Source organism: Rhinoderma darwinii, chromosome 3, assembly GCF_050947455.1.
Source record: "Rhinoderma darwinii isolate aRhiDar2 chromosome 3, aRhiDar2.hap1, whole genome shotgun sequence".
NCBI classification, from domain to species: Eukaryota; Metazoa; Chordata; class Amphibia; order Anura; family Rhinodermatidae; genus Rhinoderma; species Rhinoderma darwinii.
Genome location: NC_134689.1, coordinates 375,162,115 through 375,234,203, shown reverse-complemented (window position 1 = coordinate 375,234,203; position 72,089 = coordinate 375,162,115). Strand labels below are relative to the sequence as shown.

Here is a 72,089-nt window from a genome sequence, read left to right as displayed (position 1 = left end):
CCTGTAGGTGCTGGCTTCTTCTTCGTGGGGAAGAAGGATGGTGGTCTTAGGCCGTGCATTGATTATCGTAACCTGAATAAGGTCACCGTAAGGAACCAGTACCCACTTCCTTTGATTCCGGATCTTTTTAATCAGGTTCAGGGAGCCCAATGGTTTTCTAAGTTCGATCTACGGGGGGCATATAACCTTATCCGCATCAAAGAGGGGGATGAGTGGAAAACTGCGTTCAACACACCCGAGGGTCATTTCGAATACCTGGTCATGCCCTTTGGGTTGTGTAATGCCCCTGCTGTCTTCCAGAATTTTATTAATGAAATCCTGAGAGAGTACCTGGGTAATTTTCTTGTTGTGTACCTTGATGACATACTGGTGTTTTCCAAGGACTGGTCCTCCCACGTGGAGCATGTCAGGAAGGTGCTCCAGGTCCTTCGGGAGAATAATCTGTTTGCTAAGACTGAAAAATGTGTCTTTGGGGTACAGGAGATACCATTTTTAGGGCAAATCCTCACTCCTCATGAATTCCGCATGGACCCTGCCAAGGTTCAAGCTGTGGCGGAATGGGTCCAACCTGCCTCCCTTAAGGCGTTACAGTGTTTTTTAGGGTTCGCCAACTATTACAGGAGATTTATTGCCAACTTCTCGGTCGTCGCTAAGCCTCTTACGGACCTTACCCGCAAGGGTGCCGATGTCCTCCATTGGCCCCCTGAGGCCGTCCAGGCCTTTGAGACTCTCAAGAAGTGCTTTATCTCGGCCCCCGTGCTGATTCAGCCCAACCAAGAGGAGCCATTTATTGTGGAGGTTGACGCTTCCGAGGTGGGAGTGGGGGCCGTCTTGTCCCAGGGTACCAGCTCCCTCACCCATCTCCGCCCCTGTGCTTACTTCTCTAGGAAGTTTTCGCCCACGGAGAGTAACTATGATATTGGTAACCGCGAACTTCTAGCCATTAAATGGGCTTTTGAGGAGTGGCGGAACTTCCTGGAGGGGGCCAGACACCAGGTAACGGTCCTTACGGATCACAAGAATCTGGTTTTCCTAGAATCGGCCCGGAGGCTTAATCCTAGACAAGCTCGGTGGGCACTATTCTTTACCAGATATAATTTCTTGGTTACCTATAGGGCTGGGTCCAAGAATATTAAGGCTGACGCTCTGTCACGTAGTTTCATGGCCAATCCTCCTTCCGAGAAGGATCCCGCTTGTATTTTACCCCCTGGTATAATCGTCTCTGCCACGGATTCTGATTTAGCTTCTGATATCGCGGCTGATCAGGGTGCAGCTCCCGGGAACGTCCCTGGGGACAAACTGTTTGTTCCCCTGCAATACCGGCTGAGGGTACTCAGGGAAAACCATGACTCCGCTCTATCTGGTCATCCTGGCATCTTGGGCACCAAACACCTCATTACCAGAAACTATTGGTGGCCTGGGTTGCCTAAAGATGTTAGGGCTTACGTCGCCGCCTGTGAGGTTTGCGCTAGGTCCAAAACCCCTAGGTCCCGACCTGCGGGCCTACTACGTTCCTTGCCCATTCCCCAGAGACCTTGGACCCATATCTCCATGGATTTTATCACCGATTTGCCTCCATCTCAGGGCAAGTCGGTGGTGTGGGTGGTAGTCGACCGCTTCAGCAAGATGTGCCACTTTGTGCCCCTTAAGAAGCTACCTAACGCCAAGACGTTAGCTTCTTTGTTTGTGAAACACATCCTGCGTCTCCATGGGGCCCCAGTCAATATCGTTTCTGACAGAGGGGTACAATTTGTTTCCTTATTTTGGAGAGCTTTTTGTAAAAAGTTGGAGATTGATCTGTCCTTCTCCTCCGCCTTCCATCCCGAAACTAATGGCCAAACGGAAAGGACCAACCAATCCCTGGAACAATATTTAAGGTGTTTCATCTCTGACTGTCAATTCGATTGGGTCTCATTCCTTCCCCTTGCTGAATTTTCCCTGAATAACCGGGTCAGTAACTCGTCAGGGGTCTCCCCGTTTTTCTGTAATTTCGGGTTTAACCCAAGGTTCTCCTCCGTCTCCCCTGGTTGTTCCAATAATCCTGAGGTAGAGGAGGTTCATCGGGAACTGTGCACTGTCTGGGCCCAGGTTCAGAAGAACCTAGAGGCGTCCCAGAGCGCACAAAAGATTCAGGCGGATAGTAGACGTTCTGCTAACCCCCGGTTTGTCGTCGGGGATTTGGTCTGGTTGTCGTCCAGGAACTTGCGCCTTAAGGTCCCGTCCAGGAAGTTTGCTCCCCGATTTATTGGACCTTATAAGATCATTGAAGTCCTCAACCCTGTATCCTTCCGTCTGGAGCTCCCCCCATCCTTTCGCATACATGACGTCTTCCATGCCTCCCTCCTTAAACGCTGCTCCCCGTCCTGGTCCCCCTCGAGGATACCTCCTGTTCCCGTTCTCACCCCTGAGGGGGTGGAATTCGAGGTGGCCAAGATTATGGACAGTAGGATGGTCCAGGGCTCCCTCCAGTACCTGGTCCATTGGAGAGGATACGGGCCGGAGGAGAGGACTTGGGTACCTGCCCGTGATGTTCACGCTGGGGTATTGATCAGGAGGTTCCACCTCCTCTTCCCCACTAAACCGGGTCCCCTTAGTAAGGGTCCGGTGGCCCCTCATAAAAGGGGGAGTACTGTTAGGGATCTGCCAGGTACTTCATCTAGCTATACTCCTGGGATTAATCAATCCACACCTGAGGCCAGACCTGCTCGACTGACACCATCTCCCACCAACCAGGGTGGCAGGCTCAGGAGTGGGAGAGCCTATCGCGGCCTGGTCTCTCGGAGTTAGCTCCGCCCCCTGCCCTTTATTACCTGCCCTGTGCTCTCCCTCAGTGCTTGTAATTCTTTTGGATTCCTGGCCCCACTGCTGCTTGCTCCAGCCTGCTTCTGCCGTGCTTCTGCCTTGCTGCAGTTCTGCTTGACCTGCTTGCTTGCCCTGGCTTGCTTCTGTCTCCGTGCCTGCTCGGGTGTACTCACTTCGTCCTGGTCCTGACTGTTCGTTCGCCGCCCCGTTTCCTCGTGGCGTTCCGTGGCTACTGCCCCTTCCCTTGCGTGTTCCCTGTTTGTCTTCCTGTGCACTTAGCCAGCGTAGGGACCGCCGCCCAGTTGTACCTCGTCGCCTAGGGCGGGTCGTTGCAAGTAGGCAGGGACAGGGCGGTGGGTAGATTAGGGCTCACTTTCCCTTCACCTCCTTCCTGCCATTACAATTGACTTGTATTATGTTAGAGAGAGGTGGCTGGGCAGGAAGCAACTGCACACATTAGACCCCGGCCACATTATTTAACTATAATTGCTAAGATGGGAATACCCCTTCAGAAATAGACCCTAGTAGGAACTGATTGGCTCCAGATCATCTCTAAGTGGTGCTCCATGAGAATGGAGCGCTGGTGTGCATGCTTAACCAGCGCTCCAATAATTTCTATGGAGCTGCCGGAGACAGCTGTGCCAGGAGTCCCATAGAAATGTATGGAGCGCTGGCCGAGCATGCGCACTAGCGCTTCATTCTCACGGAGCACTTCCGGGGACTTTCAGTCTCCAGTTCTCCTCATCGCTGGGAGTCCTAGTGATCGATCCCACAACGATCACACATGAATCCCTTACCCTGTGAATACATGTGTGTGGGAAAACCCCTTTAATGAGTTCCGTTGGGTGTGCGCCAAAGTTCTCGTCATTTTGCCAATCAAAATATTGCTGCATGTAGATGTGGATGTAACTGTTTACTATACTATACTATACTATATTACTATTACTATATTTATAATTTTTTAAAGTTATAGTTGTTCTTCATGGTGATAAATTACTGAACATTTATAGAGTGTGTTTTTATTTTGCAATTCTTCATAGAAGCTATAAAAAATGTTCATCTATATACTATGTGAATATTCAGGCTATGTATACACATCACAGTAAATGAATATTTTTTTTGTGATCTCTACACAAATGCGTCAGAAAATGCAAACTGATTGTGATATTGAACAATGCCTAAGACACAAGTTCTAAAGACTTCTAGGACTTCCAGACTAGCACTATAGACTATGTATATATATATTTCTATATTATATTTTCATTTATAATATAGAATTATTCTGTAAGGCGTTGTTTGGATACGGTATGGCATATTATTTGGGTACGTCTATTTAGGCACTGTTATTTGGATACAGTATAAACGATCATTTGTATGCAGTATGGCATATAGTTGGCAAAATATGACTTATTACTCAGGCTTTGTATACCATATTGTTTGGTCACTGTGTTTTGGGGCATAGTGTATTTTTTTTTTTACCAATGTATGGTTGCATCATTTAGACACTGATATATTATGGTGGAAATAGTTTAAAAAAAAAATAGTTCTCCTCCTTACATAAGTGCACATACTGCAAAAAGAATTATGTAAAAAACACTTCTATAGCAAACAAAATAATGGAACTGCCACGGCAACACTGCATGAATTAACATGCCCATTTGATGTTTTTTTTTAGTGTAGATCGAATGTGTTTTTGTGATGCTTCACCGCCTGCAGTATGAAGTGTTTTTAATAGAGTTTTTACATGTGAAACAGTATGGCATATTTAGAGACATTTCGTACATGTGTTTTTCCTGCCGTCTTTGCAAATAAGGCCGTGTTCCCAAGTAGCGTAAACGCTGCCGAATTTCCGCAACGGAATTCTGTGTGGAAATTCCGCAACATTTACAGTAGCAGCAAAATGGTTGGGATTTTGAAAATCTCATGCCCACGCTGTGGAAAAAACCCAGAGTGAAAACATTCATAAATTGACCTGCAGTGCGGAGCTTAAATCCGCAGCATGTCAATTTATGCTGCGTTTTTATTGCTTTTTAGTTGTGGGTTTTCCTTATTGAATTCAATGGGGATGCAAAACCCGCAGCAAATAGCCAAGTGTTGCATCTTTTGCGGCAGAATCGCAGCGATTCTGCTGCAAAAATCACAACTCAGGAAAAAAAAATTATACTTACCCAGAACTCGCTGCTTCTTCCTCCAGTCCGGCCTTCTGTGATAACATTTCATCCCATGTGACTGCTGCATCCAATCACAGTCTGCAGTGGTCACTTGGGCTGCACCGTCATCCAGGGAGGCCGTATGCCTCACCATGACAATGGCCGGGGTAAGTATGAAAGTTTTTTTTTCGCACAATGTGGTGTGTTTTTTCCAACAGAATGTGCTGCAGGTTCCAGGTCGGATATGCTGCGTAGTTTTACGCAGCGTATCTGACCCATGGGAATCGGGTCTTAGGAATATATTTTATTGTGGTGTTGGTACTAACATATGGGGTCTTGACTAAGCGGCGGATGAGAACTATTATATTTAGAAAGGGTTTTATGAGTCACTCTACCATGTCTTGCTTGATCAGCTACCCATAAAGTGTTCTTCCTGTCCTAAAGCAAAAGAGAAAATGTGCAGAGGCTAAAATAGACATATATTTCTAATAAGAAATACTCAATTTGAATATTTTTGGTTTGTTCCATGACATTAATGTGAGAAAAATCTTATCCCAGTGCTCAGTCACAAGAGACTAAGACAGTCCACATTCAGGTACGAAAATAAAAGAAGATTTCTGATTGAACGCTATAAGGTCCATTGTTCAGATGATTCCAATTTCTAGTTCCTATTGAACATCCTACACTCTCCAACTAGAAGATATCTACCACGGAAATGTATGAATAAATTGACAATTAAGGGTTACCTATCCCCTAAGGTTATGTTCACACATGGCATATTCGCAGTGGAAATTCCGACCGGACAGTAGCAGCAAAGTGGATGAGATTTGATTAAATATCATCCACCCCCTGCAGATAAATTCTGCACCGAAATTGTGCATAAATTGACCTGTGGTGTGAATTATAAATCCGCAGCATGTTCATTTATGTTGCAGAATCACATTGCATTTGTTGCAGAATTTCCCGATTGAGTTGAATGGGAAAGTTAAATTCCGCAATTGTTGCGATTGCTACGTATTCGCTGCAAGTTCCCCATGTTCCAAATTAAAAAATATATATATTTTTCAAAGTTTGGAAAACGATTTTACTCACCTTTCCTAGTGCTCCCGTAGCAACGCGTCACTGCTTTCCCTGCAGCTCTGTACAGGCGGCATCCTGTAATGACGTTTCATCACGTGACCGCTGCAGCAGACACATCTGACGAAACGTTATCACAGGAGACTAATTTTTATCTGATTTCTACTGCAGAAAATCCAACCTTACATATGCACCAAACTAAGCACAATTTGGTGCGTATATTCTTGCGGATTTACGACTTTTCCACAGCGTATCAAAACCTAAGGGTGGATTCACACTGCCGTGTTCCGTCCGTGATATACGGACGGTATGTCGGCCGTATGTCCCACAGTTCAGGGAGCCGGGCTTCTAGCATCATAGTTATCCTGCCTCCCCGCAGGAATACTGTCCCATACTGAAAACATGATTACAGTACAGGACAGTATTTCCGTGGAGAGGCAGGGACTCCTAGCATCATAGATAACTATGATGCTAGAAACTCGGCGCCCTGAACACTGGTCGGTCCGGGACATACGGCCGACACACGGCTATGTAAATCCGCTATGTACGCCTTTAAAATCGTTTTTATTTTTTTATTCAGTGTGATTGGTGCAACTTTCAAAATAATTTTTATTCAAAATTCTTTTTAATTTTTGAGATACAGCTGCTTTGTATTCTAAATACAGAGCCGCTGTATCTTGCGCTGAGACCTGAATCCATCAGGTCAGTGGGACTGAACTTAGATGTGATCAATAGCAGCTCGATCCTGCGTGTCAGAGACACGCAGGACCCGCTGACACTGAACCCGTCAGTGCTGCTGACCTGATGGAAAGGATTCAGCGCTAGATACAGCTGCTCTGCATAGAGAATACAAAGTAGCTGTATGTCAAAAAGTAAAAATAATTTTTAAAAAAATGATTTCAAAGGTGTACATAGTCTTTAAGGTATCTCAATATACATGCTGACATTGTGTGCAGAGACTTAGGGTATGTTCACACATCAACGCCAATTACGTCTGAAATTACTGAGCTCTTTTCAGGCGAAAACAGCTCCTGAATTTCAGACGTTTTGACAAGTGCACGCGTTTTTTGCGGCGTCCATTACGGACGTAATTGGAGCTATTTTTCTATGGAGTCAATGAAAAACGGCTCCAATTACGTCCCAAGAAGTGACATGCACTTCTTTAAGGTGGGCCTCTTTCTACGCGCTGTCTTTTGACAGCGGCGCGTAAAAAAAAAGCCCGTCTGCACAGAACACCGTAAGACCCATTGAATTCAATGCAGCTAGTCGTCAATTTTTTTAAATAAATATGCGGGCCCCCCAAAAATCAATAAATGCTTTTGGTTCCTAAACATAAAATTCATATAAAACAGCCCTGTAACCACATGAAAAACATCTAGTGCACAAATCAAAATAATATAAAAGCACGTAATGAAAATCTTGATAGGGTTAATAAAAAACAATTAATTCCAAAATTATATATAAATGTTTTGACTTCCATCTGTTCGACTGATTATCATGCAGAGATGCCTAGGAACCATTATATTCTGCGCATACATTTGGCGTGCATGTTTAAAGTGTACCGCCCCAGACCTATGCAACTGTATTCCTTGTGACATGGCCACTGCTGGATGGAGTAGAAAATGTAATTTTTTTCCTTTGACAGCAGGTAGAATGTTTGTTTGACCAGGGAACAGGCTGTCTCCTCCGTGTTGGTCTCCTGGAAGATCTGGAACAAGGGTTTGGTTGCTGGAGTGAGCAGAGAAGGGTAAGTTCCCACTCCATTAGTACAGGCCTGGTATTTTTCTATCAGGTGGGTGAAATTGACCGCCAAGTGTGCAGTCCCTTAAAGAAGGATGTAAGGCAGTTAGGCCCCCACGACCATAAAATCGCCCGTAATTACGGACCTATTCATTTCTATGGACGACGGACACCTTCCTGTATATTTAAAGGAATGTGTTCGTGCCATAGAAACTTTCTGTAAAACATAGGACATGTCCTATTTTTTTATTTTACGGACCGTGCTCCCATACTTTATAAATGCGGACAGCTGTCCGCAGCTGTCCGTGCCCGTAATTACGGGTCGTGATTACGGGCACGGTCGTGTGCATGGGGCCTTAGAAGCTGCTCCCAGCCTGTAGAAGACAGGCATTGCTAGCCTGTGAGATTCAAGAAGTTTTGGTAAAGAACAAAAGTATAGTTCTAGGGCATGTTAGTGAGGGACGCCATATGTTTAGTTAGTGGCAGGACGGCCTAGGATTTGTTTTACTATATTATTGATGTGTTTTATATTTTTGTTGGAGTGAAACTCCTTTGTGTGCCAACCATCTTTTCCAAGAGAGAGCGATCCCATGTGCTAATTTCCCTGAAAATCTCACACTCTATACAGATCCATACATCTGCCATTGACTCTGAAGAAAAATTCATGCTGAACAGTATATGTTTCAATCTGAAATAAAATTGCGTTAAAAAGCACACTCGACCACAATTTGTAAAAACCTTTGATCACAACAGATTCATTTCTGTCCTCATTGACTTTTATTGGACAGAAAAAATATATTTTTGGGGGTTTTTCTTTAGGGTGAGTTCCCACGTAGCATAAATGCTGCGGAATTTCCGCAACGGAATTCTGTGCAGAAATGCCACAACATTTACAGTAGTAGCAAAGTGGATGAGATAAAGAACATGTCATGCCCACACTGCGGAAAAACCCAGCGTAAACGCTAGTAAATTGACCTGCAGAGCGGAATTTAAATCTGCAGCATGTCAATTTATGCAGCGTTTTTGTTGCTTTTCTGTTGCAGGTTTTCCCCATTGAATTCAATGAGGATGCAAATCCCGCAACAGAAAGCCAAGTGTTGCGACTTTTGTGGTGGAATTGCAGCGGATACGCTGCAAAAATCACAACTCAGGAAAAAAAAAAATCATACTTACCCAAAACTCTCTCCTTCTTCCTGCAGTCTGACCTCCTGGGATGACGTCCTGCAACATCTTAGGAGGCAGGACCACGTGCAGAGAAGAGGGAGGGGGTAAGTATGAATGGTTTTCCGTTCAAAAAACCGCACCACAATGTGGTTTGTTTTTTCAGACGGAAGGCGCTGCGGGTTCCAGGTTGGATACACTGCATAGTTTTTACACAGCGTATCAGACCCATGGGAACCCGGCCTTAGGCCTAATTCACACGACCGCGTTCAGACTGTGACATACAGTCCGCATGTCAGCAGTATTTCCCAGACCGAATACAGTGCAGGGAGGAACACTACTAGCATCATAGTTATGTACGATGGCAGGAGTCTCTGCCTCGCTGCGGGAAAACTGTCCCGTACTGTAATCATGTTTTCAGCACAGGACAGTAGTTCCGCGGGGAGGCAGGGACACATAGCGTCATAGATGTGTAGTGTCCTGACAATACCATAGAGGAGTATTGTTTACATTGTAATGCATTGAACATAATGTTATATGTTGTGTTATGCTGCCACCTAGTGATGCAGAATTGTCATTACAATCTATTTTTCCAGCCTGTAAAGGGTGTGGCTGGAGAGGAGGGTCTGAGGCAGTTCCCATGAGGCTTTGCAGCAGAAGGTTGGAGAGGAGTCGGTTCCAGGAGAGGAACGAGGGAAGACAGCCTGTGAGGAGAGCTGAAATAATACAGGGCCTCACAGCATATTTAGTTCAGAAAGCTTCTGGCCTGAACTAGAAATTAATACAGGGAAACAAACCTGCTTAAAGAGAAGGAAAGCAAGAGAGAATAAAGTTCATTTTGCTGCTTGCACATAGGAAACTGTCCCAGCCTGACTCATCCCGCCTGCCCTAGCTGGATAATAACTTCTATGTGGAGCCAAGCTGCAGCCTGCAATCTTCCAGTAAAGAAACTGTGAGTTATTATTATACCAAGTTACATCACCGTCTCCTGCGTGTTAATCTGCACTGCACCCACTAACAACAAGGGCACCCCATATCCCATCCACCAGGAGACAGCACCACAGGGTGTGCCCCAGGGGGAATCAACAACTACCACCCATACATATGCAGATCCCCCTCCTTCACTGTGCCAGCTCCGCAGGAGTGTGAGAGGACTACAGCCACCATGAGTACTACAACTCCCAACATTGGTCTCCGCACTTTCCCTCATCCCCATCGGGCTGTTGCACATAAATTGGCGTCACGAACAGGATAAATACACCTCTGTGCCTGCTAAAGAGACTTTATTGTTGCAAGAAATTATCACCAGCACATGTGGGGTTAAGCAGCCATCTTGGAAAGACTGTGTGTTACTTATGGAACTTGTGATAGAAATTGCTGTACTGACAGTGAATGTGATTAGAGACTTTTACATTGAATTGATCATTGTTTTAGCAGAAGAAAAGTGGCATTAGAGACTGTTTGCATTGAATTGTTTTCTGCATCACAACTGCTCTTAGTTCCACCCCCGCTCACTTGAAGGCGGGAAAGCAGAGAATCTGCCCAGCAACAGCAAGGAACCTCATGTTACAGACCACTACAGTGGAACCAAAGTTCCTACCTACTGTTGCAGTGGGGAAGGAGAAACCAGCCGGAACCACCGGAAGTAGATGGGCGCCGGCCATCTTGAAAAGTACAGAATCTGAGTCACAGCGGCCGCTTATATTTCAAAAAGACAGAGAAAGAGGTTCCAGCTCCAAAACAGTGAGTACCGCTGAAAGTTTTTACAATTCAGCCCAAGTAAAGATGAACTTGTCGCATCAGTGAGCACAAACAAGAGACTTACTACACATTCTGCTACTGAGCATCTCGTTGCTAGGGGCAACAATAGGAATTTATATTAGAAATGTCTGACGACAGCGATAACGGCTCCCCCAGCCGAGGTGGATCACCCACCACCAGGCATATGATGCCGCTGACCATGCCGTATTATTTTGGAGCACCCTGGCTCCCCCGCTACAAAGGTGAATCACATACCCTGAGAGAATTTAAAGGGAAAATGCTTGCTATGTTCCGGTTATATCCAGTGTCAACAGAACAAAAGGTGGAAATTCTCATTGGCCAGCTAGGGGGTGCTGCGCTGAGAGAGGTAAAGTCATGGCCTCATGCAGAACGAAAGACAGTAGAACAGATTCTTGAAAGACTACTGGTCACCTTTGAAACCAGGACGGTATCAGAATTGAAAATGCGCTTCTTTAGCAAGAAACAACAGCCCGGTGAGTCCCTTAGAGACTATGCTTTATCCCTACAGGAGGCACTGAGGGCCGTTATAGAAGTGGACCCACGTGAAGCACAGAATGCAGATAACACACTGCGGGAGCAGTTTATTGAAGGAGCTGAAACAAAGTCTCTGAAAAGTCAACTAAAGATGCTGTCTGCTCAACATCCTGAAAGTACGTTCCTGGATTTTAAAGAATTGTCCATCAGAATCCTGGGGGTAGAACTCAACCAAGAATCAACCAAATTTGCTGTGTGTCCTGCTGACAGTTATGGAGATGCTAAGCTCATTTGTCCTGTGTCTCCAGGAAATACTCTCCTTGCTGCCCAGGGTGCACAAGTACAGATTCCAGATGCAGTGGCTGATTTAAAGGACCAAGTCGCAATCCTGACTAAGAGCTTGGAGAAGGTGTGTCATAAGCTTGAACAGTTAGAGATGCGTCCTCAGCCAGAGTGTGAGTCCCCACAGCATAGGAGTCGTCCTACTGACAGTGCGAGCAAGGGATACTACAGGAGATCTGGAAGATTGCCTACAGACAGGTTTGATACTCATGGAAGGCCCATCTGCAGACACTGCCACAAAAGTGGTCATGTGGAGAGAGAGTGCTGGCGGTCAAAAGAACATCCCTCGGGTGGAAGAACACTAGGTCCAGAAGATCCAAATTGGCTGACCAGGTATGTCGGGCCCCATCCATTAGTCACCATCCACATTAATGGGGTACCCCTTACAGCTCTGCTGGACACTGGTTCGCAAGTCACCACCATAGAGAAAGCCATGTTTGAGAAATACTGGAGCAGCGACCTATTGATGCAGCCACCAGAAGTTTGGCTGAATGTTATTGCAAGCAATGGTCAGACAGTACCCCTGCAAGGTTACTGGGAACCCACCGTTCAAGTGGGAGAGACTAACCTAACACAGCAAGGTGTGATCGTAGTAAAGGTCGATGATGAAGACATGCCTCCAGTGGTGCTCGGAATGAACATCCTAAGGAATTGTTATGGGGAAATGCTAGATGCCCTACACCGATCCCTGCCAACAGCTTCACACTCTGCACAGAAAGTAATCCAACAGACTATTCGTGTGCTGTGCGCTCAGCAGAAGTTTGCCAAAGTCAGAGGAGAGATCTGCCGTGCCCGCATTAGAGATGTCCGTCCAGTGATCCTGAAACCCGGTACCGAAACCCTGCTGTGGTGCCATGCTCGCCAAGGGATACGAGGCCAAGACTACCAAGCCTTAGTAGAACCCCTCCATCTTGAAGAACATCCTATGGTGCTTGCTGCAAGAAGTCTAGTGACCGTTTCCCACGGAAAGGTACCCATCCGCCTCTTGAATCTGAGTGACATCCCTGTGGAATTAAAGAAATACTACTCTGCTGCCCAGTTATTACAGGTCACATTCCAAGACATTGTGGAAGTTTCAACAGTTGCTGCCCAACAGTCCACTCAAATACAGAGTACACAAGAAGAGAATTCCTCTACACCATGGTGGTCAGAAATTTGTGTTGGGGATATTGCCACGCCTGCTGAACAAATTGAAGGAGTATTGGAAGTCTCAAGAGAATACCATCAGGCCTTCAGTAAACATCCCCTGGACTTCGGGAAGACCAGCATAATGAAGCACAATATCCCAACTGGCTCTCATCCTCCAATTAAAGAGAGATACCGGCCCATACCACCCACTATGTACCAACCTGTCAAGAAGATGATAAAAGAAATGAAGGATGGAAAGGTGATTCGGGACAGTCACAGCCCTTGGGCTGCACCTATTGTCTTAGTCAAAAAGAAAGATGGCAAGATGCGATTCTGCGTAGACTACCGGAAAATTAACAATATAACCCACAAAGATGCCTATCCTCTACCACGCATAGAAGAGTCCTTGACTGCTTTGGGAAAAGCTGCTTATTTCTCCACCCTGGATTTGACAAGTGGGTACTGGCAGGTACCTATGGCCCCAGAAGACATTGAGAAGACAGCATTTACCACTCCCATGGGCCTATTTGAATTCAATTGCATGCCCTTTGGACTCTGTAACGCACCTGGAACTTTTCAGAGGTTGATGGAGCGCTGTCTGGGCCACAAGAACTTTGAGACTGTTCTGCTGTATTTGGATGACGTGATCATCTACTCTAAGTCCTATGAAGACCACCTACAACATCTGGCTGAGGTCTTCCAGGTTCTCATTAAGCATGGTCTCAAGGTGAAACCCTCCAAGTGCCATCTGCTGAAGCCACAAGTCAACTACTTGGGACACGTTGTTAGCTCTGAGGGTGTGATGCCTGACCCAGAAAAGATTGCTGTTGTGAAGGATTGGCCTACTCCCACCACAGTAAAAGAGGTGAGAAGTTTCCTGGGATTCGCAGGTTATTACAGGCGCTTTATACCCTATTTCGCCCAGATTGCAGAGCCTCTACAAGAGCTTCTTAGAGGACACTCCAAGGAACATCTGAAAAGACCAATTCCTATTGAATGGACTGAGGATCAAGAGATTGCCTTCCAGCTGCTGAAACAGAAACTGATTGAGCCACCCATCCTTGGTTATCCAGACTACAGTCAACCTTTCTGCCTCTACACGGATGCCAGCAAGAAAGGTCTTGGAGCCATCCTGACCCAAATGCAAGAGGGAAGAGAACGGGTAATAGCCTTTGGCAGCCGAGGGCTTAAAGGGACTGAACGAAATGACCAAAATTACAGCTCGTTCAAATTGGAGTTCCTCGCGTTAGTGTGGGCTGTAACCGAGAAGTACAAAGACTACCTCGCGGCAACACCATTCGTAGTCTACACAGACAACAACCCCCTTGCACATCTGAACACAGCCAGGCTGGGAGCCCTAGAGCAAAGGTGGGCATCTCGTCTTGCAAACTACGACTTTGTGGTCAGGTACCGAACCGGCAAGTCCAATGAGAATTCGGACGCATTATCCCGCCTGCCAACTGATGAAGTACCTGCTCAGAATGAAGAAGACTGGGAAGAAGTAGAAATGCCATCCTTCTACACCCGCTTCACCCAGCAGAACACAATCACCATCATGGAGAAAGGACTTTGCTCCCAGCAACAGAGTTCAGAATCACTCCAAGAGAAGGAGCAATGGATTAAACTTCAAGCAGAGAGCCGGGTGATGGGAGAGCTGCAAGATTTTCTCGTCAGTAGAAGAGTACCTGAGAGACTTCGTCGTGGCAATGTAGACCCTGAATTAATCCGTCTCTGGAGACAGAGGAGACGACTCTTCATAAAAAAAGGTCTGATGCTACGCAGCGCTCTGGATCCCATCACTGGTGACCGTCTACATCAAGTAGTAGTACCCCGTCGAGATGCAAGAACAGTACTAGAAGCCTACCATGACAGATCGGGACACTTCGGTGTACAAAAAACAAGCCACAATCCGCAGACGCTTCTATTGGGTAGGAATGCGTGAAGATATTGAGAATTGGTGTAGAGAGTGTCAAGCTTGTGCTCTAAGCAGAGGGGAAAAACATGATCAGAAGGCTCCATTACATCCTATCGTAAGTCACCGACCTTTGGAGATCGTGGCCATAGATCATGTCAAATTTGAGCCTAGCAGATCTGGATACACATATGCAATGACCATCATCGATCACTACACCAAGTTTGCGGTTGCAGTACCTGTCCGAGACTTGACAGCCAAAACCACTGCCGCTGTTTTCTGGAAAAACTTCATGCTACCCTATGGATGTCCTGAGAAGATCCTGACTGACAGAGGGTCAGCATTTGAATCTCAGCTATTCCAAGAACTGTGTTCTCTCTACAGTTGTCAGAAGCTCCGTACAACAGCTTACCACCCACAAGGCAATGGCCTCTGTGAAAAGATGAACAAGACGCTTATAGAGATGCTGAGGACTGTGCCATCTCACAGGAGGACTAATTGGCCAACCCTGCTACCAGAGTTAGTTTACATGTACAACAACACCGTACACTGTTCCACTGGGTACACTCCCTACTACCTCATGTTTGGTCGTCAGGGCAAATTACCAGCTGACTTAGACCTGGATGTGTCAGTGCCTGATGCCATCAACCCGTTGCCACGAACCGATTGGGTGAGTGACCACCAGAGACGTCTGGCTGATGCCAACAAAATTGTTGAAAGTCGAATGGAGGAAGCCCGCAAGAAGCAACAAATGGACTTTGACTTGCATGCTAGAGCCGAGCCTTTTCAGATTGGTGATCATGTTTGGCTCAAGAATAATCACAGAACGAGCAAACTGCCGTGTACGAAATAGTGAAAGAAGGCCGAGCACCTCAAGTAGTCCATCGTAACAGACTTAAATTGTGTCAAAAAGAGTTTGTTCCTGCAGAGGCTGAAATCGTTGAGAAACCTCCTGTTGTTGAGAAACTTTTACCGTCACCAGAGACACAGATGCCTGATTTTTCTCCTTTGGATTGGTTCTTTGGGCCTTTAATTTCCTTCATTGTCCCTGACAAAAGTGTTCCGGATCAAGTTGAGACTCCGATAACATCACAGCCAGGGTCTTCAGCCAGCCCAGAGCAACAGATGAACCCAGAACCAGCTTTCTTCGAGGAAGAACCTATTAGAAGACCAGAGAGGAGCACCAGGGGTAAATTACCCGCCAGGTATCTCGACTAACTGTTTCATCATAGAATTGAACATTTTCTCTACCTCATACTTTTTACTTTTATTTTTATTTACTAAAACAGACATATCAGGAGAGCTGTCAGGTCTTCTTTAAAGAGAATCTATTATCACAAAATGACTGATTGTTTAAATAAATTTTTTATGTGAAACATATTTTTTTTTTGTGGTATTGTTTACATTTTCCATGTCAAAATCTACATCATTTTTTTTTTAAAATCTTGTAGTTTTCACACTGACCACAGAGCCTCAGAAAATACTGACACTTCCTGTTCTATAGATATCACTTCTCAGCAGTCATCCCTTTATCATCACAGGCAGATTACACTAAGGGCATGGCCACACGTGGCGGATTTCCTCCGCAACTGTCCGCATCAATGCCGCACCTAATCCGGGTTGCGGATTACGGCTGTGGATCTGCCCAAAATGTGCAGAAAATTGATGCGGACTAGCTGCTGCGGACTGCGGGAAAAGTGCTTCCCTTCTCCCTATCAGTGCAGGATAGAGAGAAGGGACAGCACTTTCCCTAGTGAAAGTAAACGAATTTCATACTTACCGGCCGTTGTCTTGGTGACGCGTCCCTCTTTCGGCATCCAGCCCGACCTCCCTGGATGACGCACCAGTCCATGTGACCGCTGCAGCCTGTGCTTGGCCTGTGATTGGCTGCAGCCGTCACTTAGACTGAAACGTCATCCTGGGAGGCCGGACTGGAGACAGAAGCAGGGAGTTCTCGGTAAGTATGAACTTATATTTTTTTACAGGTTGCTGTATATTGGGATCGGTAGTCACTGTCCCGGGTGCAGAAACAGTTACTGCCGATCGCTTAACTCTTTCAGCACCCTGGACAGTGACTATTTACAGACGTCTCCTAGCAACGCTCCCGTCATTACGGGAGCCCCATTGACTTCCTCAGTCTGGCTGTAGACCTAGAAATACATAGGTCCAGCCAGAATGAAGAAATGTCAAGTTAAAAAAGCAAGACGCATCCGCAGCACACATAACATGTGCATGACAGCTACGGACTTCATTGCGGAAATTAGAATCTCCATTGAAGTCAATGGAGAAATTCCGCCATGAGTCCGCCACTGCTCCGCAACAGACAGAGCATGCTGCGGACACCAAATTCCGCTCCGCAGCCTATGCTCCGCAGCGGAATTTTACGCATTGTCTAAACGAACACTGCTAAATTAAAGTGGAAGTCAATGGAGAAACGGCTCCGCTGCGGATTAACGCTGCGGAGTGTCCGCAGCGGAATTTAAGTGAAATTCCGCCACGTGTGAACCCAGCCTAACAGGTAGGACCTCTATATAGATAACACTGGATCCACCATTGAAAAGCTCACCTTCCATTGTATGTCACAGAGTATGACCACAACACTCCCCCATAGAAGTCAATAGGTTCTTTTCTGACCGAGGTTTCTTATGTTTATGTGGTTGTTGTAAAGCAATTCTCTGAACTGCTTTTCATGGCTCACAGCAGCAGCAGCTCAGGCAATATGGCTGCCCCCATAATCATGTACAGAAAATAAAAATATAAACAATCAAAGAATAAAAACAGATTTGAAAAAATAGACTATGTCTAAGGCCCTAGTCAGGCGACAGGGAAACTTGGCTGTGTGATAGATGGGTTTTTTAATGGCCGTCACACGGCTGCATTGAAATCATTGCACGTCTATGGGGCTATTCACACGCCCGTTTATTTTAACGTACCGTGTGAACGGCCCAAGAAAAAATAGGACATGTTCTATTTTTACCCGTTTTTCCGGATCCCAACAATAGACTCAAGTCTATAAAGGATCCGTGAAAACGGGTCCCGCACGGGTGCAAATCGGACATGAGAAATGGCTATTCTTCACGGCTGATGTGACACCCGGTATTTTTATAAAGAATAACGATATAAATAAAATTATTACAAAAAAACATATTAGTGATTCATTCCCTTTAAGTCCCATGAAAAGAAAACAAAATACAGTTTGGAAGGACTAGAAATAAAATCCAAGTTGATAACTTTTCATTAGTTTTGAATCCATATGAACCAGCAATAAAGAAAAAGTAAAAGAATGTAAAAATGCAAATGTGAACCCAACCTCAAACTGATACTAGAATGTGTTAACTACTAATTCTGTCATGATAAAGCTTTTACAGGACCCCTAAAAATTGTCTACATTGATGTTTTCATTTACTGCTTTTTTGCTTTAAAAAAAAATCAGATCCATAACTGATCCCATCTATTTCTATGGGACAAAGTGCGCCAATAAATAAAATCTCCCCATCCCCGTCTTTCCGGTATCTTATTTGCTTTGCAACCGATCTAAACTGATTTTTTTTTTAAAAAGACATACGTTTGGATCAGTTTTTTTAATCCATCTCCTTATGACCTCAATAATATCTTCAATCATTAACCCGTTAGTTACCGACCCATCGTGTTTCTACGTCGGTCACTAACGGGCCTTATTCCGATGCCATAGACTTTTTACGTCGCGGCATCGGAATAAGTAAACAGAGCAGGGAACTGTCAGATCTCCCTGCTCTCAGCTGCTAGAGGCAGCTGAGGGCTGGGAGCGTCCCTGCTCTGCCGTGTGAGATCGATATTAGTATCGATCTCACCCGTTTAACCCTTCAGATGCGCTGCTCAATAGCGAGCGCCGCATCTGAGTGGTTTTGGAGAGAGGGAGGGAGCTCCCTCTCTCCCCCACCGACACCCGGCGATACGATCGCCGAGTGTCTGTGTCTCTAATGGCAGCCGGGGGTCTAATAAAGGCCCCCAGGCTGCCTGGAGTGAATGCCTGCTAGATCATGCCGCAGGCATGACCTAGCAGATGCCTGTCCGTGTTAAACAGACAGGCAGTAATACACTGCAATACAAAAGTATTGCAGTGTATTATAAATGCGATCGCAGAATCGCATATTATAGTCCCCTAATGGCACTAGTAAAAAAGTGAAAAAAAAGTTTAATAAAGTTAAATTAAAAAAAATGTGAAAAAAAATGAAAAACCCAGCTTTTCCCCTTACAAAATGCTTTACTATTAAAAAAACAAAATAAAGTTAAAAAGTTACACATATTTGGTATCGCCGCGTCCGTAACGACACAGACTATAAATCTATTACATTATTTAACCCGCACGGTGAACGCCGTAAAAAACATAATAAAAAACTATGGAAAAATTGCTGTTTTCTGTGAATACTGACTTTAAAAAAATGTTATAAAAAGTGATCAAAAAGTCGCATCTTCTCCAAAATGGTACCAATAAAAACTACAAGTCGTCCCGCAAAAAAAAATCTCTCATACAACTGCATCGGCGAAAAAATAAAAACGTTACGGCTCTTCAAATATGGAGACACAAAAACAAATCATTTAGAAAAAAAAGCGTTTTTACTGTGTAAAAGTAGTAAAACATACAAAAACTATACAAATTTTGTATCGTTGCAATCGTAACAACCCGCTGAATAAAGTTATTGTGTTATTTATACCACACGGTAAACGGCGTAGATTTAGGACGCAAAAAAGAGTGGCAAAATTTCAGATTTTTTTCTATTCCCCCCCCCCCAAAAAGTTAATAAAAGTTAATCAATAAATAATATGTACCTAAAAATGGTGCTATTAAAAAATACAACTTGTCCCGCAAAAAACAAGACCTTATACAGCTATGTCGACGCAAAAATAAGAAGGTTATAGCTCTTGGAATGCGACGATTGAAAAACGTAAAAAATAGCTTGGTCATTAAGGTCCAAAATAGGCTGGTCATTAAGGGGTTAATCATACTTAAAAACATAAATGTGTTCCTACAGTCTGGTCCTCTTCAGCGCTGATCCTGATGCCGTTCAGTGTTAGGACATTATATGTACAGGGTGGGCCATTTATATGGATACACCTAAATAAAATGGGAATGGTTGGTGATATTAACTTCCTGTTTGTGGCACATTAGTATATGGGAGGGGGGGAAACTTTTCAAGCTGGGTGTTGACCATGGCGGCCATTTTGAAGTCGGCCATTTTGTATCCAACTTTAGTTTTTTCAATGGGAAGAGGGTCATTTGACATCAAACTTATCGAGAATTTCACAAGAAAAACAATGGTGTGCTTGGTTTTAATGTTACTTTATTCTTTCATGAGTTATTTATGTCATTATGGGTGTCAGGTCCAAGCATTCCTAGATGAACAGTTTCCTGGAAAGTGGATTGGTCATTGTGGGCCAGTTGAATGGCCCCCTAGGTCTCCCGATCTGACCCCCTTAGACTTTTATCTTTGGGGTCATCTGAAGGCAATTGTCTATGCTGTGAAGATACGAGATGTGCAGCAACTGAAACTACGGATACTGGAAGCCTGTGCTAGCATTTCTTCTGCGTTGTTGCTATCAGTGTGTGAAGAGTGGGAGAAGAGGGTTGCATTGACAATCCAACACAATGGGCAGCACTTTGAACACATTTTATAAGTGGTCAGAAACTTGTAAATAACTCATGAAAGAATAAAGTAATGTTAAAACCAAGCACACCATTGTTTTTCTTGTGAAATTCTCGATAAGTTTGATGTGTCACATGACCCTCTTCCCATTGAAAAAACTAAAATTGGATACAAAATGGCTGACTTCAAAATGGCCGCCATGGTCAACACCCAGCTTGAAAAGTTTCCCCCCTCCCATATACTAATGTGCCACAAACAGGAAGCTAATATCACCAACCATTCCCATTTTATTTAGGTGTATCCATATAAATGGCCCACCCTGTACAACGCACAGAACCTCCTGACGCTGAACAGTGTCTGAACCTAGTGCTGCCCCTGGAGCTGAAGAGGACTCTAGGAGGATAAGTATATGGATTCTGTCTTCTAAGGGCGGATTTACACGAACGTGCTATACGTCTGTGCAGCCCGCGTGGTTTTCACGCGGGTCGCACGGACCTATGCAAGTCTATGGGGCAGTGCAGACTGTCCGTGATTTTTGCGCAGCGTGAGACCGCTGCGTAAAACTCGCGACATGTTCTATATTTTGGCGTTTTTCGCGCATCACGCACCCATTGAAGTCAATGGCTGCGTGAAAATCACACGCACCAAACAGAAGCACTTCCGTGGGATGCGCGTTATTCGCGCAACAGCAGTAAAAGAATGAATGTAAACAGAAAAGCACCACGTGCTTTTCTGTTTACAAACATCCAAATGGAGTGTCATAATGATGGCGGCTGCGCGAAAAGCACCCAGCCGCGCATCCATATGAACATGACACACGGAGCTGTCATGCACCTGCTACGCGCGCAAAACGCAGCGTTTTTTTGCGCCCGCAAAACGCACACGTTCGTGTAAATCCGCCCTAAGGCCCTGTATCTAAGCCTCTCATGTGGGATACTGTCTGCTGAGACATGTATCTAAACCTATCATGTAGAATATAGTCTTCTGAATTGTGTATATGAGCCAATCATGTGGGATAGTGTCTGCTAAGTATATTTTACGAACGTGTGTCGGGCCGTAGAAATGACCTGCAAAAAATAGGACATGTCCTATTATTTACATTTACAGACCGTGCTCCTATACTTTTTACTGTGAGCACGGTCCAAAAATGCAGGTGACACGCCACGGCCTGTCTGTGTAGTATTTACTGACCATAAATACTGCACTGTCGTGTGCATGAGGCCTAACACCAAAGAAACACACACAGAAATAAACCAAAAATATACAAGAAAATCTCTACCAACCCCCAACTACATAAAAATATAAAGAAAAAACAGATATAGTAATTCTTACCCACTCCACAGAAAGAAAATACTCAAAATGATCCCTACTCTACCTTAACTCCACTAAAAAAATTAGAATGAAATAAAAAAGCAAAAAAAATGATGTTTTGATACCTTGTTTCATTTTTTCCATTGGATTCCCGTATATGTTCTGCATTTTTGCCTCTTGACTTATGATTATTGTATGGTTACGATTGCATTTATATGAGGATCTGACAGACCACATTCAAATAATCAGCCCACAACCAAACTTCCCCTTCCCAGCACCAATATTTGGTGATTTTGTTCCGGCAGTTAACAGTAATGTAAATGTATATTTTGAGGTTTTATAATACTATTTTAAAGCTTTAGTTTCCCTTCCTCTGCAAGACCATCAGGGCAGAACTAAACCCACACCCAAATGGAAACAACTCTCTAGGGGATTATGTTTTTATTATATTAACCAGTTAATAATAAACTGTTTTGGGCCTTAAAGGCTATGCCATTTTTTTGTTTTAAACGTATGTACTTTTGCATGAAAAAACATTCTTCTAATAAATCTTTATTAAAAATGTTGCTTTCTTTTTAGATGCAGCTTCTATGCATCCACGGGTCGGAATTACCTATGACTGTGTAATGTCTGTGCTACTGGCGGCTCATAACTCTTCTGTGGGAGACAGTGTCCTGCTCGTCTCCATGGCTCCCGTATCCAGAAAAGCCGCCAGCGCTATAGAGCCCTATATCGCTAACGTCAGTTCTGGATACGGGAGCCATGGAGACGAGCAGGACGCTCTGACACCCACTGAAGAGTTATGAGCCGCCGGAAGCACAAACTTTACACAGTACATACTGCTGCTAGAAGCAAAATCAGTAATATAAGTTATTTTAGAAAAATAATTATAGTGCACACTCCTGCACTATAATAGTTTTTACCTGAAAGTGGAGGTACACTTTAATGCCGAACCTCAAAACATGTTTTGTAGCCTGGAATAATCCTGGACTGCAGCGAAGGATAGGTCCATTTATGGCCAATGGCATAAAAGACTGGAAGGCTATGTACACATTTTGACATCGTTTGTTTTTTCAAAAAATAATAAAAATTGTGTATCAGTGTGCTTGGTGCAACATCCTAAATACATTTTATCAAAAATTATTTTTACCTTTTGAGATACAGCTGTTCTGTATTCTGTATACAGAGCACATGTAGCATTCACTAAGAGCTGAATCCGTCAGGTCTGCGGTTCTGAAGGGTTCAATGTCAGCGGGTCTGGCACATCTCTGACCTCTCCACCTGTAATCGATCACATCTAAGTTATGAACTTAGATGTGATCGGATACAGCTCCATCCTGCGTGCAGGAGACACGCAGGCCCCTTTGACACTGAACCCGGCTGGAGAGGGATTCCGCTCCTACAGGGAGCTACAGTGGTGCTACCTACAGGGGGAGAGAGGTGCCACCTACAAGGGGGCTGTGTGACACTACCTACAATTAGGATGGCGATGTCAGTCCTAGGGTCCATGACATCCTGTATCCAAGCAGTAGCATGGTCTCAAGCTCACTTCAGAGAATTGCCAGACCTAATATTATCATAGTGGAACAGATCTCGTCTTTCACTAGACAGAAAGATCTTACTCACAAGGTCAGTAAAAATCTCTCTCCTGTGGTGGTTGAAAAGCAACAATCGAAAGAGGGGCACACATTGGCACCAGTATCCTGTGAAGACTATAAATACGGATGCAAGCAAAAGCCAGTGGGGAGCAACACTAGAGCGAGGATCTTTTCAGGGAGTTTTGCCAAAACAAATAAGTATTAACTTGTCAAATTTCAGGGAATTAAGAGCAGTCCTGGAATCCCTGAAGGTAACAGAACATCTTATCCAAAATGCTCACGTGAGAATTGATTCAGACAATATGATGACAATTGCATATCTGAGACATCAGGGAGGTACCAGACAGAAAGACCTGCAAATCCTAGCGGGCCAAATATTTTATTGGGCAGAGCCTTGGCTATTATCCCTCTCAGCTCTCCACCTCAAAGGTTCCTACAACATCCAGGCAGATTTGCTGAGTCGAAAGGACTTTGATCCAACCGAGTGGTACCTAAAACAGGAAGCAGGAAGTCTATCTCCACATAACCCAAAAATTGGGTTCTCCAGAAGTGGACTTATTTGCAAACCAGAAAAACTCAAAGGTTCCTCTATTTTTTTCCCTAAATCCAAGGAAACAGAGTTTAGGTGTGGATGCATTGGTTCACAATTGGAAATTCCAACTTGCTTATGATTTTCCTCCGATTCCCTTAATATCAAATACCTTACAAAACATCAGGCTAGGGAAAACAAAGGTGATCTTACTTGCCCCCCTCTGGCCAAAAAGGGCTTGGTTTGGACTGTTAAACAGTCTAAAACTAGCAGAACCATGGATACTACCAATATGTCAGGATCTCCTACACCAGGGACCAATCCTATATACAGACCATCAAAAGCTTCAATTAGCAGACTGGCTACTGAAGCCGCCATCCTAAAATCAAACAGTTTGTCTGAATCAGTAATAAATACGCTACAAAAGAGTAGAAAAGAAGTGACCAATGCAATCTATAATAAAATATGGAAGACATTTCTTTCCTGGTGTGCGAAGGAAAAACCAAATATACTTCATCCCAACATAGCAAAAATTCTGGACTTCTTTCAAGCAGGTCTTGAGAAGGGTTTAAAACCAAGTACGCTAAAAGCACAGATATCTGCACTAAATTCATATTTTGATCAGGATCTTGCTTCCCATAGATGGATCAAAAGATTTTTTTGTATGAGCCTACAGGCTATCTTTAAAGAAGAAGATTTTAGTTCCCACCTGGGACCTAAATATTGTGTTAAATGGACTAACTTTACCTCCATTTGAACCTCCTACTGAAATTAGGAGACTATCTTGGAAAACAGCTCTTCTAGTGGCCATTACTACGGCACGCAGAGTAGGAGAAATTCAAGCCCTTTCTATAAGAAAACCATATCTGAAAATTATGGAAGACAGAATAATTTTTCGTCCAGACCCCACCTTTCTACCAAAAGTGGTATCAGAATTCCACACGTACCAGGACCATGTGTTTCTGTCAAAATCCTAAAAATAAAAAGGAAGAGAAGTTCCACTCATTAGATGTACGCAAAACTGTACTAAAATACTTAGAATTGACACATTCTTGGAGGACAGATCAAAATCTCTTTGTCCAGTTCTGGAGTTCAAATAAAGGCTTCCAAATCTACCATCCCAAACTGGATTAAGAAAGCTACCAAAATCTTAATCACCATAAAAGCTAAGAGCTAACTCCAGCAGAGCAATGTCTGTATTTTGGGTGGAAAGAGGTGATGCTACATTGGACCAGATCTACAAAGCAGCTACTTGGTCTTCCGTCTTTACTTTCACTAACCACTAAAGACTAAATTTGGCTTACGTTGAGGATCTTTCCTTTTGGCAGGAAGGTTCTTCACGCCATAGCCCCCCCTAATAAGTTTTCATTTGTTAACTCTCCTGTGGTGCAGTCATGGAGGGTATGTGAGAAAATAGAATTACACTTACCGGTAATTCGGTTTCTATGAAACTCTCCAGTCCCCATCCCCCCGTATTATTTTTTAGAAGTGATCAATTTGATTATGAAAGAATAAGTATGTTGAATCACTATGCTATATGGTAATTTTAAATACACTGACAAGGGAGGTGGGGAGGGGCTATTTAACCTCTTGTTTTGTTTCCTGTCCCAATTAGAGGCGGAACCCTTACCTCCTGTGGTGCTGTTATGGGGGCTTCCATAGAAACCAAATTATTGGTAAGTCTACTTCTATTTTTTTGTGTTTTTTTACAGGTTCAGTTGTTGGATTTGAGAACTACTTTGATGACAACGTTTTTATTCTCAACAAACTGGTTAACGGTGCTGTGTGGGGGGTTTTACTTCAATAAAATATTTTTTTTATGTGTCAGTGTTTTTTTTAACTCTATTAATACTGCCAGGGCCAGCTTCCAGGTTTATGTGGGCCCTTGGGCGACACATACTTAGTGGGCTCCTTTGCGGGGGAACTCACGATGGCAGTAAAATGCCAAAAATCATCACTTTGTGCCCCCATATAGATGTTAGGCCCTGTTTATGCCCCCATATAAAAGTTAGGCCCTCAGTTTGTACCCCCATAAATTTAGTGCCCTCTGTACATCGTGCCACACAGCCCCCTCCCAGGTAGTGCCACACAGCCCCCTCCTCCCAGGTAGTGCCACACAGCTCCTGACGTCACTGTCACTACTAGCATTCTGCCTGGGAGTGGCGTAGCTAAATGCTCATGGGCCCTGGTGCAAGAATTCAGCTTAGGCCCCCCCCTACCCCTCCCCAACACCACCAGACCCCTGCCACACGGCTATGCCCAGCTGCCTTGCCTGACAGACCCCATGAATGCCCCCACAGTATAATGCCCCCATAGCTGCCCCCACAGTATAATGACCCCCCATAGCTGCCCCCACACGGTATAATGCTCCCCATAGCTGCCCCCACACAGTATAATGCCCTCCATAGCTGACCACCACAGTATAATGCCCCCCATAGCTGCTCCCACAGTATAAATCCACCACACAGTATAATACCCCCCCATAGCTGCCCCCACACAGTATAATGCACCCCATAGCTGACCACCACAGTATAATGCTCCCCGTAGCTGCCCCACATAGTATAATGTCCCCATAGCTGCCCCATACCGTATAATGCCCCCCATAGCTGCACCATACAGTATAATACCCCCCATAGCTGCACCATACAGTATAATGCCCCCCATAGCTGCACCATACAGTATAATGCCCTCATAGCTGCACCATACAGTATATTGCCCCCCATAGCTGCACCATACAGTATAATGCCCTCCATAGCTGCCCCCATACAGTATAATGCCCCCATAGCTGCACCATACAGTATAATGCCCCCACAGCTGCACCATACAGTATAATGCCCCCCATAGCTGCACCATACAGTATAATGCTCCCATTGCTGCCTCATACCGTATAATGCCCCCATAGCTGCACCATACAGTATAATGCCCCCATAGCTGCACCATACAGTATAATACCCCCATAGCTGCCCCATACAGTATAATGCCCCCCATAGCTGCCCCATACAGTATAATGCCCCCCCATAGATGCACCATACAGTATATTGCCCCCCATAGCTGCACCATACAGTATAATGCCCCCCATAGCTGCACCATACAGTATAATGCCCCCATAGCTGCACCATACATTATAATGCCCCCATAGTTGTCCCATACAGTATAATGCTCCCATACAGTATAATGCACTGCATAACTGCCACATACAGTATAATGCCCCGCATACAGTATAACGCCCCCTCTGCAGCTACAGTAGGACCCCCCTCCCATACCTAGTATAATGCCCGCATATATAGCTAATAGAAATATAATAACATAGTTACTTACCTACCGTTCCCATGACGTGTGGATGATCCTTTTCCTCCTCTGCACTGTGCTGTGAGTGACTCGTTGCAGACAGGTGTGATGTAGTCACTACATCGCGCCTGCCTGTGCCGAGCTGCTCACGGCACAGTGAATGCTGGAGCGAGGCTCCAGCATTCAACCCAACTGAATCTGTGTCCTGTGGACGCAGGCTCAGTTGGAGGTGGTACCAGCGCGGTCAGGCTGGGACACTGCTCTGGTCCTGGCATCGCTGTCCATATCCACGGTCCATATATGGACAGCGATGTTAGGGGCTTTCCCAGAGACGGAGTCCCGGAGCAGAGCCGCTAGCGCTCTGCCTGGGACTCCTCTCCTTCTTACATCACTGTCCATATATGGACAGTGATGCCTTAACGACGGCAGTGTCAGCACCCGGTGGCCGAGTGGGCCCCCCCAAGTGGAGTTGGCCCGGGCACTTGCCCGGGTTTGCCGGGTGCTGACTGACGCCGGCCCTGACTACTGCCTTAGTAGTGGTAGCAGTCTGATAGACCGCGTCCATTACTAAGGCAGGGCTTAGTGTTATCCAGTGAAGAGGCAAACACCAACTCCCCGTTATTACACTGGTACCCACTGCCACCAGGGGTGCCCTCAAGAGCCATGGATTGTACCTGACAATATGAAGTGATGATCAGGTACTGCGGTGGCCACAAGCTGGTATTATTAGTCTGGGAAAGCCCAAAAACTGTGGGCATTCCCACCCTGGTAATGCTAGGCTGCAACTGCTTTATTGTATCTGGCTGGTTATGAAAAATGTGGGGGGACCCCAGATTGTTTTTTTTTTGTCTTTTTAAATAAAGTATTTTCTAGTTATGCCCCTGGTCAGACCACCACCGATCAGACATTGATGAAATATCCTGTAGCCAGGCAATCTTTTTAAAGGTTCCTAACTAGAAATCAGGGGTGTTGGAAAGATGCATAATAGAATTTTATTACTAGAAATGTTCATCTAACTACCTGTTGCATAATACGAAAATGTGAGAAGGGCATTGCTGAAACATAGAAAAGACTGATAAAGGGTTTCAATAACGTCCTGTTTTTGCTTTTAAGCCAAATTTAAAATGTACTTAGCAAAGCTATTTCTATGTCTCCAGGCTTCCTGTTTTCTAAGGAAAAAAGTTAGAGGTCCAGCACATGATATGATGTGAAAAAATACAAAACTGTTTATTTAAGTCAAAATTAAAACAAGAAATTAAAAAATCCTGGGAGACAACGCCTACGCGTTTTGAACTTTTCAGTTCTTAAAGAGGCTCTGTCACCAGATTATCAAATCCCTATGTCCTATTGAATGTGATGGGCGCTGCAATGTAGATAACAGCAAAGTTTTGTTTTTTTTAAAAACGATAATTTTTGCCCAAGTTATGAGCAATTTTATATTTATGCAAATGAGCTTTTCAATGGACAACTGGGTGTGTTTTCTCGTTTTACCAACTGGGCGTGTATTGTGTTTTTACCAACTGGGCGTGTATTGTGTTTTTACCAACTGGGCATTGCGAATAGAAGTGTATGACGCTGACGAATCAGCGTCATACAATTCGCATCGTTCCCATCCAGCTTCTTTCACTGCAGACACACAGCGTGACGTCACCCACAGGTCCTTCAACCTTGGCGTCGGAAGAGAGAAGACACATTAGCTCCAGGCGTCCGAGAGAGTACAGTTGAATCTGCAGCAGCATCACCGTGTGCAGGTAAGCATAGTAAACTCCCTAGAGACGAGCATATTACACTCTCGGATGGCTGGAGCCCATGTATCTTCTCTGTCTGACGCCAAGGTTGAAGGACCTGTGGGTGACGTCACGCTGTGTGTCTGCAGTGAAAGAAGCTGGGTGGGAACGATGAGAAGTGTATGACGCTGATTTGTCAGCGTCATACACTTCTAGTCACACGCCCAGTTGGTAAAAACACAATACACGCCCAGTTCGTAAAATGAGAAAACACACCCAGTTGTCCACTGAAAAGCTCATTTGCATAAATATAAAATTGCTCATAACTTGGGCAAAAATTATCGTTTAAAAAAAACAAAAAACTTTGCTGTTATCTACATTGCAGCGCCCATCACATTCAATAGGAGATAGGGATTTGATAATCTGGTGACAGAGCCTCTTTAATCATAGCTATGAGCTATGATTAAGAACTGAAAAGTTCGAAATACGTAAGCGTTCTCTCCCGGGATTTTTTAATTTCTTGTTTTAATTTTGACTTAAATAAACAGTTTTGTATTTTTTCCACATCATATTGTGTGCTGGACCTCTAACTTTTTTCCTTGGATTTCTACCTACTCCCGACGTAGCTCTCTTGCCCATGCACTGAATAATAATGGAATGTGGCGTCTTTACTTCGAATGAGTGGGGAGCGGACCAATTTTTCTTGTGTATTTTTTACTTCCTGTTTTCTGATGGATCCTATATTGCAATAGTGAAAATAAGTAGCTCCATAATTTACACATATACACAATAGGCTTAAAGGGATTATATAAGATTTTTTTTCTCAAAAACAGTGCCCCTTATGCTCATGGGCTACATATGGTATTGCAGTTCAGCCCCATTCACTTGAATGCTGGTATACAGTCCACATACATGAGCAGCGCCATTTTTATTTGGGGAGGTGGACATACATTTTCCAATGTCAGACAAACCCTTTAATAAAAAATAAATAAATAAAACTAAGAGCTTTATGCTATATATTGGCCCTTTAACCTGTATAAGACGTTGTTCACTATCTCTAATTCGGGAAGCAGAACAACAAAAGGGACAGAACACATATCTCACTTCACATTTATTACATTTTCACCAATGTTTATTATACACAGGTCTTGAGCATTGACATTTTATGTTACAATTTATTTTGTTTGACATGCAAATAAGTATATATATATATATATATATATATATATATATATATATATATATCCAAAAAATGAGCAGCAACTCCAATATAATGGGTGAAAAAAGTGGGTACTTTATTGCCCGTGCAACGTTTCAGCTCCGTTCACTGGAGCCTTTCTCAAGCGAATGGAGCTGAAACGTTGCACGGGCAATAAAGTACCCACTTTTTTCACCTTTTATATTGGAGTTGCTGCTCATTTTTTTGATTTCTGTGTATCTGGGACTTGGTCTGTCCCTTTGAGCTTGCACCCACACGCTGCTGGTGCTGCTGGACTTTATATATATCTATATATATATATATAAAATTTCTGCTACAAAGAGACAAGCATGCTACTTTGCGAAGGGCTGTACATAATAAAATAGGCCCATCTCTGCACGTTTTTCATGCCATGTACAATTAGACTACCTTAACCCTTTAACTGCTGAGGACTAGAGCATGATGTTTGATCTTAGTATCATATTAAAGGTCAGAATCTTTGCTTTCAAATGATACCAGGAACAAAGCTAGGTGCGATATTCGGGACACAGCATTCGCTCGAGGTTGGGGAGCAAGATGAAACGTTTGACTTGCAGTGTCTGTGTAAGGGATGGGTGGGAGGGGAAAATTTGCAAGTGAGAGCAGGAAGAAATGACACAGCCTGTTACTATTATTTCTCCCCTGTACAGCCTTCCAGTGACCTCCAGGGGGTGGTAATACCTGCTTTTGGTATGAAAACATGTGACTATGTAAATAATGGAGCTTCATGTATGAATTATTATGCCTAGGAGACACAAGTAGCTAATTAGTAGGGAGTAACTCTATGATTGGTTCAAAAGGAGAGGACATTTCATAAGAAATGGGGATGTCGAGAGTGGAGATTCCCCTTTAACAACTCCATACACCCTTACATATGTAGTTCAGTTTGTTATGACAGGGGCGGTCATTCCATGATTGAACTCCTCCCATAAGTTCTGCACAGTGTTCGCTATCACGGTCATTATTGGGTTCACCTTCATTCCAGGCACTAGAAGAAAAGAAAGGTTAAAGAGTACACACTATTACAAAAAAATAATTTACAATCACTCTGCATGTATATTATGTGTTGTGCAGCCAGAAATTGGTTGTCTAATGTGTTTGGGACCTTTTTTCATTTCCCTCTATGTTTCTTTTGGAAAAATGCATACTTTTTCTCATCATAGCTTGCTAAGGGGACAGGATCCATACAAAACCAGTATTAGGAACTGCACTTGTGAAATTTATATTGACACTCAGCCTGTGTTTCAAGGTCTGAAGGTATATTCAAAACTCCAGTAGCTGAAACTATTTGGAAGGTGGGTTAAAATAGCATTAGTCAAATATCAGTCCAGGTTTGGTGCAAAGATAAGCAACAGTTGTAGCATAAGGCAGAGACGTGGTCAGGAAACAATCCAGATTCGGTACACAAATAACCGGAAACAGTTTGTAGCTTCAGGCAGAGACCTGGTTTTGAAACAATCCAAGTTCGGTACACAGATAAGCAGTAACAGTTTGTACAGTAAGGTAGCAATGAACTGGGCTGGAGGCAGGAAGCGCAATAATCTGGCAAGGAGGAAGTGCATGAACCAGGCTTATATAGAAAACAAAAAGGGTGAGACTAAACAGGTAATTTCAAGAGGCAAGAATCAACACAACCCAGATAATAGATTCAGCATTGAAACTTCCCAGCAGCACCAGAAGCTCAAGGAGAACAGCTACTGTCTAGAACACAGGTGTTCCTGAGTTTGAATCCTGTTAATACTCCTTTCTTCCAGGATTTCCTCTGGATGTCATGGGGCTGGCTTGTAAGGATATCTCTGGAGAAATAATGTTCACGAAGTACAGTAAAAAATAGTGTAGTCCCGTGTTAGCCACAAACAATATGCAATATTAAATACTTTTGTGTCAAAAAATACAAAAGTATAGTAGGTATGATACCTTTATTGGCTAACCATAAAAATCATATCTGCAAGCTTTCAGAGCACACAGGCTCCTTCTTCAGGCAGGTTTACATAGTTACATAGCTAGTACGGTTGAAAAAATACATACGTCCATCAAATTCAACTAAGGGATGGGAAAAGGGAAGGGAAACATTTCTACACTTTGACATAGGAGCTGATATTTTTTTGTTCTAGTAAATTACCTAACGTTTTTTTAAAGCCACCTACTGTCCCTGCTGTGACCAGCTCCTGCAGTAGGCTATTCCATAGGGTCACACTTCTCACAGTAAAGAAGGTTTGTCGCCTCTGCAGATTGACACTTTTTTTCTCCAGACGGAGAGTGTGCCCCCTTGTTTTTTGAGGGGGTTTTAAATGGAACAGGATTATACCATATTTTTTGTATGTGCCATTCATATATTTATATAAATTAATCATGTCCCCCCTTAGTCGTCTATTTTCAAGGCTAAATAGGTTTAGTTCTTTTAATCTTTCCTCATAACTTAGATTCTCCATGCCCCTTATTAGCTTTGTTGCTCTTCTTTGTATTTTTTCTAACTCCAGGGCATCCTTTCTATGAACTGGAGCCCAGAATTGAACTGCATATTCTAGAGGAGGTCTTACTAATGCTTTGTAAAGTGGCAATATTACATCCCTGTCCCGCGACTCCATGTATCTTTTAATACACGACAATATCTTGCTGGCCTTTGAAGCAGCTGATTGACATTGCATTCTGTTATTTAGTTTATGATTTACGAGTACACCCAGATCCTTATCAACAAGTAAATCCCCCAGCATAGCCCCCCTAGGACATATGATGCATGCAGGTTGTTGTTACCCAGATGCATAACTTTAATTTTATCTACATTAAACTTCATTTGCCAAGTAAACGCCAAAACACTTAGTTTGTTTAAATCCGCTTGCAATTCACGAACATCTTCCATAGACTGAATATTACTACATAGCTTGGTGTCATCTGCAAAAATAGGAATAGTGCTATTAATCCTATCCTCTATATCATTAATAAATAAGTTGAATAATAGTGGTCTCAGCACTGAACCCTGGGGTACACCACTTATAACCGGGGACCATTCAGGGTAGGAATCAATGACCACAACTCTCTGGATACGGTCCTTGAGCCAATTCTCAATCCAATTACAAACGATACTTTCTAAACCTATAATCCTTAATTTACCCATTAGACGTCTATGAGGGACAGTGTCAAATGCCTTTGCAAAGTCCAAAAACACTATATCCACAGCGGCCCCTCTGTCTAGGCTTCTGCTCACCTCTTCATAAAAAAAAATCAGGTTGGTTTGACAACTTCTGTCCTTAGTAAAACCTTGCTGGCTGTCACTTATAATACTATTTTTTGTCACATAATCCTGTATATAGTCCCTCAATAGCCCCTCAAACATTTTCCCCACGATGGATGTTAAGCTTACTGGTCTACAATTACCCGGGGAAGACCTAGAGCTCTTTGAAAATAGGCACCACATTTGCCCTGCGCCAGTCCCTTGGCACTATACCAGTCACTAGAGAATCTCTGAATATTATGAAGAGGGGGACTGAAATAACTGAACTAAGCTCTTTAAGAACTCTAGGGTGTAACCCATCTGGTCCCAGGGCCTTGTGCACATTTATTTTATTTTATTTAGCTTGGACCATATCTACATTCAGCCAATTCAGTATATGAACTGATATAGTAACAGCACTGGCACCGGCTATATCAGCTGCTCTTTCTTCTGTTGTATATACAGAGCTAAATAACCCATTTAGTAACTCTGCCTTCTCTTGATCCCCTGTGACCATCTCCCCATTACCATTATCTAAGGGTCCTACATGTTCAGACCTTGGCTTTTTTGCATTTATATGCTTGAGGAATTTTTGGGGATTTGTTTTACTATCTTTGGCCACCTGCCTTTCATTTTGTATTTTTGCTAATTTTATTACATTTTTATTACTCTCTTTATCATTTAAAAAGGCTACAGCTCTACCCTCAGATTTGTATTTGTCAAATGCCCTTTTTTTGTCATGTATTGCCCTTTTTACAGAAGGTGTAAACCATGTGGGGTTTTTATTTTAGTCGTTTATACTTGTTACCTATAGGAATAAATTTTGCACTATAATTACCCAAAGTAGATTTGAAAATCTCCCATTTATCATTTTTACCATTATTTGACATTAGTTCTTCCCAGTCTATATACTGAATTTCATTCCTCAACCTGGGGAAATTGGCCTTCTTAAAATTAAATGTTTTTGCCCTCCCAGCCTGCGTTTGTTTTTTACAGTATAGGTAAAATGTAACTATATTATGATCACTGTTACCGAGGTTTTCACGAACATTGACATTCCCAACAAGCTCTCCATTATTAGAAATGACCAGACCCAACAGAGCGTCACCTCTAGTCGGGTCTTCCACAAACTGGCCCATAAAATTCTCCTGCAACAGGTTGAGGAAATGTCTCCCCTTTGCAGTTGAAGCCGAACCATGACACCAATTAATATCCTGGTAATTAAAATCTCCCATTATCACTACTGTACCAGCCTCTGCAGCTTCTCCATCTGTTTATATAGCTGACATTCCATCTCCTCGGTTATATTGGGGGGTCTATAGATTACACCAAAAGTAATTTTTTTCAGTGTTTACCTCCCTTTGTAATTCCACCCACAAGGTTTCAACCTCCTCACAGTCTTCACCCACTATTGTCTCTTTCACACTCGCCTTCATATCACTTCTGACATACAGACATACACCACCGCCTTCATATCACTTCTCACACACAGACATACACCACCGCTTTTCCTATTTGTCCTGTCTTTCAGAAAAAGTGTAAAACCCTATAGATTTACAGCTCCGTCATGTGAAGACTCCGGCCATGTTTCAGCAACACCAACTATAGCTATATTTTCTTCCAGTATCAAGGCCTCCATTTTGCTTGCTAGACTTCTGGCATTTGTGAACATACACTTTAGGTCCTTCCCTTGAGCTTGTAGCCTAGTTCTTTAAAATTATCGTTAGTACCTACATGGACCAGGGAGGCAGCAAACCATTCGGTTGAGGCGGTCTTGGCGACAAATTATTCTATCCATCTTTCTGATAATAGAATCCCCTAAAACTACCAATTGTCTTTCCTTACCTGCATTACCATCCCGCCGACTACTAGCTCCCCTGTTCTCCCGGCTGTTAGGGAGATCAGTATCCACTAGGGCTGTCATTTCTGAGACCGACATGCTTGCATCATCACCCAACTTTGCAATTTTGCTTGGAATATTAGAAACAGGATTGGCCTTCCTTTTCTTTTACCCCTTTCTACTGCCCTCAACTACATTAACCCAGCTACTTGCCAGATCCTGCTGACCCATGTCTTCACTCTACAGTTCTACCCCACTAACTGCTTGTTCAGTTAGCAGCATGCTCCAGTCAAGATTGTCTATCGCCCTCAGTGTTGCATTTTGCTCCTCCAGATCTCTAATGCGAGCTTCCAGGCGAACAACATGCTCACATCTGCCACTGAGGTATTCACTCTGGAACTCCGGCTCCAGTCGTGCATACATATGGCAAACTGTGCACTGAAGAAAACCTCCAATCTTGCTCTCCATTATCCCAGTGAACAATTGTTAAAGTAAAAGAAAAGAAGAGTACTTACAGGGGCTTTAACTCCTCTTTTTAAATCCAGTTTTGTAACTCCACTTGATATACAAACCACTTGTTTAGCAAGCCAAAACAGAGCAAGCTCTACAGAGTCCTGAGGGCTAATTTATACCACCTGGGAGCAGTTAACCCCTCCCCCTAGTCAGCTGCACTGCAGGACAGAAGCTAAGAAGGAACAAACTGTTTTAAATTGTGTCAGTTTTGCAAACTTCTTTTAGCAAGCACTCAATTCATAGATCACACACAGTATCCCACACTTTATGTCACACAAGAACACAGCAAGTCAATCCGGTTTTGTAACTCCACTTGATATACAAACCACTTGTTTAGCAAGTCAAAACAGAGCAGGCTCTACAGAGCAAACCTGAAGCAGCTGACCGAACCAACAGGGCAATGGACCAGCTACAGAAAAATCTCCTGATGAAAGCGTAGCAGAACGGTGGTGAGGAGTGGCTGCGGAGATGTCTTCAAGTGGGCCTGGCGTCGCTCCCATCTGGTTCCGGTGGAAGAAGGTGACGTGACGGAGCCGACGTCCGTAGATGACAGTGCTGCGCATATTGATGGCGATGCTCAGGCGGGACAGAGGCCGCAGAAGAGAGCGAGGAAGCAGCTGTGATTTTATTCTGTTCTGCAGGTGGAAGGCAGAACAGAGGTCAGCTTCACCCTCCCAACGCCATGGGCAAGCAGAGGAGCCGGCAGAGCAACGCAGTGAGCCAGGGCCGTCTATGGGTGACAGCAAGTCTAATGTGCCTGTCAGGAAAATGTTTTCTGATCATGTAGTCCCTGAGCTTGCTGGTCTTGTCAGGCATGTTTCATTTCTTTAAGTGTTTTGCTAGTATGTCTAGCAATATTGGTTTGAATTTTGTTTCTCCTGCTGTAGTGAATCCTAATGTCTCTACAGCTGCTGGAGTTACTTCAGGTTTAGCCTCTGAGGCATGGGTTACTCCTCGTAGTTCTTCTAGGGGGGAGAATGTACAAAGTACTGATGTGGTAAAAGCTCCTAATGTTAATGCTGCCCCTGTTATAGCTGAAATTTGTTTTAAGGAGGCTTTGAGGTGTGAAATATCCCCACTGGGATTTCATTTATCTTCCAGTGTGAAGGATAGCATTTATAAAGGAGATTATGTGGATATCTTTTCTTTATTACCTTCGTATAAAGAGATTAAAAATGAAAAAAAGGATGAGAAGCACGATGATAAGAAAAGATCCAATATTCCTAAATCATTTAATAATTGGTTACAGGCATTTTGTATTTATTCTTCTAACTTGGGCGAGAGATGTCCGGAGAAATGTTCTGGTTTATTCCAGCATTTGGATATAGTATTGGAAGCGTTTAGGAATTTTGGCGGTTTTGCCTGGTATTCTTATGACGAGATGTTCCGTCAGAAATTGGCTGTCCACCCCAATGTTCGATGGGGGCAAAAGGATGTGGGCTTATGGATTAACTTAATGTTCCACAAAACAGTTGGCTTCTGGCCAGACTGCTAATTTTCGCAAAGGTGTCTGTTTTGCCTTCAATGAAGCTCAATGTAAATGGAATCAAAGCTGTCGCTACCGACATGAATGTTCACATTGTGCAGGATCACGTCCTATGGTGCGATGCTTCAAGAAGGCCAATCAGACAGCTCAGCAGCAACCTAGTACCAAAGAGTCGGTTTCCAAGAGCGCTGACGCCAGTGAATGTGGTGAACATGTTACCTTGGCTCGAGGTGTATCCAAACCGAATGAGGGCTGAGCTATTGATTAATGGCTTTAAAAATGTATTCTTTTTTTTGTGCCAGAATTTACTGGCTCTGGTTGTACATGGGTGAATAATTTGAAATCTGTTAATTTTAATAAGGAAATTGTACGTATTAAGCTGCAGAAGGAATTGTCGGAAGGCGGGATTGAGGGTCCTTTTTCCTCTCCTCCTTTTGACAATTTCAGATTATCTCCTTTGGGTTTAGTTCCTAAGAAGGAGGTGGGTAGTTTCCGATTAATACATCATCTCTCTTTTCCGAAGACGTCATCATTAAATGATTCTGTGGATATGTCTGATGCCTTCGTCATGTACGCATCCTTTGACCAAGCGTTCACGCTGTTGCGCAGTTTTGGTAGGGGTGCCTTGCTTGCTATATGATATAAAATCAGCTTTTTGTTTGTTGCCAGTTTGTCATGTTGGTTTTAATTCGTTAGGTTTCAGGTTGATGGTTGTTATTATTTTGATATGGGTTTTACGTTACCTTGTTTCTATTTTGAATCCTTTACTTCATTCCTTGAATGGGTTGTGCTTCAAGATTCTGTAGGTGGTAAATTACATTATTTGGATGATTTTCTTTTTGTTGGACGTTGTGATCCTGTTGATTGTTTTGTTTTATTAAAAAAGTTTTAATCTTCAATGGCCTATTTTGGTATTCGTTTGGCTTTAGAAAAAACGGTCTATCCTTGCACTACCTTAGAGTTTTTGGGTATTACAATTGATACGGTTGCTATGGAATTTAAATGACCGTATTTTTCGGACTATAAGACGCACCCAGGTATTAGACAACAGAAAATAGGAAATCATTTCATATTTTATTACTCTTACAAAGAAAAAAAAACTAATGGTTAAAAATAGTAATTTGTTCACTTTCAGCCTATTCTGAGAGCCATAACTTATATTTTTTTCATCGTTTGAGCGGTGTGAGGGCTTATTTTTTGTGGGACGAGCTGTAGTTTTTATTAGCACCATTTTTTTGGTACATACAATTTTTTTTATCATTTTTTATTTCATTCTTTTTAGCGCTATGGTGACCAAAGAAACAAAGATTCTGGGGTTTTAAATTTTATTTTTTTTACGCCGTTCACTGTGTGAGTCAAATAATGCTATATTGTAATAGTTTCAAACTTTTACGGACACAGCGATACCTATTTTTTTATTATTTTTTTATTTTTACATTGTGCTTGGGGAAAAATGGGAAAAGTTGTTTTTTTTAACGTTTAAAAAATTTTTACACTCCTGAAAATGTATGCAACTTTTTTTTTTTTTTTACACACATTTTATTAGTTCCCCTAGGGGACTTGAACCAGCGATCATTAGATCGCTGGTACAATACACTGCAATACATGGATGAGTTACGGAAACAGCGTAACTTGCTGAGCGACGCTGTTTCCTCAACTCCCATAGTAGTGAGTGGCAGTTACAGAAGCAGCGTAGCATGCTATGCAGTTTCCGTAACTACTATTCAGTTCTATGGGAGTTACGGAAACTGCGTAGCTCAGAGAGTTACACTGTTTCCGTAACCATGTAAGCAGGAAGTGGCCGGAAGACAGGGGAGCCGGCTAAGATAGAACGGCGTTTAGGGGGCCCCGTTCTAGAGATAGATGCGGGGCCCGCATCTATATGACATTTATGACATATCTTGTGGATATGTCATAAATGTCCTTCATGGAAAAACCACTATAAATGCCGCGGTCGCTATTGCCATTTAACTAGTTAAACGGCCAGGAACAGCGCCATCACTGTTGACACCTGCAGTGTATGGGCTCAGCGTGTGAGCCCGCTCCAAACATCATCCCCTCCCCGCTCCATGATGTGCCGGAACATCAGGGGTCGGGAAGGGGTTAAGTAAGGAGTGGTCAGGGGGGCCAGCGCTGCCGAGTCCCTTGACTGCCGACTATAAGATGTAGGAACTTTTTAGCAAGATTTATTCTTGCTAAAAACTGCGTCTTATAGTCCGAAAAATATGGTAGCTTTTATTAAAATTCAGAAAATGCGCAATATGATATTACGTATGTTATCTTTAAAAAACGTTTTACTACAGTAAAAGAAATGCAGTCTCTTTTGGGTCATTTAGTTTTTGCTTGTAGAGTGATTCCCATGGGGCGTATTTTTTCCAGACTGTTGTGTATGTCCACTAGGGGTCTGCAGTCCCCTATGTCTCATATCAGGCTTAATAGGGTTTTAAAATTTTTAAAAAAAATATGGTTGGCTTTCCTTAAAAATGTTAATGGTCATTCTCTGTGGCAGGAAGAGTTTGTTGATTCTGAAGCGTTAGGCCTTTATACTGACGCTTCTGGTTCTATTGGCTTCGGTGCCTTTTGGAACGACCATGGGTGTGCTGAAACATGGAATGAAGCCTGGATTTCTAATGGTGTCACAGAAAATATAGTTTTATTGGAATTATTCCCTGTTGTGGTCTCTATTGTAGTTTGGGGCCAGTTTTTTTCCGGAACAAACGTATTATTTTGAACTCTGATAATATGGGTGTAGTATTTGCTATCAATTGTTTATCCTCTAAATGTAACATGGTTGTTAAGCACTTGCGCCATCTAGTGTTGATATGCTTGAAGTTTAACATATGGTTAAAAGCTAGACATTTTAGTGGTATTCACAATGTAATAGCTGATTCTCTCTCACATTGTCAGCTGGAAAAATTTCGTTCCTTGGTCCCATCAGCCGACATGGAGGGAATAGAGTGTCCGAAGCATTTGTGGGATCTGATATGGGAGTAGTTTTTGATTCCTTAAAAGGTTCGGTCTCTCAAAAAACATGGTCAATATACGTGTATGCATGGAGAAGCTGGTGCTCTTTCTGTGAGGAACATTCTTATGTTTGTGAAGTTGATTTAGCCTTGTCCTTTGTCGGTCGTTTTTTCTTGAACCAGTTTTCACGTAGTTATGTTTCCAGTATCCTGTCAGGGGTTTCCTTTTTTCAGAAGTGGTTTAATGTTAGGCCGATTAATTCTCTTTTTCAGGTTTAGCAGGTTTTGAAGGGTTATAGGAGGTCTACAGTCATTGAGGATAATAGACGTCCTATTACATTTCAATTGTTGCAGCAATTGGTCTCTTCTTGCATTTCCATTTGTTACCCCTCATATGAATGTACTATGTTTAAAGCTTTATTTTGACAGCTTTCTTTGGAGCCTTCCGGATTAGCGAGCCGCTGTCTATCAATAGTACCAACTTGGCTAGTTTATGATTTGCAGATATACAAGTGGTAAGTAGCTCAATCTCACTGTCTTAGAAGGGCAAAAACGGATCAGCACGGAAAAGGTTCGGTTGTTCAGATTAATTGTATACAAGATTTCAGGTTTTGTGCTGTTTGTAGTATTAAAAGTTTTTTGGAAGTTAGGTGCTGTAGTGCTGTTTCTTTATTTTCACATGTTGATGGTTCCCAGGTTACTGTTTATCAGTTTAACAGCGTTTTGAAGAAATGCTTGTTGGTTTTACACCTTGATGACTTTTAATTTTCCTCTCATTCTTTCAGAATTGGTGCAACTACTGAGGCGGCGAGTTTGGGTCTTTCAGACTCGATCATCAAACGTATTGGTGGATGGCAATCGGATAGATTTAAATTTTATGTTAGGCCCAATTTAATTCTTTCTTGATTATTTTATAGGTCCAAAGAAGTTAGTGGTCTTGATTATAGGCCATTCCTTTGTATTCTGGGCCCATAGACAAGCGGTTTACGGAACCTAAGTGAGAACCTTAATTTTAATAGTAATTCCTGTAAAGTTTATTGGGCAGGTATACGGGGTTTAAAATGGAATCAACTGGAGGATGCTTTTCAGGAGAAGTGTTTGCTTTTGCAGCCGCCAGATGTGGTGGTCATTCATGCAGAAGGAAATGATGTGGGCCGTGTTCCCACGGTCCAATTGTTGGCTGAAATGAAGAGGTCATTTTTAATTTTTGAAGGTCTTTTCCCTAATTCAGTCTTACGTTTTTCAGAGATGGTTCCTCGTTTAGCTTGGTCATAAAATAAAATCCATAAAAGGTTGGATAGAGGCATGATGAAATTCATGTCCTCTATTCATGGTATCTCCTTCCGTCACGTGGATTTGGAAGGCTATGTTGCTGGACAGTAGAGGTGATCTGGTTCATCTCTCTGAGATTGGCCTGGATATTTTTAACTTTGGCCTTCAGAGTATTATTGAAAAGGCTGTGGTTGTTGGGGGGGGGGGGCCATGGCAGCTTGAGGCTGCCCTGGCTGGTGGGTTGTCGCACAGCTAATGCTGTGTGGACAAGTGATTATTTATTGGACATTTTATTATTGGACATTATTTATTTAATTATTTATTCAATTTGATTTTAAAAGATTTATTAATATATTTAATGTTACCTGTAGCGCCCATGGCCGCGGGCCGTCGGGTTCACTCACCTCCCGACGCCCACAGCCATGGATCTGTGAGCGCTGGCCTCCGTCTCCCTCCTAGGAGATGCCAGCGCTCACTTCCGCTCCGTCCGGCTGGGTCCCGTAGGGTGCGCGCGCACGCTCGCGCCCGCTCTTAAAGGGTCAGCGCGCGCACATGAAAACAATGTTCATTAAACCCACATGATTTCCTGCCCTATAAGAATGCCCCAGCCCTTCTGATCCTTGCCTGAGCGTTGTTAGTCTTTCCCAGTCTGTCTCGCAAATGGTCCCTTAGTGTCTCCCGTTCCAGCTGTTACCCGTGCCCTGTTACCGTTCCTGTATTCCGCATTGTTCCTGTGCCTACCCGTGTTCTAGTGTCATCTGCCACGTCAAGTGCCATCTGCCACGTCAAGTGCCATCTGCCACGTCAAGTGCCAACTGCCACGTCAAGTGTCTTCTGCCACGTCAAGTGCCATCTGCTCATCGGATACTGCCCGCCACGTCTGGCGCCACTTTCCGCACCTGCCTCCATCCGTGCTGAAGCCACAGCCACCGCCCGGACTATTTCAGGTACCTAAGCATTACTGTCTGCCATCTTGCTTTCACATAGACTGTGACCTGGTCAGCTGCCTCCCCGCTACGGCGGAGCGACCTAGTGGGTCCACATACCCTGTGTCCGTGACAGTACGCTCAGGCCATGGAACTCGCTGGCCAGCCCAAGACCCCAGTACACAAGATTCAGACAGAGATGCAGGACCTACGCACTCGTCAGGATCAACTCCTTGAGGCGGTGAATTCTATTCTGGTCCGCCTGGATCTACTCGCGGTTCCACCCCCGGTTCTTCCTCCAGAGGCTGTTGCCGTGCCACTGCCTGTTGCTCCCCCTGTTTGTTCCGGATCCTCAGTTCCTCTGCCTCTTCCTCCTCGCTACGACGGTGACCCCAGAGCATGCAGAGGATTTCTTAATCAATGCACAGTGCATTTTAGGCTTCGGCCTCATCTCTTCCCCTCCGAGGAGGCTAAAGTAGCGTTCATTATCTCCCTCCTCGCTGGCAAGGCCCTCGCATGGGCGAACCCAATTTTGGAGCAACAGGGACCTGTTTCCTCGGACCTAGCCTTGTTCCTGCAGTCCTTTCGTGCCGTGTTCGAGGAGCCGGGTCGAACATCCTCTGCCGCAGCCACTCTGTTGACCCTCAAGCAAGAAGGCTCCACAGTAGGGGAGTATGCGATCTCCTTCCGTACCCTAGCAGCCGAACTGGCATGGAACAATGAGGCACTGGTGGCGACCTTCTGGCAGGGACTGTCCTCTCACATCAAGGACGAACTGGCAGCCCGCGACCTTCCTTCTACCTTGGATGCCCTCATCCTGTTAGCCACCCGGGTTGATATGAGAATCCGGGAGCGCTCTCAAGAGGTTCGTCAGGAGAGCCGGGCCCACAGACCAGCACCCCCTGCCCAGAGACCACTATTGCCCATTCCTAGTGCGCTACCTGAGGAACCCATGCAGGTAGACAGAGTCCGGTTATCTGAACAGGAGAAGCAGCACAGACGCTCCTCTGGACTTTGCATGTATTGCGGTCTCAAGGGTCATTTTGTGCGTCAATGCCCACAGAAACCGGGAAACTCCAGTACCTAGGGTTGATTGGAGAGGCAACTCTAGGTGGAACGTCTCCAAACGTTAAAACCTCTTCCAAATTATCGATACCTGTGGCCATCGTCACCGGACAAACTTCACATCCTTCCTCCGCCTATCTTGACTCTGGAGCGGCTGCTAATTTTATCCACCAAGATCTAGTGGATCGGTTTCAACTACCCACAGTCCGTCTGGAGAGACCCCTGGCAGTTGCCTCTGTGAATGGTCTACCGCTGCCTGATCCAATCATGCTCATCACTGAGCCGGTGACATTACGGGACGGAGCTCTTCACTCAGAACAGATCTCCTTCCTGGTACTACCCAAGGCTATCAATCCTATCCTGCTGGGTCTGCCATGGCTCCGTCTACACGCCCCGACACTCGACTGGAGTTCTGGAGAGGTTCTTCAATGGGGCTCCAGATGCCATAGCCATTGCCTGTCACAAGTCCGTCCTGTTGTGCCCCCTCTGCCTCAGTCACTCTCCGATCTACCTTCTTAGTATGCCAGTTTTGCGGATGTCTTCTGCAAACGAGAGGCTGAGACGTTGCCTCCACATCGGAATTATGACTGTCCCATTGAACTGGTTCCCAATGCTTCTCTTCCTCGTGGACGAGTATATCCTCTCTCCTTGACAGAGACTTTATCGATGTCAGCCTATATCAAGGAGAACTTGGAGAGGGGTTTTATTCGAAAATCTTCCTCCCCGGCCGGGGCAGGCTTCTTCTTCGTTAAAAAGAAAGATGGATCTCTCCGACCCTGCATTGATTACCGTGGTCTCAATCAGATCATGGTCAAGAACAAGTACCCGTTGCCACTCATTTCCGAGCTGTTTGATCGCATACGAGGAGCCAAAAATGTTTCCAAGCTAGATCTGCGAGGGGCCAATAATCTAATCCGGATTCGCCGGGGTGACGAATGGAAGACGGCATTTAACACCCGCGATGGGCACTACGAATACCGAGTGATGCCCTTCGGACTGTGTAACGCTCCCGCAGTATTTCAGGAGTTCGTCAATGACATCTTCCGAGATCTCCTCTATACATGTGTTGTGGTTTATCTCGATGATATTCTAATCTTCTCCCCAGATCTGATGACCCATCGGAGGCACGTTCGTCAAATTCTTCTGCGACTAAGAGAGAATCGCTTGTATGCCAAGTTAGAGAAATGCACCTTTGAAAAGAGGTCTCTGCCCTTCCTGGGCTATGTCATCTTGGATCAAGGCCTTAAGATGGACCCTGAGAAGTTAAAGTCTGTCCTGGAATGGCCACGTCCTCAAGGCCTAAGGGCCATACAGCGGTTCCTGGGTTTCGCCAATTTCTACCGGCAGTTTATTCCGAACTTTTCTTCTCTGACGGCCCCCATCTCTACCCTTACCAAGAAGGGTGTGAACGCCAAGGTGTGGACTCCGGAGGCAGAGTCCGCATTCATTAGCCTCAAGAAAGCCTTCACTTCAGCTTCGATCCTCCATCACCCTGACATATCTCGGCAGTTCTCACTGGAAGTGGACGCTTCCTCTGTTGGTGCAGGCGCACTTCTGTTCCAGAGGAGCCCCAAAGGAAAGGCAGTAGTGTGTGGCTACTACTCAAGACTGTTTTCCTCTGCTGAGCGCAATTATTCCATTGGAGATCGGGAGCTACTGGCTATCAAATTGGCTCTGGAGGAGTGGAGACATCGTCTAGAAGGCGCAGCTCACCCCATTCTGATCTTCACCGACCACAAGAATCTCACGTACCTTCAGTCCGCTCAAAGACTGAATCCTCGTCAAGCCAGGTGGTCACTGTTTTTCACCCGTTTCCAATTTCTGCTCCACTACCGTCCCGCTGACAAGAACGTGAGGGCCGATGCCCTGTCCAGATCATTCGAAACGGAAGACACGATGGAGTCCCTTCAGACGATCATAGACCCATCCTGCGTTGTCACCGCCAATCCTCTGCAGCTCAGAAATATCCCTGCAGGGAGAACTTTTGTTCGGTTGGCAGACAGAAAAAGAATTCTCCGCTGGGGACACAGTTCTAAACTAGCTGGGCACGCCGGTGTCCGTAAGACCCAAGACCTGATCGCTCGTCACTTCTGGTGGCCCACGCTATCTAAGGATGTTCTGGACTTTGTCTCTGCTTGCACGGTGTGTGCCTCTAACAAAGTGACTCACAGCAAGCCTGCCGGCCTGCTTCAACCCCTGCCTGTACCCAGTGCCCCCTGGCAGCACATCGCTATGGACTTCGTCACGGACCTTCCTCTCTCAGCAGGATGCAACACCATCTGGGTGGTGGTGGACCGGTTCTCTAAGATGGCACATTTTATCCCGCTGACCGGCCTACCCTCTGCTCCTCGACTGGCAAGCTTCTTCATTCAGCACATCTTCCGCTTGCATGGCTTGCCTCTTCACATTGTGTCCGACCGGGGGGTTCAGTTTACCTCCAAGTTCTGGAGAGCCCTCTGTAAACTCTTGGATGTGAGTTTGGACTTTTCCTCTGCCTATCACCCCCAGTCCAATGGGCAAGTTGAGAGGATCAACCAGATCATGGAAAATTATCTCCGCCACTTCATCTCTTCACAGCACGATAACTGGGTACAGCTTCTACCATGGGCGGAGTTTTCTTATAATAACCACACAAGTGAGTCCACCACCTCCACTCCATTTCACATCGTGTACAGTCAACATCCCAGAGTTCCTCTTCCAGTGTCGACTTCATCTCAGGTACCCGCTGCTGACTCTGCATATGGGGACTTCCTGCAAATCTGGCAACAGACCCGGTCCTCTATTTTGCAGGCGGTAGATCGCATGAAGCATAAGGCAGATACCAAAAGAAGAGAGCCGCCTCAGTATCTTCCTGGGACTAAAGTCTGGCTGTCCTCTCGAAACATTCGCTTGAGGGTGCCTTCATACAAGTTTGCTCCCAGGTTCCTTGGTCCCTTCGAGATCCTGCAACAAATTAACCCTGTTTCCTATAAGCTGCGGCTGCCCCCTACCCTCAGAATCCCTAACTCCTTCCATGTGTCCCTCCTGAAACCAGTGGTCCTGAACCGCTACAGCAAGACCTCTAGTTCCACAGTTGCTTCCAGCGGTCCTTCTGATGTATTCGAGGTAAAGGAGATCCTGGACCGCAAGAGGGTTGGAGGAAGGACTTTCTATCTGGTGGACTGGAGAGGGTTTGGTCCTGAGGAGAGGTCCTGGGAGCCAGAAGAGAACCTCAGCGCCCCTACTCTTATTAAAAAGTTCCTCTCTCACTCTGGTCCCAAGAAGAGGGGGCGTAAGAGGGGGGATACTGTAGCGCCCATGGCCGCGGGCCGTCGGGTTCACTCACCTCCCGACGCCCGCAGCCATGGATCTGTGAGCGCTGGCCTCCGTCTCCCTCCTAGGAGATGCCAGCGCTCACTTCCGCTCCGTCCGGATGGGTCCCGTAGGGTGCGCGTGCACGCTCACGCCCGCTCTTAAAGGGCCAGCGCGCGCACATGAAAACAATGTTCATTAACCCACATGATTTCCTGCCCTATAAGAATGCCCCAGCCCTTCTGATCCTTGCCTGAGCGTTGTTAGTCTTTCCCAGTCTGTCTCGCAAATGGTCCCTTAGTGTCTCCCGTTCCAGCTGTTACCCGTGCCCTGTTACCGTTCCTGTATTCCGCATTGTTCCTGTGCCTACCCGTGTTCTAGTGTCATCTGCCACGTCAAGTGCCATCTGCCACGTCAAGTGCCATCTGCCACGTCAAGTGCCAACTGCCACGTCAAGTGCCAACTGCCACGTCAAGTGCCATTTGCTCATCGGATACTGCCCGCCACGTCTGGCGCCACTTTCCGCACCTGCGTCCATCCGTGCTGAAGCCACAGCCACCGCCCGGACTATTTCAGGTACCTAAGCATTACTGTCTGCCATCTTGCTTTCATATAGACTGTGACCTGGTCAGCTGCCTCCCCGCTACGGCGGAGCGGCCTAGTGGGTCCACATACCCTGTGTCCGTGACATTACCCATAATAAACACGGCCTCTTACTTCCAACTATTTTGTATGCTTGTCTTTTATTTAATTTTTTTTGGGGGGTTGCGTATGTTATCCCATGTATTTTTTAGTCCAACAGATCAGATGTCTCCCATTTTATCTGTTCTTTTACATGATTGGCAGTGATTGTCTTACGAATTCTATTCGGGTAATAAACAGCATAGTGCACTAAACCTCCACAATAAAGGCAAAGTTCTTCTGTACGTTGTTTCTACTGTAGTAAGAGGTTTTTGAATAACATCTTTAGTGTTGATTAACCAACAGCGAAGGCAGGATTATTTGCAAATGCCCTCAGTCTTTCCCTTGATCTTTCAGTAAGTCTCTGATCATGTCAAATACACAATTTAATTAAGTCCTCCAACTCATCTGAGGGGTTTCCTGTCTGGAAAGTTCATCCTTCAATTGCTCTGAAAGTCCTCACCGAAATTGTCACTTCTGGGCTGTTAAGGCCCTATTGCACGAGCCAATCATTGGGCAAGAGAGCATTGCCCTGTGTAAATGATGGTAAACTCCACTCGGACACTCCACTTGGCACTGGAACTAAACACAATTACTGGATGCGGGATACAGGATACAGCGAAGGAACCATTTACAGGACAAACATGGGTAGACACAACATTGCTCAGGCAAGGAATGAATGAGCAGAGTTCCTTTTATAGTTCCTGGTATGCTGGGATAGGGTGGGGGAGATTTAACCGGCCCTTTAAGAGCTGGGCGAGCATGTTGGCATCAGCAGGAGTGGATAGCAGTGCTTGCCGGCGTCTGCGGGAAGAGGGAGGAGACGCTGGCAGGAGCTCAATAGTCGCGGCCACTGGTGAGTATAGGATGCCGGCGGTCTGCGACCGCGGCCATTGCAATTCGATTTTTCAGCTGAGATTTTTTTTTTATATGTGCCACAAAATTCTTGTCGTTTATCAATTTGTTGCTTCATAGTTGTTACTTGTTGCAGCAGACTCCATATTGTGACTAGACTGTTCTGTTCTGAAGCAGATTCAATTTAGAAACAATTGGCTGAAACAATTTGGAAAGTTGATTATAATAGCAATAGAAGTCAAGTAACACTCCAGGTTTGATACACAATTAAGCAGCAACGGTTTGTAGCAAAAGGCAAAGACATGGTCAGCAAACAATCCAAGTTCGGTGCACAGATAAGTGGCAACAGTTTGTAGCATAAGGCAGAAACGTGGTCAGGAAACAATCGACGTTCAGTACACAGATAAGCAGAAACAGTTTGTAGAGTAAGGCAGAGACGTGGTCAGAAAACAATCGAAGTTCGGTACACAAATAAGCAGTAAAAATTGGTAGAGTCAGGCAGCAATGAACTAGACTGGAGGGCAGAAGCTCAATAGTCTGGCAATGAGGAAGTGCATGGGCGAGGCTTATATTGGAAGCCAAAAGTGTGAGATTAATCCGGTAATCAAGCAAGGAATCTCAGTTTCTGGGATCAAATCCTAGCACCATGAGAGAGAGTTCTGGCTTAAATAGCTTGGCCGTAATAAGCTCATCAGAATAAGCTACATAGCAACAGAGCTCAGAACAAGGGAAAGAGTTAGCCACTGCTTTCCTGGTACAGTTTGGTAGTGCAAAAGGGACAGAACAACATAGTAGTAAGTCAGGAACAAATGAAGGCTTGAATAACATAAAGGGCAATTAAAGATTTTCCATTCTAATATCTTTCATGTTGAAATTCAAAGACCATGGCTGGTGGAACACCGTCGGAAAATCTCCTGCCTTGGACACCAAGAGATCTTGTCCCATCCCTGGTGTGGACTGTCATTGTTTGCGAGACACCAGGTATGTAACAACATCCAGTGTTATATACCTGTAATTTGTTCCAAATTTCCTAAAGACAGAAAGGTGGCAGAAAGACAACATGTCCCCTTAGGGTACTCCCTACAGATGGCAGTAATCAAAAAGATAATGCAAGTGCACTCTGCTTTGAAAACAATTGGAAATTAAAAATAGCACTATGGCCTCACCAGTCAGATTCTGAGCTCATAGACTCCTCATTGAGATGAGAGCCATGTACTGTAATATTATAATAAACATGTGTGGGTTCTTTAGCTTCCCTTGGTGACGAGGGATTTCAGCATCCATACCTGGGGCAACAACTGATTCCCAAGGTTGTTTGCTTTTGGACAACCCCTTTTTAATATCGCATAAACAGTACATAAATAATATTTTTGTTAAACCTTGTTAATCCAGTAGAAGGTTTGTAGCAGGACTATGTAACATATGGTTATCATGCAAGAAAGAAATATCTATGAGTTGAAGCAGTTCAATAGATTTTAAGTTGGGCTTAATGGTACCATACATTAAGATACAGTAGCACACAGCTATTCCTTCCGACTCCCAAATGGTAAGAGGGGTCTGGCAGCGGCTTATCTCCTGTGGTAAGGAAGGATCGGGTATGTTAAAATCCAACATGCCCGATCCTTCTTTCCACCAACATCTGCCGTCGGGTGAGAGTCGGAAGACCCCATACACATTAGGTAGTCTGCCTATCCCAACGACATCAGTGGATTCGGTCAATATTTATCTGAAATCAGTGGATTTGGTCAATATTCATCCGATGTTGTTGACCACCTTCGGAAATGTTCACATTCTAGGTTGTATTTATTAAATAATTCATAAAACTTGGAAACTTTCTTGCACCTCTACTTTGGATCTTCCCTTTGCATATGTCGTATTAGAGCTTATGGACATCTTTGAGGGGGGCCCCCAATTCAAAGGGAGGTTATCCCTCTAGTGGAATTGGGTTGAAGGAAAATGGTCAGCCCTTCGTAGTAGGACCGATAACATAGGGCAACCCCCTAAATAGCATTAATTTGCCCCTTTAGCATGTTGTACCTGTAGTGTTTTTTTTTGTATATACTTACAATTGATTGTATTCCCTTACCTGTATGTCAGAGGTGATCCATCTGTCCATACCCACACATTAATGTCTTCAGGATTCCGTTTCAGCCCTATCCAGTATCTTGATGTTCTTATGGTTGAGAATAGAGTGGACTGAAAATAAATGTAAGCATTGTGACTATCTAATGTATTGTTTCCTGTGACCTACCACCGATACGGAAACTGGGAAGATATCTAGAAAGGTTGTAAGATAATCTTGCTGTGGACAGTTCTGCTGATGTCATCCATTTGCCACTCACAACTCAGCACCTTGCCAGAACTGGTGCATGGCCCCATGCCCTCTTTAGTGGCAGTGCCACAGACAAGCCAAATGGGCCATGTCTCTTAAAAGACACCCGTCAGTAGGCCACTAACCTGTTATCCAATACAGTAATAGGTTGACAATGATGCCATTGTATATTCTGGCCAATAATGTGGATAAAGAACTTTGAAAACAATGCACGCTATATGAAAATGACTTATAAAGAGTCAAAGGGGTGGTGCCGCTGCGCTGAAGAGTCATGCTGGCCGGTCCCCCTCCTGGCTTGATTGATGTCTCACGGACCATCGGAGGCTCATGCACCGGTTTCTGTCAAAGCTGGCTTGTGATGGCTTTCTTAGCATCCTCTTGTATTCTGCCTAAATGGCTTTATGGCCACCGGCTGCCTCTTATGGACAGGTTTAATAAGTCGGTAGGGGTACAAAAAAAAGCCCAAGAGGGTTGCTACACTCATAAACTATGGAATTACTGCTCATCTTTGTTATTGCATTAATTCACCAGTCAAATACTTATAAATGTATTTACTGGAACTGAACCGCTTTTATTTTCCTGAATTAGTGATTACCCATTTACTGCCAAACTCCACCATAAGATATTTTTGGCAATTTTTCGTCTGGGGAAACAAGGCAAGACCCCTTAAGAATATTGTTTTTTAGGACACAGGAATTATTTTTTTAATTTTTTCATTGTTGCATTCTAAGAGCCATGACTTTTTTATTTTTCCGTTAACGGAGGATGGATTGTTTTTTGCAAGACAGGTTTATATTTTTACCATTTTGAGTCTTTTTGATCGCTTTTTCTTCTTTTTTTGTGAGACAGATTAAACAAAGAACAGCAATTCTGTCATTGTTTTTTATCTATTATTTTAAAGCGTTCAAGTTAAACGGGTTAAGTAACATGATAATGTTATAGGTCAATAGTTCAGGTTGTTATAGATGCGGCGATACCGAAACCTTTTTCTATAATGAAAATGTTTTACCCATTCACGACATTCGCTGTATATATACAGCAGGGGTCATGTGGGGGAGTATGGAGCAGGCTCGCAGGCTGAGCTCTCTCCATAAGTTCAGCGTGTCGGCTGTTTGAAAGAGCCAACACCTCAATGTAACGAGTGGTATCCCGCTATTTTAACTCCATAGATACCGCGTTCAAAAGCGAACTCAGCAATCTAAGCCGTTAGCTACAGGGGGTGACTCTTGTGACATTGCATCTGCCTCCCACGACTGCGTCGACATGTTGATGGTTATCATGGCAGCCTGGGGCCTAATGAAGGCCTCCAGGTCTGTCACCTATGTACTCCTGCCAGAGGCAGGGCTTAATAGGAGTATGTCAGTATCAATATATACTGCAATACATTAGTGTCACAGTATATTGTGCAAGCAATGCAATGATCCCTGTGGGGACTAATAAAAAAATGCAAATACTGTTAAATAATAAATTAAAAAATATATTTAAAGTTAAAATGAAAAAACCTTTTCTCATTTTCCCCCAAAAGGAATGTAAAAATTAAAAAATTAACATAACTGTATTGCTGCATTTGTAAAAGTCCAAACTATTACAATATAACATCAATTAATCCCGAATAGTGATCGCCGTAAAAAAAAAAATTAAACCGTCAGAATCGCTGTGTTTTGGTCACTTCATCACTCACAGAAAATGGATTAAAAAGTGATCAAAAAGTCTCATGTACCCCAAAATTGTAGCAATAGAAACTACATCTTGACCGCAAAAAATAAGTTCTCAAACCACTCAATCGACAGAAAAATAAAAAGTTATCGCTCTCGGAATATGACAAAATAAACTTTCGTTTTTTCCGAAAAGTAGTCAAGTATAAAAAAACTAAATAAATTTGGTATCGCCGTAATCACATTGACCCGCAGAATAAAGTTAACATTTTGTTTTTTTCCGCACAGTAAAAACATAACCTAAAAAACAATAGCAGAATCATTGTGTTTTTCCCATTTCATCCCACAAATAATTTTTTTCCAGTTTCACAGTACATTATATGGTATAATAAATGGTGCTGTGGAAAACAACAAAAAAACAATCCCTCATATGTCTATATTAATGGAAAAATAAAAACTTGTGGTGTTAAAAGGAACAAAGATTTATTTTTTATTTAGTATTTTTATTAATATACAGTGAAGAAAATAAGTATTTGATCCCTTGCTGATTTTGTAAGTTTGCCCACTGTCAAAGACATGAACAGTCTAGAATTTTTAGGCTAGGTTAATTTTACCAGTGAGAGATAGATTATATAAAAAAAAAAAAAGAAAATCACATTGTCACAATTATATATATTTATTTGCATTGTGCACAGAGAAATAAGTATTTGATCCCCTACCAACCATTAAGAGTTCAGCCTCCTCCAGACCAGTTACACGCTCCAAATCAACTTGGTGCCTGCATTAAAGACAGCTGTCTTACATGGTCACCTGTATAAAAGACTCCTGTCCACAGACTCAATTAATCAGTCTGACTCTAACCTCTACAACATGGGCAAGACCAAAGAGCTTTCTAAGGATGTCAGGGACAAGATCATAGACCTGCACAAGGCTGGAATGGGCTACAAAACCATAAGTAAGACGCTGGGTGAGAAGGAGACAACTGTTGGTGCAATAGTAAGAAAATGGAAGACATACAAAATGACTGTCAATCGACATCGATCTGGGGCTCCATGCAAAATCTCACCTCGTGGGGTATCCTTGATTCTGAGGAAGGTGAGAGCTCAGCCGAAAACTACACGGGGGGACTTGTTAATGATCTCAAGGCAGCTGGGACCACAGTCACCAAGAAAACCATTGGTAACACATTACGCCATAATGGATTAAAATCCTGCAGTGCCCGCAAGGTCCCCCTGCTCAAGAAGGCACATGTACAGGCCCGTCTGAAGTTTGCAAATGAACATCTGGATGATTCTGAGAGTGATTGGGAGAAGGTGCTGTGATCAGATGAGACTAAAATTGAGCTCTTTGGCATTAACTCAACTCGCCGTGTTTGGAGGAAGAGAAATGCTGCCTATGACCCAAAGAACACCGTCCCCACTGTCAAGCATGGAGATGGAAACATTATGTTTTGGGGGTGTTTCTCTGCTAAGGGCACAGGACTACTTCACCGCATCAATGGGAGAATGGATGGAGCCATGTACCGTCAAATCCTGAGTGACAACCTCCTTCCCTCGACAATGACCCGAAACATACAGCCAAGGCAACAAAGGAGTGGCTCAAAAAGAAGCACATTAAGGTCATGGAGTGGCCTAGCCAGTCTCCAGACCTTAATCCCATCGAAAACTTATGGAGGGAGCTGAAGATCCGAGTTGCCAAGCGACAGCCTCGAAATCTTAATGATTTACAGATGATCTGCAAAGAGGAGTGGGCCAAAATTCCATCTAACATGTGTGCAAACCTCATCATCAACTACAAAAAATGTCTGACTGCTGTGCTTGCCAACAAGGGTTTTGCCACCAAGTATTCAGTCTTGTTTGCCAAAGGGATCAAATACTTATTTCTCTGTGCACGATGCAAATAAATATATATAATCTTGACAATGTGATTTTCTTATTTTTTTTTAATATATATATAATCTATCTCTCACTGGTAAAATTAACCTAGCCTAAAAATTCTAGACTGTTCATGTCTTTGACAGTGGGCAAACTTACAAAATCAGCAAGGGATCAAATACTTATTCCTTCACTGTAGTTAAACATTTTATTCAACTTTTTGAAGCTGTCGTTTAATCACTGGCCTTATTTCTTTATTGCAGTGTATTATGCCCGTCATTGTAATACTGACAGGCATTCTATTAGGCCCTGCCCGTGTGCTAAGATGGTAGCCCTGGGGTCATAGCAACCCAATGGCACCCCGCATGTGCATCACGGGTGTTCGATGGGCTGACAGAATAAGCCCACCTCCTTTTGTCTAACCACTTATGGTTGCCGCGGTGCCTATTACCTTGTGGCTAAAGGGTTATACAACCAGGATCGAATGTTGTCTCCGATGCCAGCCATTAGAGAAATATAATACAGCCGGCATCCAAAAGTGGTTGCGCAGGCACAGCTCCTGTGCCATCACTATGATGTACATTTATGTCATTTTGCGGGAACTGTACAGTTCCCATGAGGTAAATGTACCACTATACCAAAGTAATTAAACATGCTCATACTTGTATCGTATTACGCTCCATACAATCTGAGAAGCGTATAGAAATATATGTGACCCTACTGGACCCCCTCAGACATCAGGGTTTCGGCAACCTCTGCACCCCCTATAGTTATAGTATAGGTAGGATATAGTCCATTATTCCATGGTCCTAGACTAAGGTTACCTTATATATGGAAAAAAAAACAAAAAACATCTCATCACTATAGATGCAACGGAAGCAAACAATTTTGTGAAAGACAACAATATGTTTGGGGCACAAGGTCACCAGAAGAGGTGGTCGTATAAGTAAGAAGGGATTGGTTTTCAGGACTTACCATTTCAAGACTGTCTTTTATTGTAATGAGGATCGCATTATGCTCAGAACATATCTCGCTGCTCTTTTCCCATGTCTCAGTACTTGTTGAAAAATAGTAACAATGGGAATTCATGAGTTTCCATCCAGGAGAACAAGTTGTGCAGGAGCTGCCTGTGATGTCCACCATGGAAGAGAAAAAGATGCATTGGAAATGTACGGAAACTGGAAATTAGGAAAAGCTAAGGCATTATGGACAACTCTAACCAAACAGATAATGGAGGCACAAAACAAGTGCTGAGCTTGGATTATATGTGGCCCAAACCATTTTAAGGGGTTTTCCCTTCTATTTATTATCTCACCGAGACACGTCAGAAGGTGCCACGGGTGGAGGTACTGGAGCTGGAGTGATGGCCACAAATATGCAGTATACCCTAAAACCTGCACTGATTTTTTTTTCCCCACATGTGAATGGGGTTTTGTACAACCCCATTCACTAACATTGTATTGTACTGTGTTACAACTTTCGGTGCACAAAAACCACCAACATGTGAGGGTGGCCCTCGTGTCACCACAGAATGGTGACCTTACACAAGGTCAAAAAGGCCTTTTCTTACAGCTGAAGCAGAGGTATTCCAATTGCTTAGAGCAGCAGTGATGTATATCTTGTGTTAACATTACCTTTGTCTTTTAACTTTGACAGATCGCCCATGATGTTGGAAACTGAGAAAAGAAATCAGAAAATGTAAGTGTATACAAATGCTGAAAACCAGAAACAACTATGATATGTAAAGACTACACCTTAAAGATGAAAATCAGAGGAATAAATTGAAACGCCTGGGCCTCAGTACAAAATTTGTAAAAAGGTCTCCCACCTACAATATGCCATTTATAATACTGGTGCCTTTTAGCCCACTCGGGCACCAGGGCCAGGGTACAACTGCTACCGTTGCACCCCTGTAGCAGGCCTTAGTGTTCATGTAAAATACTTGCCAATCCTCCTGATTTTGTTGGCACAATCCTGCGAACCACATTGGAAAAAAAGGCAGGGTTTATGCAAAGAATTGTTCATGGGCATTTTGGCGGTACACAGGTGGACGGGACGGAGTTTAAAATATCCTAATTTTAGGCATTTAGATATTGGTAAGTATGATGTAATTACCTGATTTCCAGAGCCCCGTGATGTCATTTTTTAAAACTGGATCTGAAACTGGAAAAGAGGAACAATGAAGAGAGACTGTCAGTTTTTGCCCTTGTACTCTATGATAGAAGGCACAATATCCATGCAGGCACATTGTGGGAGATTTATTAAATCGGGTGTAATTAGATTGCTTCTTCTGTTTTCTAAAAAAAACTGAGAGCTGGAATCTCATTAATTTCTATAGACAACGACTCCATTTTTACTTATCAGTAGTTTTGGTGGCAATATACTGTGCACCCTTTAAATTGTTAGCTTATGTGGGCAGGGCTTTCTCTACTATTGTATGTAAATTTTACACTTGTTTTTTTACATCATTGTAAAGTGCTCGGTGCTACAGTACACTATATCGCCAAAAGTATTGTGGATATCCCTCCTAACAGAGGCGTAACTTGAAGTCCCTCGGCCCCAATGAAAAATCTATACCAGTGCCCCCACTTACCATATATCATTTATAATACTGGTGTCTTCCTATGCGGCTAAAGGGCTTTTGGGCCCCCTCAGGCTCCGGATGCAACTGCTACCTCTGCACCCCCTATAGCTACGCCCCTGCCTCCTGATTATTTAGTTCAGGTGTTTTAGCAACACCACTTGCAAACAGGTGCATTAAAAATCAAGCACACAGCCATGCAATCTCCCTGGACAAACTTTAGTAGAAGTATGGATGACACTGAAGAGCTCAGTTTCTTTAGACGTGGCACTGTCATAGGATGCCACCTTTGACACAAGTCAGTTTGTGAAAGTTCTGATCTGCCTTAGATTCCCTGTAAGTGCTATTATTGTGAAGTGGAATCATCTGAAGTACCAACAGCTCAGCCACAAAGCGGTAGACCACGCAAACTCACAGAACGGGACTGCCGAGTGCTGAAGTGCGTGACACGTAAAAACAGCCCATGCTCTGTTGTTAGAAGAAGTATAAGAAGTGGATAGCACGTGAACAGCAACATTTTAAATAACGTGCTGCACGCCTCCTTGCGGACTTGGTCCGTCTCATCCACATATATATCTAATGTACTGTAGAAGCAAAAAATGGAGCTGCACTTACTTGCTCAATGAAAAAGTGCATTTATTGCAGACACACAGTGTTTCAGCTTTAATACAGCCTTTCTCTGCCAATGGACTCTGGAGCATTGGAAACATGTTTTCTGGAGTAATGAATCAGGGGTTTGGCGAGGAATCTGTGTTTGGCGGATGCCAGGAGAACGCTACCTACCAGAATGCATAGTGCCTACTGCAAAGTACTCCAACTTTGTGGGAACAGTTTGGGGAAGACCCTTTCCTCCTCCAGCATGACTGTGTCCCAGTGCACAAAGCAAGGTCCAAAGAGAACTAATGTGGCTGCCCAGAGACCTGACCTCAACACCATCCAACACTTTCAGGATGTCTGACCCCCCCCCCCCCCCCCCAGGTTCTGAGGATAGCCCATAGAGATAACAACTGTGGTTATTTTGGATGCCCTGACAACAGTTATATAATTTGTGCAATACTAAGGGTAGATGGGGGGTACCATTTACTGTATTATACAATTGTACAAGCCATACTCATTTTATTGTGGTAGCCATTTTGGTAAAACAGGGAGTTCAGCCATGTTGGTTTTCACGTTTACCCTAATGCCCCTCCCACTTAGTTCTCTCATTTTTAACCCCCAGGATAGTTGAGAATGCCCACTCCCTTCCATTCTATACCCCTTTCATTTTTACTTTCCATGATGTAGGTATATTGAGTGTTGGGGCCTCCCTCTAAGATGTTTCCATCCTGTTTGGACGGTTCTGGTTTGTTTTGGAATGTTTTTACCTTTTTATGAATATTTGTTAATACTTAGATTGAAATGATACTATGAAATATTACAATATAACATGATGTTCAACCACATAATAGTTTATCAGTCTTTAGGTAGTTACCATTATATTTTAGAACTGAGAGTTCATTGTTCAAAGTTGAATCTGGAAATGGAAGAAAAGGCATAAATTCCTGTCGACTGATGTGCAGACACATGATAATAAAATACAAAGCTTAAAACATGAGGGAGAAATAGTCAGGGGAATCCGAGAACTAGGATGCAGGTGCCTCCATTACTTTAGGTGCCACACACTGCCCCCTTGTAGATAGTGCCCCCTGTAGATTGTGCCTTACAGCCCCCCTGTAGATTTTTTCATACAGCCCCCCTGTAGATAGTGCCATACAGCCCCCTGTAGATGGTGCCATTTAGCCCCCTTGTAGATAGTGCCATACAGCCACCCGGTAGATTATGACATACAGCCCCCCTTTAGATTGTGCCATACAGTGCCCCCTGTAGATTCTACCATACAGCCCCTTTGTAGACAGTGCTATACAGTCCCCCGCATAGATAGTGTCACGACCCCCATTGTAGATAGTGCCACTCAGCCCCCTGTAGGTAGTACCCCAACATCCCCCTTGTAGATAGTGCCCCCACCTCCCCTTTGTAGATAGTGTCCCCCACCTCTCCCTTGTAGACAGTGCTCCCCACCACCCCCTTGTAGATAGTGCCATACAGCCCCCCACCTCCCTCCTGTAGGCAGTGCCCCCCAAACAAATAAATCTAAATAATTGTACTCACCTAGGCCCCGTTCCCGTGACGAACAGAGCTGCTTCACAACGCCAATGGGATCCTTGCGTAGGCGTGATCCAGTGACGTCATCATGCAAATGTGGCCAAGTAAATGGCAGAGCATGGAGATACCTCCCTGCTCTGCCATAGTGTCCAACAGTATCTGCGTCATAAGGACACAGTTAATATTGAATGTGGCGTTGCTACCACTGTAGAAGCCACCGAGTATGGGGGGGCCGTGCCTGCAGGCAGAACGGGCCCCCTCATGCTGTGGGCCCTGTAGCAGCCGCTATGGCTGCTATGGCGGTAGTTATGCCACTGCCAGAAGCCCCAACAAACTAGACATCAAACTCTTTAGCACCAAAAGTGTTTGTCCCACCAATGGTATGTACACCCCTATCATATATCTTCACTTTTAATACTTACAATGTCCGAACAGAATTCCAGTGAGGATGCCCAAAAGGATGAATATGATGCCCAGGGTAACTACTATGGCTAGTGCCATCCAGCCATGGCTTTTCCTTGTATGTCCTCCTGTTTAAAAAAAATGAAAAGAAACAGTATTCAAAACAAAATTACAAGAATCAAATGTAAATCTATGAAGTTACTCTAATTGTACAACCTTATTGGCCCTCATTTACTAAGGCTGTGTTCACATCACCGTCTGTGTGCCGTTGAGGCGTTTCGTCAGCAGACACATGGAGGCATTCCTCCTATAGTATATCAAATATATGCACATATATATATATATATATATATATATATATATATATATATATATATATATATATATATATATATATATATACACAGTATATCACACCCTCAGTATTAGAGATATTCCTCTCTGAATCATTTTATTAAGAGCGGACTATTTCTAATACTGAGTGTGTGATGTACTATAGGAGGAATGCCTCCATGTGGCTGCTGATTCTGAGAGGAATGACTCTCCCTAACACTGAGTGTGTAACATACCATGGGAGGAATGCCTCCATGTGTTTGTTGATTTTCAGATGAATTTTTTTACAGGCCGTTCATACGGCCGGCTTAAACAACAGCCCTGTGAACAGCCCCATAGAAATACATGCAGCACTGTGATGGCCATTAAAAAAAACGGGCGTCAACTATTTCAACACTTGTCTGAATAAGGCATAAATCTGTATAGAAAAGTATCTTTTGGTTTGTTCTCACCTGTGTGGCTAAAAAATGTTTCATTGAGGTTAGATGAAGATAAGTCCATATCTAGGGGAAATGAAAAGAAGACATAGGTTCAAGTCATAGTTATATAAATGTAGCAGTGCTAAAATGTCACTTTCCTCCTAGTTCAGATTATTTGATAGTGATAATTAAGATTATTTGTGAAAATCATACATAATGAATTGCAACATCCTGTTAAATTGTACCAAATAACAAATTCTGTGCGCGCCTATACAAATTATATTTTTCTATATACTTGGGAACTTAGGTACAGGAGATAAGTACAAATTTACAGGGGAAACCAGTCAAAATGAGCATCTGATATGTCATAGATACATGCAAGAAGATCACATTGGCCAAGTCTGTCAACACGACCTACAGCAGCTTTCACAAGGCTGTTACATGGCCACATTTAGTACAGTTATACTACTTATTGTATTACAGCCTTTGAAAACCGGGCTACCACTTATTTATGAGATTAAAAAACTCTACCGAGTGCTCAAACCCTTTAGCCCAGTTCAGAGGAATTGTTGCTATGAGGTAATTGATCCAGGGAATTAATCTGAACAAATGTATAGTTGAAAACAAGTTATTTTTTCTATACCAAGGGCAAAGATAGCTCACTGAGGGGGTTATGCTTCTCCCCGACTAGATCAACATTTAAAGAGGTTGTCTCAACAGAGACAACCCCATGCAGACAGGTTCCCGCCGCAGCTGATTTTGCCAGGGGAAGTTGCCAGGGAGATGTAGGATTACATGCCAGGCCTTCTTACACAGCGTCTCCACGTTCTTTGAGCACCACCAAGAATTTGGGATGTTCCAAGCTTACAGACTCCACAGATGTAATTGTCTGAGATGTCTTCACGATGCCAGAAGATCACTTTGTGTTCTATTTCCCCTTTAATGATTAAAACAGGTTGAAATTGAAGGATCTTGATATTTTTCAACTTCAATAACCACGATGATATACTTAAAAGCAGAATCGGCTATTGACTTTGAGATTGACTTGACATGGTGATAGATGAGAATAATGTAAGAAGTTACTTTATCTTCTCCTACAGTAATGTGAAATTCCTCATCAATCTTACAAATTGTCATAGCTGCCGCTCCCTGCCATCCTTTACTTACCAGCTCTCAGTGGCTTCTAGTTCCTAGCTGGCGCGGCTCTACTGCTTCGGCCTCTGTTGGTCCTAGTGCAGCGCGCTGGCCCTTGCTTTCTTAAACGTTTAGCGCGCCAAAATTAAATACCCAGCTTTCACTAGTTATTTAAGGTCCTTTTTTCCACCCAGAGCAATTTGGTTCTATTTAATGTTCCTAAGTTTTCTTAGTATACCTCTGCTATTTCATTCTTGGATTCCCGTGTATTGACCTTAGCTTGTGTCTTTGAACATCCTTGACTGACGCCTGCCCTGACCTTTTGCTACATTACCCGTAACAAACCTCTGCCGTCTGTCTTGACCATTTGCTACGTTACCTGTGATGAACCCCTGCCAACCGTCTTGACCATTTGCTACACCTGACTACGCTATTAGACACTACACCTGTTACGTCGGCCGTCACCAAGGGAGACTATTCTGGGGGTAGCGCCTGGGATTCCCCTGTAGCAAAGTCCAGATCCCTGTACAGGGGTTAAGGGTTGAAGACCAGGGGTCCACTTAGACTCCACTCCCTGGTCTAGCCCTGCTTCAATTCCCTTGTTGACTAGGTGGGTTTACCCCACCCTCTGCTGGCCCCGTGTCAGAAAATCCCATGGGCTCTGTGACACAAGTATTACTTTTTTCTTTTATATTCTTGGTTTACTTTTACATCCACTATTCTAGTTTAACCAGTTAGCATTATGTTCTGGAATATGGGACATGACGACAGAAAATGTTTTGAAGGAACCTTGAGAGTAGCAGATGCATCATTATAAGTTGTCAAGCAATATATCTAAGACATTTAGTGGTCTTAAGGTCTGTCTCAGGGGTGAGGGGCCTTTACATAACTAAAAATAACATACTAAGCAAAAATAGGATATCACTTTCAAAAGGCGGAGTGACTTAGATGTCACATGAAGGCGGAAGTTCATTGAGCTGCTCAGAAGCAGTGATGATAAGAGCATTGTGGAAATGATAGGAAGGAAAGAGAAGGGATAAAATGAAGGAAGAACAAGGTTATAATAGGAGGCACATGTCTTGTACTTCTACAGAGTTTCTATTTCTATACGGTTGACTGCTGGACCTTTGACCCTAAAGCAGGGGAAGTATTGACATCTATTGATGGATTTAGTTGAATTCTGGTTTCTGGCTTTGAAAACGTAATGATTGCATTTGAGCACATAGAGGTTTAAGCTATGAACTATATTAAGGCACATCAATATAATTACCACCCCCCCCCCCAATCTGCCCCAAAAACCATAGGCCTTGTCTACACATGTGTGTAACCAATGACTTACATATGAATTCTTGACTCCATTGGCTATTGGAATAAACTCTTTGAGTTACATGTTATCTTCTATATGACAACTCACTAATGGTTGTAGTATATGAGCCTGAGAGACGAGCCTGTTACAGAGACTGGTCATGCCAATGCTATGGGACTAAGAACCATGCTAAACCACGTCTCCTCTACACATGAATTCATGTTGCTGTGGTCAGACACTTTTAAGGCCTGGGATTTTCCCTCATGTCTTTGTCCCATGACCAGGAGGTGTGAGGTCGAAGTGTGTTTGGGGAAAGGGGCATAGTCCATTTTGAGGCTCCTTGGCCCACTTTTTAGGTTTACATAGCAGAACAATAACTGCTAATTTGCCAGGTGCCACTTACTTATCATGGATCACCTGCCATATGATGCCTTATAGCCCTCGACAATTACGCCAATTTGTCATAGGAAACCATTGTGCAATCCCTTACCTGCAATCTAACTGCAACAACTTTTTATAGTCTCCGAAAACTCTTTAAGATGATGACAGACAGAAAAAAAGGAATACAACTATAAAGTGACCTAGGTTAGAAGAAAAATGTGATTGAGTGATCATGATAAGGAAGGAAGGAAGGAGATACATGGTTAGGGGTTAGATCAGGAAGTTCAATTGAACCTACAGCATTGACATTCATGCCGTAGATGGAATTGAATAGGTTAATATTGTCAGGCCATGATGAAAATGATCAGTAAAAGAATTAAAGAGCTCTTTTCATTGAACGAAAGAAAACTCCCAGTTAAAAATAGGAAAAAGTAATACACATCAGAAAATAACAGAATATTTCTTTGGATGAACACATAATAGCAGATAAATTACAATATATTAGAGGTTTCCAAAGGTTATCTGCAATTGCAAAAATAAAAGGGTTTAGTCCCACATCCAAGTTTGAGTCACCCTTTTCAGTGTAGTTTTTCCCTTCTTTCTTATGTAATTGATGCTCTATTCGGGGTTTCACCCATTTTCCCCGGATTCTTTGATCTGCCCAGTTATGCAGAGATAAGGGGGATTGTATTTCTGGATAAAATAGAGAACTTTGTAGTCCAGGACTCTTGGAAAACTGGGTGTCAACAACTGCAAGAACTATATCGGTAGTGACTATATTGGTAGCTACATTTGTAGTCCCTTGAGACAAGTTGAATGCATCAGATATACAAATGAACACAATTGATCAAATTCCAGTGTTCTCTACTGAAGTCTTGAACTATTTGTTGTCTTTGTTACTGTGGTCAAAAGCAAGCACCCAATTCAAAATGGCATCATGCACATCCAACACTTTTGAGCTTGGAGAACCTTCGGAACCCCCAACCGTGTGTGTAACCTGGTAATGGTAACTGATGGGAAATTATCTCTCAAGAATCAGATATCTGATGAGTAGAACATATCATTATTGCGGCATAGTAAATAAAGACTGGTGGGGGACTACAAAATATCAGTGGGGTATTTAAAAGATAAGAATTTGATCTTTTTATAGACATATACAGCAAATATACCACCAAAAGGTCAGAATGATCCATTCAGAGACTGACCATGATAAGCTGAACTAAGCAGACCAACTAAATTTAGAATGTATGGCACAGTATTGTATCACCACATGACATGTGGAAGCCTATAAATAAGAGTTTAGTTACATATATTAGAATTGCAGATAGTTGTAATGCCAGTACAGCAGGTTACTTGCTGAAAATTGGATGACAGCCTGTGCCATTTTCAACACTATGTTGAAGTCATAGAACTCAATTTAAGTACCGACAAATTTGTTTCAATCTTGTGGACCTCATCAGCAAGGATCTCGTAAGCCATGTAAAAGTCAAACATTGTTGCTGGTTCCCTCTAAGTAGTCTCAGTATTCTATTGATAGTATTCCCACAGTTGACCAAGTCCTTGCTCTGCACTGATGAGTTATAAAAGACTGAAACAGACCATTCCACAAACCCCAAAAGTCCAAGAATGTAATAAATGCCATTCTCCAGTGATTAACTCCTATTTATACCCGTGACACAATATCTATCCATGGTTCCCACTATTACAATCATTTACATTATGTATATATTTTTTTAGTTACCTGTGTTGGATTCATCCAATGATCGCTCATAAAAATTCTTCATTTTTTCCATTGACAGCACGCTATGTCTTCTCTGTCTCTTATTGTCTTCTGTATGAAGGATTATGCTCACCTCTGTATCACATATCCTATCTCTTGTCCATTTGCTTCCTCATACTTCCTGTGAATAATATAACATCAGAAAAACTGTAGAAAGCATAAAGGAAGCTGATGGAAAATGTTGATTCAGCTAAATTCTCTGGACAAACATAGGGCTTGGACTAGTAAGTTATAGTCTAATATTTTATAACACGCTAGGGGGGGATGCATAGGATGAACATTTATAGGCGTAGCAGGACGACAGGGCATTTTTAAGTCATATGTTTATGTAATTCTTAGAGAATTTTAACAGATTCACTTCCTTTATTGGAAAGTTTAAAGGTTATGACCAGCTTCGCAACAATTTTATTTTTATATAGTTCCAATGCTTCGAAAATGAAGCAACTTTGTAAATACTCTTAATTAAAAATCTATCATTTTGTATCTACAGTAACTAATCAGACCGATATATGTTTCCATGGTAACAGACTACAAATGAACCCTATGTAGTCTGATCCTCCATACTATGTTTATTCATCTGTCCTCCACTCTTTGCTAACTTACCAAAACTACGTTAGTAAAAATTAGGGGACAGATAAAAAGGAGTATAACTGCAGGATCAGACTAATATATGTCATCTGCAATTCAACGGAAACCATGAAGCAGTGCCGGATGTGTCGTGTTGACCGTTTGACAGAATCTGCGACAGAGGCTTGGAGCCTCTGATGCAGATGCGAACAGAGCCTTAGCTGCATGGTAGTTAAGCTGAAAAGGAAGTCTGAAACAAGCCTTCTGACTCGTGAGCGACTCAGGCTGCAAATCTGTCCTTCCTTCATACTTTATACTGCAGCTCTGCTTGTTCAGATGTTTAAAAGTACTATCCCAACACAATCTCACTAGGAAGCCGTTTATACTGAGCCAATAATCTCAGTGATTGAACAAATATCTCATGAAGGTATGGTAACTGTTTTTACAATTTTGTCAGGTAGTTCTTATACATTGAACTTGATAATAAAACAGTATGCAGTAAGTGCCTAAGTGACTGCAGCAGACAGAAATTCAGAATTAACTTTATAGCTGTACTGGGGATTTGAACTCTGTATCAGAAAATTGGAGCTCCGACTGCCATAAAGCTATAGTAACCAATGAATCAGCACAGGATGCCAGAGGCGTAGCTAGGTTCTCCAGCCCCCGGGGCAAAGATTCAGTTTGGCGCCCCCCAACCTCTTTCCCGACATCTCCTTCCCCCTCACCGTGTTTGTTTTCTCTACCAATCGACGTGTCATTTCTTTTTATGTAACGCGAGCATAAAAATATTTGTACATTTTACAAGCAAAATGGTTCTATACACAACACCAGAACCGAGCTCAGTACATATATACAGCACCAGCACAAATACAGCTCAATTTAGTGCGACCCCTGCTGTATAGGTTTGTATGGCGTAAAACTTCAGCTCCCAGCATGACCCGAAAAATGATAAGGATATGCTGGGAGTTGCTGTTTCACAAAAAATAAATCCTATCATAATCATCTCGATGCAGATCATACAGTGACTACAGTGCTGATTAGAGGCAGAATAAACATTTACATTAAGTGACTCACCGGTGACGTCTCAGATTCTAGCTCTGTTCTCCCTCCGATCCAGACCTCTATGATGACTTCTCCCGGTCACAGCCCATTTCTGCAGTTTGCCGCTCACATGTCTTCAGCTTCTCACTTTTCCAACATTTCTGCACCTATAAATAAAGATAAAGTTCTCATTATACCACACACTACGCCCCTAAATATAATAGCGCCATACACTGCACCTCTATTTATAATAGCACCATGCACGGTTTCCCACACACACACCATGCCCCCTGTAGATAGTGCCTGCCATAGAGCCCACTATAGATAGTGCCCCCATATAGCCCACCCCTGTATATAGTGTCCCACAAATAACTCCCCCTATAGTGCTCTACAGATAGCCCACCCCTGTATATAGCCCCCTGTAGATATAGCCCAGCCCTGTATATAGTGCTCCACGTATAGCCCCCTGTAGATATAGCCCACCCCTGAATATAGTGCTCCACAGATAGCCCACCCCTGTATATAGCCCCCCTGTAGATATAGCCCACCCCTGTATATAGCCCCCCTGTAGATATAGCCTACCCCTGTATATAGTGCTTCACAGATAGCCCAACCCTGTATATAGTGTTTCACAGATAGCCCACCCCTGTATATAGCCCCCCTGTACATATAGTCCACCCCTGTATATAGTGCTCCACTAGATAGTCCACCCCTGTATATAGCCCCCTGTACATATAGTCCACCCCTGTATATAGTGCTCCACAGATAGCCCACCCCTGTATATCCTATATACAGGGGTGGGCTATCTGTGGAGCACTATATACAGGGGTGGACTTTATGTACAGGGGGGCTATATACAGGGGTGGGCTTTCTGTGGAGCACTATAGGGGGAGCTATTTGTGGGATACTATATACAGTGGTGGGCTATATCTACAGGGGGACTATATACAGGGGTGGGCTATATCTACAGGGGGACTATATCTACAGGGGGGCTATATCTACAGGGGGGCTATATCTACAGGGGGACTATATCTATATGGGGACTATATCTACAGGGGGACTATATCTACAGGGGGACTATATACAGGGGGACTATATACAGGGGTGGGCTATATCTACAGGGGGACTATATCTACAGGGGGACTATATCTACAGGGGGACTATATCTACAGGGGGACAATATCTACAGGGGTGGGCTATATACAGGGGTGGGCTATATCTACAGGGGGACTATATCTACAGGGGGACTATATCTACAGGGGTGGGCTATATCTACAGGGGTGGGCTATATCTACAGGGGTGGGCTATATCTACAGGGGTGGGCTATATACAGGGGTAGGCTATATACAGGGGTAGGCTATATCTACAGGGGGACTATATACAGGAGTGGGCTATATCTACAGGGGGGCTATATACAGGGGTGGGCGATCTATGGAGCACTATATACAGGGGTGGGCTATAGCTACAGGGGGGCTATATACTATATAGCCCCCCTGTAGCTATAGCCCACCCCTGTATATGGTGCTCCATAGATCGCCCACCCCTGTATATAGCCCCCCCTGTAGATAGACACCCCCCATAGATAAAGTCCCCCTTGTAGATAAAGCCTCCCCATGTAGTCAAATTCCCCCCGTAGATAAAGTCCCCCCGTAGATAAAGTCCCCCCTCGTAGATAAAGCCCCCCCCCGTGTAGACAAAGTCCCCCCTCCGTAGATGAAGTCCACCCCCCCGTGTAGACAAAGTCCCAACCGTAGATAAAGCCCCCCGTAGACAAAGTCCCCCCGTAGATAAAGTCCCCCCGTAGACAAAGTCCCCCCGTAGATAAAGTCCCCCCCCCCCCCGCATAGATACAGCCACAGACTTTTATTACAATTTAAAAAAATAAAAATAAATTCAAACTCACCTTAATCCCGCTCCCACACCGTCCGGCAGCCATGGAGACCTGCTCTCTTCTGCGCAGGTCTCCTGGGGGTTGAACGCAGCGTCTATGAAAGGCGCTGATTGGCTGGGCAGGATGTCTTTCCCTGTCAATCAGCGCCTTTCACCGACGGAAGCTTCACTGGTACAAAAGGTACCAGTCGCTTCACTGATGCAAAAGCGCTGAATAGCCGGGCAAGGAACGTGCCCGGTCATTCATTGCTTCTAATTGTACCTGTATCCTATAGACACAGGTACAATTATAGTGCAGGAGGAGGTGGCGCTGGCGCCCCCCTCTAAGTTGCGCCTGTGGCACATGCCCCGCCTGCCCCCCCCAAGCTACGCCCCTGCAGGATGCTGAACATAAAAATGACGTGGTGGACATTCACTTTTAAGGGAGGATGTTATATGGATATAAGTTTTTGAATGACAAAATAATGCTAGTGCAAAAAACAAATCCATTGTTTAAAGGAACATTTTATAAGTAGAAAAGTCTGCCTAAGGGTTTATTCAGACGAACGTATAAATAGTCCGCATGACACACGTTTTAGATAGAGATATTGTGAGATTGTGAGTATTATTGGGAACAGGGACTGATGTAAATGGTGAAAATGTCTCAACAGAGTTGTAGAAAATGCCTGATGAACCAGATTTTTTAATCGAATGTCCACCCCTTGTTCCAAATCCCCTGTGTACAATACATTAACCACTAGGAAGAGCTTAGGCATTTAGTGCATACTAATTTATCATTCAGCTAAATGTATAAGCAGTATGCAATACGCTCCTAGGCTCCCTCTAGTGGCAGTGAAATCCTTGATCTCTATATCTATGCAGGAGATTTGGAGAAAAAGATCTGCCTGGTATGAAGTTGTATTAAAGTGGTATTCCCAAAATCATAAATTATCACCTAGCCACAGGATAGGTGATAATTTTCTTGTCACTGGGTGCCCCACTGCTGAAACCAACACCGATCGTGAGAATTGGGGTCCCGAACCTCCCATTTCTCCTCACTGCTCGACCACTGTAAGAAGGACATTGAATGGAGTGGAGGTCAAGCATGCGCGCTGCCGCTCCATTAAAAGTCTACATTTATGATGTAAACAGCCAAGTACAGTGCTCGGCTGTTTCCATTATTCACATAGACAGTAAATGGAGTGGCGAGCGCATGCTTGACCGCCGCTCCACTTAAACTTCTCCTCGCTGCTAAAAGTATAGAAGTCAAACTTCATAAAATGTTTAAAAACTTTAATCACCTTAATAACTCTGTCCATAGCCAAAGTGCTACTTACCACCGGTCCCCAGTTATCCATATTTACAACTTTGTAATGATCAATAGTGATTGACGAGATTTCATTGGCTGCCATCATCACGTTGAATTGTAAACTGAGAGGTCCGGAGGGCAGCACAGACCCTGGAATGGGAAGAATTGATAAAGCGAGTATATTTTTGCATTTTATGAAGTTTGGCTACTATTCTTATAAATCTTACAATCCCTTTAAGAATGGTGGTGGTAACTTTTCATTAACACCTTCTAGTGTAATGATGGGGGTAAGGAAACAGACAAGTGAGCCCTAATCTACCCGCCACTCAGTCCCTGCCTACTTGCAACGACCCACCCTAGGCGACGGGGTACAACTGGGCGACAGTCCCTACGCTCAATAAGTGCACGACAGACAAACAGACAAGGGTACACAGAAGCAAGGGAAAAGGGGCAGTTGCCCACGGCAACACTGTGAGCAACAAGAGTGGTGAATGAGCCGAGTCAAACCAGGAATGTACGAGGTACCAAACGCAGAGCAGGAGAGTAGTGAACAAGCCGAGTCAAACCAGGAGTGTACGAGGTACCAAACGCAGAGCAGGAGAGTAGTCAGTAAGCCAGGGTCAATATGAAGCAGGGTCAAATAGATTAAGAAGCTGCAGCAGGACCAGGAAACCAAACGAGAAGAATCACAAGGAAGGAGGAACAGGAAAGGCAGGTATAAATAAACAGAGGGCGGGAGCTAGCTCCGTGTGGCCAGGCTGTGATAGGCTCTCCCACGCCTAAGCCTGCCATCCTGAGTGGTGGAAGATGGAGTCAGTCTCACAGACATAGAAGCAGGTGCAGACTGATTACCTATGGGCGTAGATACAGAAGCTGTGCCTGGAAGATCCTTAACAGTACCCCCCCTTTTATGAGGGGCCACCGGACCTTTTCTAGATGGACCTGGTTTATTGGGGAAACGAAAGTGGAACCTCCTTACCAATACCCCAGCGTGAACATCCCGGGCTGGTACCCAAGTCCTCTCCTCAGGCCCGTATCCTCTCCAATGGACCAGGTACTGGAGGGAGCCTTGGACCTAGCACAAACCTCACAAGCGGCGACGTAGGCCTTAACGTCTTTAGGCAACCCAAGCCACCAATAGTTTCTGGCAATGAGGTGCTTGGTACCCAGGATGCCTGGATGACCAGATAGTGCGGAGTCATGATTTTCCCTAAGTACCCTTAGCCGGAATTGCAGGGGAACAAACAGCTTGTTCTCAGGAAGGTTCCCGGGAGCTGAACCTTGATCAGCAGCAATTTCAGAAACTAAATCAGAATCAATAGAGGAAATGATAATACCTGGAGGCAAAATACAAGCATCATGTTCCTCCGAAGGAGGGCTGGCCATGAAGCTACGCGACAGTGCATCAGCCTTAATATTTTTAGACCCAGCCCTATAGGTAACCAAAAAGTTGAATCTGGTAAAAAATAACGCCCATCGAGCTTGTCTCGGGTTTAGCCTCCGGGCAGATTCTAGGAAAACCAGATTCTTGTGGTCGGTAAGGACCGTTACCTGGTGCCTAGCCCCCTCCAGGAAGTGGCACCACTCTTCAAATGCCCATTTAATGGCTAAGAGTTCGCGGTTGCCAATATCATAGTTACTCTCAGTGGGCGAAAACTTCCTGGAGAAGTAGGCACAGGGACGGAGATGGGTGAGGGACCTGGTACCATGGGACAAGACAGCCCCCACTCCCACCTCGGACGCGTCAACCTCCACGATAAATGGCTCCATTTGGTTGGGCTGAACCAACACCGGGGCCGAGATAAAGCACTTCTTAAGGACCTCAAAAGCCTGGACAGCCTCAGGAGGCCAGAGGAGGAGATCAGCACCCTTGCGAGTGAGATCCGTAAGAGGCTTAGCGATGACCGAGAAGTTAGCAATAAATCTCCTGTAATAATTAGCGAACCCCAAGAAGCACTGTAACGCCTTCAGGGAGGCAGGTTGGACCCATTCCGCCACAGCCTGGACCTTGGCGGCTTCCATGCGGAATTCATGAGGAGTGAGGATTTGACCCAAAAATGGTATCTCCTGCACCCCAAACACACATTTTTCGGTCTTCGCAAACAGTTTGTTTTCCCGAAGGACCTGGAGCACCTTCCTGACATGCTCAATGTGGGAGGACCAGTCCTTGGAAAACACAAGTATGTCATCAAGGTACACTACAAGAAATACCCCCAGGTAATCTCTTAAAATCTAATTTATGAAATTCTGGAAGACCGTGGGAGCATTAAACAACCCAAAGGGCATGACGAGGTATTCGAAATGACCTTCGGGCGTGTTAAACGCAGTCTTCCACTCATCCCCCTCTTTGATGCGGATAAGGTGATATGCCCCCCGTAGATCAAACTTAGAGAACCATTGGGCCCCCTGAACCTGATTAAAGAGATCAGGAATCAAAGGAAGGGGATACTGGTTCCTTACAGTGACCTTATTCAAGTTACGGTAGTCAATGCATGGCCTAAGACCACCATCCTTCTTCCCTACGAAGAAGAAGCCAGCACCTACCGGAGAGGTAGAGGGGCGAATGTAACCCTTGGCCAGGCATTCCTGGATATACTCTCGCATGGCTTCACGTTCGGGACAAGAGAGATTAAATATCCTACCCTTAGGGAGCTTAGCTCCTGGTACCAAATCGATATCGCAATCGTATTCTCTATGAGGAGGTAACACTTCGGAGGCCTCCTTAGAGAAAACATCAGCGAAGTCCTGAACAAACTCAGGTAGCGTGTTCACCTCCTCAGGGGGAGAAATAGAATTAACAGAAAAACATGACGTCAAGCATTCATTACCCCATTTGGTAAGATCCCCAGTATTCCAGTCAAACGTGGGATTATGCAACTGCAACCAGGGAAGGCCTAAAACCAAATCGGACGATAATCCCTGCATCAACAGTACAGAGCACTGCTCCAAATACATGGAGCCAACAAGGAGTTCAAAAAC

At 43.9% G+C, this 72,089-nt stretch overlaps 1 protein-coding gene across 1 annotated transcript; it reads right to left on the bottom strand.

Moving 5' to 3' along the window:
* Window positions 1–30,450: 30,450 nt before the first annotated feature.
* LOC142748288 (C-type lectin-like) lies at window positions 30,451–64,450 on the bottom strand. The gene is made up of 9 exons (XM_075855387.1): window positions 64,286–64,450; window positions 59,757–59,807; window positions 58,992–59,099; window positions 57,899–57,940; window positions 55,962–56,009; window positions 55,481–55,522; window positions 54,822–54,973; window positions 50,072–50,181; window positions 30,451–30,870 (listed from the first exon to the last, which is right to left on the bottom strand). The coding sequence occupies exons 1-9, from the start codon at window positions 64,335–64,337 to the stop codon at window positions 30,732–30,734; spliced, it is 744 nt and encodes a 247-aa protein (XP_075711502.1). The 5' UTR covers window positions 64,338–64,450; the 3' UTR covers window positions 30,451–30,731.
* Between the last annotated feature and the right edge of the window lie 7,639 nt (window positions 64,451–72,089).

Bases quoted from the DNA above. Each gene is read 5' to 3' on its own strand.
- LOC142748288 (XM_075855387.1), bottom strand. From the start codon at position 64,337: ATGGAAAAAATGAAGAATTTTTATGAGCGATCATTGGATGAATCCAAC. The intron at 55,523-55,961 runs GTAATTACATCA...TTCTTTTCTCAG, and splicing joins CACGGGGCTCTGGAAATCAG to TTTCCAACATCATGGGCGAT. The intron at 30,871-50,071 runs GTAAGGGAATAC...CTTTTCTTCTAG, and splicing joins GGATCACCTCTGACATACAG to TGCCTGGAATGAAGGTGAAC.